The sequence below is a fragment of the Passer montanus genome, unplaced genomic scaffold (assembly GCF_014805655.1).
Source record: "Passer montanus isolate IOZ18808 unplaced genomic scaffold, ASM1480565v1 scaffold30, whole genome shotgun sequence".
Classification (NCBI taxonomy): Eukaryota; Metazoa; Chordata; class Aves; order Passeriformes; family Passeridae; genus Passer; species Passer montanus.
The window spans coordinates 6,642,633-6,714,721 of NW_024367708.1; positions in this window are offsets into that span (position 1 = coordinate 6,642,633).

Here is a 72,089-nt window from a genome sequence, read left to right on the forward strand (position 1 = left end):
ATAGAAATCATCAGTTCATAAACAACATTGGAATTTTAGATATGTCAGACCCCTGGTTTGAAAAGCAATGTACTTTTGTAAATGCTGGAAAATACAGTTCAACAACCACAGGGACATGCTTAATTTTAGTGGCAGATTCTTATTGCTATGTTATCTTTCAGCCTAAACTAATGTTGAAAATCTGGAAGATATACTATCTTTAGGAAAAATGAAATTCAATTCCTGCATTACATGACTCAATGCAGAACATAAGCAGTTCAATTAAAATGCCAATTGTTTTTTAAAGGGCTTTAACATAAAATGTAATGAGGGTTGCATTTCTTTTTCTCTAACACATTTTCTTCCTTGAAAAAACTGAACACGTTGTATCTTGCTTTATTTGCAGATGCTTTCATGGGACCTTATAAAAAGAATATTTCATAATCAAGATCTATAATAAATCTTGGGCAGAATTCTGAACATGAGAATGGGGAATCATGATTCCCCATTCCCAAGAGTAACAAGGAGCAGTGCATCAGAAAATGGGAATATTTCAGTTGTATTTGTCTACTTCTATTCCTGGTCTGACAAAGACAACAAGGATAGTTTCTTTAAGTCTGTCTTCTAAGTGGTGAGGATGGACGGGGGAAAGAGGATAATGTAGGCAGCAAATAAACTGAATTGATAGGAGAAGGTAAAGGCAGAAAAGATCATTGAAGAGAGGTTGTATTTAGGGTCCATGACTGTGGGCCCTGATCAGCAGTTTTGCTCCTCCCTCATATCTTGTAGAAAGAGTATGAATTTGCTCAGGTTTTATCTGTCACCTTCTTTTCTCTGAGACGAAGATGAAATTTTGCATTTTTGACAGATCAGCTGAGGCAGAAAGGACATTTTCTCATCCCAGCTGAATGTCCATTTTGCAGAGAGGGAGTCTAGTTTAATGTTCTGACAATTAAGAAGCCAAAAATAGTGTAGTCAAATTCATAGAGGTTCATTGTACATCAATTTGGAATTGGGAAGGGGTTAAAGAAAAGCAGGCAGAAGACATCAGCTGTAAATCCCTACTACAGAACTTTTCTTCCTCTGCTGTGATGACATAAATCTCTCCCAGAACTTCACCTGACCATCATGGGGAAAAGGATAACTGGGTGCCAGGAACAGCCTGGGATCAATGTGGGAGAGGGATTTATTGGAGGAGCAAGGGTCAGTAAGAGTAGTGATAAATTTTGTCTGATGTGCTGCCCAATGTTTCCAACAGGGTTAATAAAATTGCAGGTTACTTAAATGATGATTTGTGCATCATGTCTTTCCTCATGCAGGCTTGGGACAGCACACTCCATTTCTCAAATCCCATCCACAGAGAGCCTGTGCAGCACACTTGGGAGCAGTGAAGAAGCAGCCTGTGCTGTTCCATTGCGTTCAGAATAACACACTTAACCACTGGTGTAGAGTTTGGAGCATTGAGAATGACTTAATTTGGATAATGAAAGCCCTTGGTCCCTGCTTTGCAAAATCATCTTTTGTAGTCAAGCCTTTGAAAATAAGACTGAAAGTGACGCAAATTGTACGTATCCATTATCTAAAAAAGGAGATACGCAATTAAAATGTGTATTAGGATTTTTAAAAATTTGATTTATTACAGTAATTTTGAGTGGATATACAAAGCCAGCTTTTTTTTTTCTTCCTGTAAGAACTCTTAAGTCTGCAACTTTGATGGGTTTCTTTCTGAAGAAAAGCCAAATGAAAATCAACAAACTGCCCCCATTTTTAGCAGAGGGTGAGTGTTTCCCTGCAGTTTTCCTTTAATTTCCCTTTTTATCTGTCATTTTTTTGACTGAGGAGGAATGGGCAGCCTTCATTTCATTTCCCCTTTTTAGTGGCTGATTGCATTTGTGTGGCTAGTTTTGCCATTAAGAGGATGACATGGTGAGACACCTTGTGCTTGTTTGAAGCTGAGGTCACTGCAGAGTTCAGTAATGATTCCTAATTACACAGTACTTAAGGCACACCTAGTAGGCCAACACTGTGTAAAACAGCTTTTAGTAACCTACATAGTACACACCTAAGAGGGTGTATTTACTATAAACTCTAAGTTATTTAGGGAATTTGGCTGTGTGTATTATCCGTTTTTCTAACTAAATAATAGATTTTCACATGTGGTAAAAGATGTGTTTGTATTGTAAAGGACCTTCCAGCGTTGAAATTTAGCTCTTGCCTAACAGAGTCCATAGCTGTTTTTTGGTCATCCTTCTGCTTCTGTAGGATAATTGGTTTGGTTTGATTTGTTTTTTAAACTTGTGGTTATTTTAGGACCTCAGATCTAAGTAATAGTTCATCATATGCTTAACCAGAGCTTATCAAATGCTAATTAAAACTGTAGTATGCTTGTTTACTCTCTCTGTGGTGTTGTATAGCATTTGCTATTTGTGTTCATCTGTTAACCTCTTCTAAGTCTCTTTGTTTCCTAGATCTTAGGAAACTGTAGCTGTAAGCCTAAGAAGGAAGTCGTAATCCCCAGAATTTAGGAAAGCATGTCAGTGCAATTTAAATTTTTGATTTGAACTCCTTCTACGATTATACTTAATTTAAACCTGTCCACATTTGACAGTAAAGCTAAACTTGAATTAGCCATGTTAAGAACAAAGTGAGAAAGAACTTAATGGGCTTTTCTTTGAAATAGCACTTCTGTTCCATACTGATATTATGAATTATGAGCATAACTGCAAATTTCTAAATAAGTCAACTAGATGGCTACAGGTATATTTTGGATATAGTTATTTGTTTGTGAAGGTGAAAGACCTGCATTTTGTAGAAGAGGATCATGAAGTAATCCTTCAATTGAATTTCTTTGCATCTGAATTTATGAGTATTGCAAAGGAATGCAAAATATAACAAGGATACAGAAAGACTTTCATATGGAGATAAAAACAAATCTCCTGGGCAGATATGAGAAAAATAATCAAACAATTCTCATGAGATTCTTATTTTAAATCCTCATCAGCATTACTCAGGATTTTATTCATTTCCAGACCTCAGATCTATCAATGGCGTCAACTCACATACATAATTCTAGTTGCTGGTACCTGCATACTTTATTGAATGAATTAAGGTGATAAGTAATGCTTGTGCCTTAGCAGCATTTCCTATTTTGCAATCACCGGACAAGATAAGACATGAGATAAAATATCTCATCCAAAGAAAAAAACTTTCCTTATGAATAGAAACCGCAAAATATTCCAACAGAGAGGTCCCATTCTGCCTTGTACATTTATTTTATGAGGGTTTGGGTCTTCTTTTATAATTTTTATTTTAATGTATTTTGAGGGTTGGAGTGTGGCTTGTTTGAAATTCAGTAAAATCTTGAGGATATGATCAGGACATCTCCCATGAAACAAGTTTATTACTGCTTTAGCTTGATTTATAAGGCCCTTCTGAGGAATTAGCAGAGGATAAGAGATACTGAGCTGGCTTTGGGAATCTAACATTCTTTTATCAGTGTTTATATTCAGGGCTGAAAAACAAACAGAAGAAATTTGTTGGAATTTGCTCTATCAGATTTCTGATATTCCGACCTGCCAAGTGATTGTATGTGAGTAGTCACAACAGAGCCCACTGCTCATCTACTCTAAGCACTGAAGATGAACAGATGTAGAAAACTTTCAAGCTGTGCAGAACCATGGCTTCAGAGATGTTGACAATTACGTTAGAGAATTTCTAGGGAATGTGCAACTTGTAAGTATTATTTGTGCATGGGTAGGGAATGAATTTTAGTGTAGGAAATGGGGAAATGTGCTATGTGGACTGTTTGTGCCCTGACCGCTCAAAAGTAATTCTAGTGAAATTCTAATTAGAATACAATTGCATTCTAGAAGCTTGACTGATTTGAAGGTTTCTTAATTGCTATAATATAAATGGAAAATTAGAAAGAAATTAACTTTGGAAGAATGAAAGGTGTTTAATTAATGAGACTTTTCTTTATATAAAATCTTTTTTCTTCTGGGTGAAGGATATGCTCTAATGGGATGTTTGGGATGCTGGGCTGTTCCAGGGCTACTCATTTTGATAGGATACTGGCAAGGACACTACTGATATTGTCAATCATACATAATGTAAACATAAACAAAATAGTATTTAAGCAGTGCAAAAAATAGACTAAATTCATTACAGTATTTATGACCATGTCAATTTGAAAAGAATATGCAAGTTAAATACTTTTGATTATAAATAGACAAGTTTAGACTTTCTATAAGTTTTTTTGATCATTCTCAAACACAAGACACTAATCAAGTCACCATAACCTTTCAGGCCAAGGAGTGTCAAGTGGAAGAATAACAAATTGTTGACATGGCTTTGTCTTGTAAGAAAGCATCTTCAATTCTAGAAATATAGCAGAGCAACTTTTCTCTGCAGATTTCTGCTGTACAAAATTTTTACTTCCTAGAATATTTTTAGCATGACAGATCACAAACATCTTCAGGAAAAGTAGCAAATTCTAATTGGAATTGATCTAGTCTGACAACTGAACAATGGTAAATTGGATAGGAGAACAGAGTTTTGCACAGTTTACTGACCAAAATTAATTGCACAGCCCACAGCAAGAGTTCTTTTTCTCTTCAAAGTACTTATTTTAACTCCTTTTTACTTTCTTTTCTAACAGAATTTGTTCTTTGTTAAATGGGGGAATTATTGTTGTGAGATATTCTTGCACTGCTTAGTTTTATGCTGTTTTACCAAATGAAGCAATAAATTTGGTGCTACGGTGCTGTTTCGGTGCTGTTTAGTCTGTGACTTAACATAACATAGTCTACTTTTACAGCTGTCAGAATATCACAAGAAGATACATAGGTACTGATATTTTACTCTGAAAGGGTTAGCAATCCCCATCATATTCCCATTTATCAATGAAATTGGTTATAGAAAATTGTTCTTTACTGTCCATCTCAACCAAAGGTACTCTGGCTACACCTTCTGGCAGTCAAATTGTTGCAAGTATCCCTTGGTGACTGCTTTATCTTGTTAATTGCTCTTCTGGAACTCCAAAAATGGTCCAGATTTCAAATTTCACCTTTGAGCTCCTGCGTGTGCCATGACCAATTAGAAGGGATGAACAAGAAACAGAAATTTTTGTAGCTTTTTAAATTTTTCTCTTGCTTGCTGTGTGCAGTTGCAAGTTGCAAAGGAAGCACTTGTTTATCAGAGTATTAAGCAGACCATTGTTTATATTCACATGAGAAGAGCGAGACTGTGGTGTTAAGGTAATGGAGATTTGAGTTCCTGTCCTAACTTGGTTCAAGGAAGTTATATCCTAAATTTGAGCTGGTCTTGGAGTCTTATGAGCAGTAAAATAAATCCTCAAGCTTTTTCTTGAGCTATACAAAGTCAATGTTGCTGCCCACGGGATTGTTTCCATGGGCTACGGCTGAGGGAAGCTTAGCCTAAGACACAGACTGTTGACACTTTGAGCTTGGTTTACTTGCCAAAACACAGTCATCAAGTGTCATTTGAAATCTCCAGAGGTGCTAGGAGTTACACCACAGGGTGGGCAGATCAGATGTGAAGCTCATGGGAACTCATGTTTTCTGCAGTGGCAGCTGAGGCCATGTGGGATCTCAGATAAATCAGAATGATAATGTGTGCAAATCCATCCCATACCCAGTCTGGTGAAAGCATGTCCATGCTCAGAAATAACATATGCAGAAATACTGTGTTAATAGGAAATTTGTGCATGCAGCTTTGCCTTTCAATATAATATATTCATGCAGCCTTAAAACAGTATTTACAAGCAGCACAAAGATAAATGCATAATATGTATATGCATGTTTTTCTGTATTCTTAGAAAATATATATTTTTTTAAGTTTAAAGGACTTAACATGTTTGACAATTTGGTTTAATCTTGCATTCTCTTATGAAATTATAAAAAAAAAGAAAAAGCCAGCAAGAAACTTCATTGATTTCCTGAATTCTGCTTCACTTGTCATACTGAGGTAAACTTCTGTAGCTATTGCAATCTGTACCAACAGAGCAAAAATGGCTGTAACATAATATTATCTACTTTCTGGTTAATTTTTTAAGCATGTCCATGCTCAGAAATAACATATGCAGAAATACTGTGTTAATAGGAAATTTGTGCATGCAGCTTTGCCTTTCAATATAATATATTCATGCTGCCTTAAAAAAGTATTTACAAGCAGCACAAAGATAAATGCATAATATGTATATGCATATTTTTCTGTATCCTTAGAAAATATTTTTTTTTAAGTTTAAAGGACTTAACATGATTGACAATTTGGTTTAATCTTGCATTCCCTTATGAAATTATAAAAAAAAAGGAAAAAGCCAGCAAGAAACTTCATTGATTTCCTGAATTCTGCTTCACTTGTCATACTGAGGTAAACTTCTGTAGCTATTGCAATCTGTACCAACAGAGCAAAAATGGCTGTAACATAATATTATCTACTTTCTGGTTAATTTTTTATTTCTTTAAAAAAAAAAAAGCTGTTTTCATTTTTATATGCAGTCACACTGAAAGAGCCTCAAAGAGATATTTTATCTATGTGTTTATCCCAGGTTAAATTTAGCTGCAGTTGCCTGTAGCCATCATCTAATTACTGAGTTGCCCAAACTAGAAACTTATTATTGTTTGCTTTGTGTGGAAAAAGCATACATTCCATATACCATATATTGTTGAGAATTTCTAAAAAGTTTCTGAAAAATGAGCACAGAGGTTGTGTTGTCAATTTTAAATTAGTCAGTACTGGAGTACTGGATCCTCTTTTTCTATCACCTTACTTGTAACAGTGAAAATTAAAACTTTCTAAGTAATAGAGATACCTTTTTATTAATTTTTTTTTAGAATAAACATATTTTTTCATTGGTTTTTTAGCTGTGATAGTAAAATAGTTATATTTGAATTCTGGACAATTATGTATGTGAGAAGCAACTGAGTAAAACTGTGCAGCTTCTTCCATACTTCTGTTATTCCATGCATCTCAAATAATCAAAGAAATAACTCAGCTCAGCAGTAACTCCCTGCTCTGCTATTAGCTCTCTGTATAAGAGGGTGCTTAAGGAAAATGAAGCAAATGTTAAAATTAATACATGTAGAAAAGATGTGTTCAATATTGTATGTATGTCAGCTGTAAGTTGCTTGGAGAAGGTTTATATTTCATTTTGAGGGACTACACAGAGATTACTTTGCTAGGGGCTGCATCTTCTTATACTGTGTAAGCTCCCAGATGCTGCTGTTTCAGTGTTTTAAAATATTGGGAATAAAAACATTGTATGTCTCCTGGTGTCTGTTTTTATAATTTTTACAACTGAAGGATCTTAAAATGAGAAGAAATAGATTTTTTTTTAATGATAGAGTATTAATTTTTTATTCTATGCTCATTTTTTTATGGCAGTCATAACTACTTGCCTGTGCCACAGCAAAGCTTCTGTATCACAACTATTTTGTTAATGCCCTCAAAACTTTTGATATTAATATAGATCAAAACTGGCCCTGACTCTCCTTTTTTCCAACAGGAGCACTTTTTTCCCTGGTTCTAGCACTGTTTATGTCCATTACACTATGCCCACAATACAAATAGCATTTATTGAAACCAGCAAGGCACTGATTCAAACCAGGAAAACAGGAGTTGTTTCTTCAAATGGTGTTCTTCACAATCCTTTCATGAGGCTGCTCATGAAACTCATGAGTTTGGAAGGGTTGTAAAAGGGGTTGTCTAAGTGGCTGAAAGAAAAATACTTTAGGGACAACATCTCTGGCTTAAACATTGTGAGTCAAAAATTGTTGTTCTGGTAGTGAGGGAAGAATTTACATTGGCCACTGTCAGTTGGGATAGATGGATTTTTAGTCTAAGATGCTATTTCAGACCATATTCTTCCTAAAGCTGTTTTGTGGATGAGTGCTGCTAGATGAGTGCTGTTGCTACTGCAACCAGCAGGTGTACTTTCAAATTACATATCCTGTTCACTCAGGAGCCTATGCTTGAAAAGCATTTTTGGCTGACAGAAGGAGCTGGGGGACCCTACAGTGTTCATGCAGATCAGTCCAGGAGATAAGGCACTTACTCAGATTTTCTTACCAGCAAGTCTAACTCATGAGTGGGTGTGTAGATATTGTTTTTTCTTCCCATTAGCTGTGCAGGATGCCCCTGGCTCTCTTCTCTGACTAGTACTCCACAGCCCAGCTCCCTTGTTTTTATACTGGGTGAGGCTAAAATTGGAAATGACTGACTGAATTTTCTTGGTCATGCCTTGAACACCAGAAAGTATATGTGTTCTTCAGAGAACCTCGTGTTTATCCTCACCACAGCTTCTTGTCCCAGAGATGACAGTCCCCATTTTGTTAGTCAGGAGCCTGAGAGCAGAATTTTGGGCAGCATGCCCAGGGTCCTGCACAGAGTCTGCGTCAGAGCCAGGATACTTTGTACTGAACTTGTTGTAATTTAGGGGTTATATCAATAGTGATGGTGATCTGGTGAGTTAACACAAACGTACAACCTGGGAGTTAGATCTGAGCTTGGGCTGATAAGAGCATGAAGCGGCCTGGCCCATGTGCTATGTATTTTGGGAAGACTCTTCCCGTAACTACTTGAGTGATTATTCTGAACAATGTGCTACCATCCATTACTATTCTTATCTCTGCTACCACTTATCCTAAACCTGAGTCATCTATTGTATCTCAAGTGGATTTTATTAAGTGTTCCATATTTTATATTCTACGTGATGGCATTGGCCCATTTTCTATAATCTTTTGTTGGAGTTTCCTGAACTGCAAACCACAGCCAAAACTTTCTCAGGCTGGAAAATAAAATATAAACTGACATAGTATAAGAAAGAAGCAATTATACTTAATTTGATTTCTTAATAATAAATGGAAAAAAGTAAATCACCAAAATCGTACAATTTTTTGAGTTGCTCTATACTAATGTATTTTTAAAAAATCCTCTTCCCAATACCACTCTAAACCTGATCTGCAGATTTGTAATGTGGTTAGATACTTTATATATAGATTTTCTGAGCCAAGTACATCTTCACTGTTTTCTGATTAAAGAAAAATATTGTAAGCATTAACGGCAACAACTTAGAGCATTTATAAGTACATTCAGGAAATTATTTAAAAACCACTTTTTCTTTCTAACTGGAATTACTGTATTTTTTATTGTTGATAGTAGACTTTTCAGCCTTAGAACAATATGCGAATCTCATTAAAAATCCCATGTTCAAGTAATTTGAGACACAAGTTCAGTCAGTAGCTTAATTTAGGATGTAAATGAGCTGTGTAGCATTTCAACTGCTATGTAAAGTATTGTCATGATTCTCCTCTCTGAAAATAGTAGTTGAGGTAGCCATAATGCTAAAATTCTGACATCTAATTCACTTCATCTAATACTTGCTATTTAGGCTTTATTTTAAGGCAGCTCTTTGCAGCATAAAGTCAGAGCTAAACTAATCCATTGGAGATCTGCAGGTGGTATTAATCTTGCCTTCTTTAAGTAGGAAGAGAGTAGGGTATAGAGGTAAAACAATAGTTTAGGTTTACAGTAGATCTAATGGAAGACATCTAATGCATCAAATTAGAGATTAGAGAGTGATTCATTTGACCATGTTGCTCTTATTCCTTCATTTTTGCTGGGTTGGGAATGTGACCTGTTGGGAAACCAATATGGTCCAGCATAATAACAAGCAGGGAGTTACTGTAACCAGATTTTCTGTTATCACTAAAACAGTGAAATAAACCTACACTGGCTATAAATGCAGAATTTTCACAGCAAAATATCTGCATACACTCCTTCCCATACATGACTAACCTACTGGATTGACTGAAATGAGAATGTTCTCTGTCTTTGCTAATATTTCATTAAAGGAAGATTTAGAGTCTAAACCATTTAGAATTTAGGCTAAAATCCAGCTTACTTCACTCCTGGAAACTTAACTATAACAATTTTTCTAAAGGATAAGCATTTTCTCTTTCTTCTGTAGTGCACTGAAATTCATTTCCAGATGTAAAAGCCATTATAAACAACTTGCAAATATGCAATGTGTGGTGGCAGCCATATTTATCTCAATGTTAAATTCAGGAATAACCTTTCTAGTTTCTGTAGAAGTGGGAGATGAAAAGATAGATCAGCTAAGTTTCAGAACAACCTGGATGTTTCTTGTTCATTTGTTCCTTTTGTTATTATTGTTGTTTGTTAAATGATTATTTCCTCCACCAAATTTTATGATAATAGGTTTAGAAACCTAGCTTCATTGCTCACCTCCTTCTCTATATACCAGTGGGGAACAAATGGACCCAGGTAGAAGAAAAATGTAATAACAAACAGTGTTAGTTTAAGTCATAATGCCCAAGAAGCATAAATTTTTCCCATCTTCCTGCTACCAAATCTAGGCTGAATGGGATGAAAAAATCTGAGTAAACTGATTCTTAACACCAGATTGAAGAATAATTCTTGGTTTGTTTGTATTTTTTTGGTGTGTGATTTTTTTGTCAGACATCAAGGACAAAAGGAGAAGGCAAAATACAGTTCTATGGCTTGTTGGTGTCTCAAATTGTTGGTTTGATTTAATTGAAATACCTATGTTTCCTATATTTAGGATGAAAGCAAAGCCTTGAGATATCTGAGTCTGGCAGACTCAGCTGTATTGCTCTGAGGATCAGTATTGGTCCAGTTCTAGTGTGTGAAGTCTTGTAGCACTGAGAAAGGAGTGCTCATTTCAGTACATGAAGACTGTGATACTCCTGGAGTTCATGCAAAAGATAATGCATTTCTAAACAAAACCTTCCCCTTAGATATTTATATATTCATTGATGAAATCACCCCTGAGACAACTCAGGCTGAACAGTCCCGGCTCTCTCAGTCTGTCCTCAAAGATCTGGTCCAGGTCTTTCAACACCTTGGTGGTCCTAAGTATGCCTGTGTCTCTTGTACTGGGGAGTCCAGACCTGCTCCACAGTGCTCCAGGAAAATCCATGTTTGTTCCTCTCACAGAAAAAAAAAAAAAAAAAAAAAAAGGGTATGCCTGTGTCTCTTGTACTGGGGAGTCCAGACCTGCACCACAGTGCTCCAGGAAAATCCATATTTCCTTCTCTCACAAAAAAAAAAAAAAAAAAATAGCAAAGGTGAAAGTTTTGTAGTTTCTAAGAAGCAAACTGATCATTCAGAGAATCTGTGGGGTTTTAGTGCATGGGAGATCCCTGCTCTCGTCCCTGGTGGACCAAGCTACTGTGCTGTTCACAGTGAGAGACACAGGCATTCAGCTTTCAAAAGAATTCTTCTTTCTGAGTTGTTTACAGAGCCTACATGCCTATGTAAATCTTCTGAACCACCCTGCCAGTCTTGGGGAATCTGGATTACCCTGACAGCTCTATTAAGCACTTCAGCGCCTAAGTGGAGGACATGGAGGAGATAACACAGCTTTAAAATTTTATCAGTTGGATCATCCATGTTCAAGAAAAATGAAATCAAGCCAGAAGAAGTGCAAATATAGTGTGTAGGTTCTTTGGCAGAGTAGGACCAGCAAGACATGGCTCTTTCTGCTTAATGAAATAAGACCTCACGGGAGATAATACTTCTGATAGTAAAATGTGAGGTGAGGAAAAGAAATATTTACATGCCTGGCATATTAGTTCGATAAATAAATATAGATTGGCTATGAGTAATTAAGGACTAGAAATTAGAAGATTTTTCTCAACCTGGAAAGAAATAATTAAAAATAATTAGAGAAACTGAATGGATTAAAGATGGAAAGTGTTTCATTTACAGAAAAAAAAAAAATCTTGCTTCCCATGGTAGGAGAGGAAAAGGCTTGATTATCTAGGAATATCTTTCACTTTGATGATCCAATCTCTATTTTTTATCACCCTTTTTAATGTTTCAAATTTTCCTATGAACTGCCTGGATGGAATTTTCTATAGCCTAGTAAGGCACATAAGTGATTTTTGCATAATTATTGATGATCTCTATTCTCTAGAATATGTCTGTTTACTTAATTTGGGTAGTAAGAGTATAGGTACCACATTCTTGTTCACAGTTAAGTGACAATTTATGGTTTTTCCTTGCTGTACATTACCTTTGTCTTTCATTTTTCCCTCATGTGAGGAAAGGAAAGACAGAATCTAAAAGTTTCCCTTCAGCTCTATGTACATATTTCAGTTTCTAATAAAATCAATTTTTTCTTCAGTTGATTTAAATGAAGCCAAAGTTTTAGCAGACGTTTTTGAAGTGCACCTCCACTGAAGATAAAATATATTCACTTGTTCTCAATGATACATATGTAGTTCATAATTTATAATCCAAGGCGATTTGTTTACTGGTTTTTCCCTTATTATTACTTCTGCACTGGAGCTCAGAAGCCACATATCTGTAAATATAATTCTTACTTGGCTAATTTATAAAAGCAGAGGTTTTCTGGAAACATGATAAAATCCATATCTGCTCACTTAGGGTGGAGGACTTTTTCTCAAAGACTTCTATCTCTTCAAAAGGGCTTTTTCTTCCTCTTAAAGATTTTCATATCAGCAGAGGCCAATAACCCCTAGATCTTTTTATGATTGAAAGGATGTTTGTTTTTGGAAAACTTTTCCACCAACCAGTGATTTTCTGGTTTCATGATGTCTAGGTTCCTGTTTTTTTTCCAGATTATGGTGCCCCAGAGTCACACTGTGCTTTTTCTCTTGATAAAATATTGTGAGAAATAGAAATGGTGCTTATATATCTAGCAACCTGGGTAAGGTGGGGGGGGAAAAGTCTTCTTGAGGCATTTGTGGCATAAGAAAAGAGATGTTTTTTCAAGAAGCTGGCCTGGACTCACTGAGGTATTGTCATGCAGTGTCTTTTCACTGCAACTGATTGAAATAAGACACAGCTGTTTAGTCATGGGCTTTTTAAATTCTTGTATGCTCTTTCCACATTTACATTATTACAGGCTTATTGAGATGCACAGGTAAGTTATACAGCAGCATACGTGTGCATTTCTATACACAAGTAAGAAAAACAGGAAATAATCGAGACATTTTTAAAAACAGTGTTCATAGAACCATAATATCACATGATCACATGTTGAAAAAGACTCTGGAGATCATTGAGTCCAATCCTAAAAGACATAAACTCAGTCAAACAACATAAAACTCAGGAGCCTGAGTTGCTGCAGCCACAAGAAGAGAGGACTCTATAATGATGAGCTGAAAGAGAATGTGACATTTCTGAATTAGCTAACAAGATTCAGTCTAATAGGTGCATACACTCTTTCAGTGTATCATACATATCAATGTATGATAACTGCAAATGTACCTAGTATTTTTTTCCAATTTTTTTTAAGAGAAGATCCTACCTGAAAGAAAAAAAGTCCTATTTTGACTTCTGTGGAAGCAAGTTCCTTATCAATTACTTCTTTCAGTTATACCAGGGGCTGAGAGTGAAGCCACATTATGCAGTACCACCAATCTTTCCTCACCCTCGTTTCAAGTGAATGGTCTTGTCTCTTGAGGAATCTGGGACTGGCTTAAGTAGATTCAAAAATAACTTTCTGCCACAAAACAGTTTGGGTGGTTTTTTTTTGTTTTGTTGTTTTTTGGGGTTTTTTTGTTTGTTTGTTTTTTGGTGGGTTGTGGTTTAGGGGTTTTAGTTTTTTTGTGTGTTTTTTTTTTTTTTTTTTTTTTGGGGGGGGTGAGAGGGGGGGATGAGAAGGGGAAATGCATTTTTATGAAAGTTTAACAGAGGAGAATGTCTCTGTGAGTCCAGTGGGGGCTGGAGTGAGCTCAAAACAAGGACTGAGGGCAAAGTCAGGAGCTGAGCTGTTAATGGAAAGAGTAGGTTATTCTTTCATCTCATTTACAGTGGAATGTTAAATCAGCTCAATTGTAATTAATAGCTTCAGTTGGAAAAAGAGTATCCCTCAAAAAAACCCAACATGTCTGAATTATTCCAGTTCTATGTGTCCCCATGTACTTTTGACAGGTTTTCACAAACTCTGGGGCAGTAATCACAGTTTTGCCGTTCAGACCCTTGCATCCAGCTTGTACCACAAGTACTTAATCAACAAGCAATTTGCCTGTGTTTCAGTCTGAGTGGTTTTTCTCTTGCTGCTCCATTACCATTTGATCACATAGGTTTTTTTGGTTTGTCATTCCAAATTGCTTCGCACATTTTTTTTTTTGGTCATACAAATGTAGTCCCTGGCTCACAGTTACAGAATGAACAAGGATTTTCAGTGTATTTTCATAATGCTCCCTTACACTTAGAGCATATGCTGAATAAATAATAGACCTGTAATGATCTATAGATCATCTATAATGCTATTAATATGTGCCAAAAGACACCATTACACAGCAAAGCTTATTTTTCCTTAGTTTTGGCAATGTTAGGGCAGATAGCTCAAGTTTAAGAGATAAGTGAACATAGGGAAGTAACACCTTTACTTTTTGTAGACATCCACTTCTATTTTCCTGTCCTTTGGATTTTTTTTGAGGGGTTAAAAAATAACTTTTTGTTCTTTATTAAGTGTACAGTGAGTTAATCAAAGATAAAAAAATTAATGCTTTATCAACCCTAATCTTCATGCAACTAGTGTGTTGCAGTATGGGCATTGTAGTTATCTTTTGAAAGCAGAAGAATTTCATCACTGCCTCAAGGAGATAAAATGCAGCTATTACTGAATAACAAATTCAAACAATCACAATGCAAATGCACCACAGAAGCATAAAGACAGACACCTAATCAGAACGTGATATCACCTAAAGGTTTTTAATCTTTCTTTTATTCCATTATTGCAACAATGTGATTGAAAGTTAGGAAATTTCCACAAGGCTGTTTTGTCTTCTTGTGAAAGGAGTCTCAGCCTTTATCAGTGATGTATGTGAAGAATTGTGGAATAAACCATTATGGGGAAAAATATTTTATGTATAAACAACAGGAGAAGCCCCGGCAATAAACAAGCTAATTGGACAAATTCATAGCTGTGGTTACACTCAAGTTCAGGTTCCTGTTTCCCACTAGTCCTTGGGATGCAGCAGTTTCAAGGGCTTAACAGCTCCCTTTGCTGGCAACAAGCAAGAAATGCAGTTTTTGTGTGCACTGTCCCTCATTCCGTTTGCCATACACAGGCAGTATGTCCTGGCTCCTGCCTTCGGTTATGAGACAGTAGAACTTTTCAACCATTCACAAACTTCAAAAGTACAAATAGACGATCAAAAGAATAGAGAAAACAAATTAAACTAGTATAAACATATTAAATGAAATTAAAGTTTAACAAAAATCACAAATAGAAAATCAAACAGTTACTCTGTATAACACAGCCAAAATAAGACTGACTGAGAACGGTAGTTTCCCTAATGTATACTAAACAAGAAAAAACTAGTCTATACCTTACTCTCTTACCAGGAACATTAACCAGGCACAGAATATTCACCTGAAGCCTTTTGTGAATTCCAAAGGCTAAATCTCAATGCCTCAAAGGAGAGTTCAATCCCCAGCCCTGGCCTGAACGCAAGTCCCTTAGAAGAAATCCTAATGAGATGCCTGAAGCCCTAGTCAGCCTAACCCTAAGATCTTCAGACCCTCACTCTAAGCCTCAAGTCCAAGAGTCTTTTCCTAATCTTAGCTCACATGTGTTAGGCCTACCAGGACAACAGGGTTTGTGAGGTTGTGGAGCAAATGCCTGGGGAGATGATTGTAATGGGCAAAAACCCCGGGTTCATGTCAAGGTATTTGAATTAGTGTAAATTGACAAAACTTTTTATTACTGATCCTACTATTAACTACCCTCCTATCTTTCCCATGCTTCCCCCAAAAGAGCCCCACCCAAACAAAAACAAAAACTCCCCTAAAAAAACCAAAAAACCCCAAACCCAAAAGCAAACAAACAAACAACAAAAAAACCCCAAACAAGCAGGGAAAATGCCTTGGCTACCCTCTGGGCATTTCTGCTCTCATGCCTTTCATGCCTCTAATCCATTTGCTGTGTGTTAGGCTCAGATCCTTTGGTGAGGCAATGGGTGATGCAGGAGGCTGGGGCTGGTGTGTAGCAGGTCCTTTTATCTTAATGCTCCTTGTTTCTTAACTGGTCCAACATAGTTTCCTCCACCAGCCATAGTCCTTTAGAGTCCCATCTCCTCCTGATTCTTCTCCCTCTCCCTGTCCATTTGTCTACAAATAGCTCCCTGATATGTAGACAAATATCTCCCTGATCTCCCTTGCTCAGGTTGCTCTTTTTTTCTCCAGCACTTGGGCTGCCAATTTTCATTATTTTTATTTCTTTTTCACCCTTCTTGTCGCTCATTTTCTCTTGTATCTTCTGTTCTAGCATAATTGTCTCTTTTCTTGTCCCTTTGCCTCAGCACTTCCTACCCCACCTCTCTTTGCAGAAGCTCCAGAAGTTCCTCTGTTCTGTCACGAAGAGCATTCACAGTGGAACTGGCACAGGCTGTGTCTGGCACAGCTCAGTCCATGACCTCCTCCCACACGGGCCAACCCCACAGGCCATGATCACCACAACACCCAGCCACTGAACCAAAGCCCCTTCGGGATTCAGGGCAGCAGGGAGGCCACAGGACAGGAGAGGGAGATGCACAGAGAGGGAAAGCCCTTAGCTGTTTGCCTCAAGGGCCCTTTTGAAGGCAGCTGACTGTCCGTGGGGTGGAGGCAACGCGGGAGAGAGCTCAGCCAGCAGAGCAGTGAGACCAGCTGGGGCTGTGTGTGGAACATGGAGGCATGCCCTTTGCTCTGCCCTCACCTTAGGTCCAAGCACAATCCACAGGGCTAGCAAAGCCCTCAGCCCTACCCCTAACTCTTAGTCCAGTGACTTTTTCCTAATCTTTAACCTCAAAGCATATACCCAAATCCTGAGATTCAATACCTTTCTCTACTCACTGTAGGTTTTGCTTTTGCTGTCATGTGTAACCATTAACACTAAATGTTCCATTATGGTTTTTTCTAGATATTTTTGAAAGGTTTACCCAGGAAAAAAATATTTCTCTTGAGTGCAGAGACAAAAGTGCAATGATTCAAGTGATGTCACCTGGCTTTCAAGTGATTCTAAGTCAAGAAAAACTATTTCTCATAAAGTCTTTCTCAAGGTGCAGAAAGCTGTTAAAAACCACATATTAAGAGTTAGTCAAAGTTTTTACAAGGTTTTTTTTTTTTGGTGGGTTTATTTTTTTTTCTTTAGTTTGTTTGGATTTTTGTTTGTTTGTGTTTTAGGAAAAAAGTTTCCCAAAATATCATGGAGGGCAGAAAAATCAAAGCACTGATTCTGTGTGAATCCATCATACTGTTACAAGGAAGTTATATAGAGGTATAACACACCCAAATGGTGAAAAGTTGTGCTTTTCCAGTTATATCAAGTTCTGTGATTACAGAACACTCATTCTTTTCACTAGGCTGTCATTTTACAAGTTGGTGGATTTGTGTTTGTGGTTGGAGTTCTGTATCACAAGTTCTACTGTTACAGGAGTCTGATGCCTCTTCATCCTGTGCTTTATGGAAGAGAAATCCAGAAATGGCTGTCAAATTACCATGATTCAAGAAGGCCCTAAGCTGCAGAACTCTGGAAGGTGGCTGAGTACTCTGGGAGATATATTGCTGCTCCCTCCTTAACTCTGTCGTAAATCCATTATTTTTCCCATTGCTGGAAAGAAGATACTGGTCTAGAAGAACTTTTGGCATGAACTATTGCAAACATTTATCTTCCCTTGTGACCTTTTAAAGTGGGGTGTATAAGGGGCTTTACAGTTCTTGTTCTGTCAGGTTCAAGCCGTTTGTGCTATGTCAAACACCTTTTCTACCCACACACTTCCTTTCAATGCTGATAAAAATCTTTAAGTGTCATATTATGGTTTGAAAATTAGTCCAACAGCTTTTAATTGGAAACAGACTTGAAATACAAAATACTGGCAAATAATCAATTTGTACATGCCTTATTAGCTGACATGTCAAGTTGTATAATAAATATGGACTCATAACCTAAAAGGTAGAAAAAGGGTCTAAAAATTGCATCTTCTCCATATTCCCATTATTTAAACAAAACCAAATTATTTTCCCCTTCCTTACTGAGGTAACCTGAGATCCTTCAATCTTCATATCTTCCTATATGATCACTAATCATGATTTCTTTTTGGTAAAAGTTCCCTCTGTGTTTTTTGCTGTCACTGAGATTTTCTGATGGCTAAAGGTTGCATCTTTCAATGCTTCTGTATAAATGAAGCGGAAGTTGGAGGCAGATGAGGACATTTATCCATGTTCAGGCGGCACTGAGTCAAACATGCCCAGATGTCTGCACCTGGTGCACTCACCAAGCATTCTCTCTCTAGTCAGTGAAGAGAACTCAGGACCTGCTATCAAGTTCAGTTCATTTTAGCTGAAGTGTACTCATTCAAGGCGACCAAAATGTTGCCCTTTGCCCTCCTTGCTGATCACCAAATTTGTGGGTGCATCAGACATACGAAAATAAGAGTTTCTTTTTACACCTATCAAATGTTGTTCGCATAAGAAACCAAATTTCCTATATGCCCTGTGACTACCAAACAGGTAAATAATTTATTGGTTTTTGACTTTCTGCTAGTTTTGGCATCACCCTTATGTTACAAAGCATATTTCATTTTTGAAATTCAGAAAACACAGGGAGAAGCTTTAACTACTGAGAACCGAGTACTAAGTTCAATGCTTGTGAATTCAGGCTATGCATTTAGGAAACTGTAGAATTCTATGTTAGTAAATTTTGCCCTTGAGCTTTTCCTGAGTTGTCTCATGGCTGCCTGCAGTGAGACCAACTGAGGTAGGTGTTAATATAAGCTGATCTCCTTAGGCTCCTTTCATAGTCTCTGAAGATGAATAGACAACTTCAGGTGTACCTTGGCTGCAGATTTAGGGTAGGATAAATTGCCTGTGGCAGTAATTATTTTTCCTTGATGACTGACAAGGGAATGGAGGATGATAAAGTCAGACTAACTGTGAGACACTTAGGTTGGATCTGAGGAACATTTATGTTGCTTTTAAGCTTTCCCTGCTTAAGCCATCCATCAGGTTTTCAGGCTAGGGGACAGATGTTTCTGATGGAGCTTCCTAACCACCAAGAGCGGTGTGCACTTTGTGTTATGTCAATTACCATATTATAATTGGTCAGATATTTGTTGTTTTCTAGCTATTATTATTATTTATCAGCTAGAAGCTGTTAGTTTGTGTCGTGCATACTGCTGGCATGTCCTGTCTGTGACTTTTCCCAATACTTCAGTGTTCCATTGGCTTGTGTTGATGCACTCACAATTTACTGAATATCCGGGGCATGTACTGTCCTGCAGACTAGACTCCATTTCCTGGTGTGCTGTTGTTAGCAATGTATTTTCGTGAACTCTTTTTTGCAGTAGTGTATGAATCTTATAACAGTGCTTTCCTTCCAAAGAGGATTGTTTTAGAATTGACCGTTGTGCCACTAGATGGCAATATTAGGTAAACCACAATTTTCAGTTACACAAGCCCTACCCTAAAGGCACATCTGTATCAAGACAAAGGGAAATATGTTTCAAGAGCAATATTGCTTTATTTCTACGCAGCATGTACTGCAGGAGGTCTGTCATGTCATAGGATGGCGCTTAAGCATAAGTTATTCACTTTTCCTTGTGGAAGTGGGATTCCTTGTGATCATGTTTTTATTAAGTGCAAATTATTCTTCTGTGTTTTGTCTTCTCTTTTTTGCTTGTCAGTTATGTGTTGTGTGTAACTCTTTTTAACCTCTTCATATGTGGAAGCTCTTGTATTCAACTTATTGCATTTTTGTTTATTCTGGGTTTGATCTCTCTTTCTATTTTATACATGAATTAAAGTCCTGCAGAGAAAAGTCGATGGCCCAATGTTGCCTGACGGTTCTTGATCTTTGAGAAGTATTTATGGAATTGTGGAATAAGACACAGATAGCCTTTGACAATGGTCTGTCTGTGCTGTACTGTAGAAAGTAGTTCAAAAATGTTATTTTTCTGAAGCTATTTTAGTTTTTGTTGTTGTTGTTGTTTTTGGTTTTTTGGTGGTTTTTTTTTTAGTTTGAAATGTTGCAGTTTAACAAGGCTTAACAGTGAGGAGGTGTCATTCTTTATGTTTTGTTGCTGTTTGCCCATCTTGATCTAGTTTTTGTAAAAATATATATGTCCACTTTTTTCTTGTTTGTCAGTTTCATAAAAATTCCATTCTCCATCTGTGACTCTTGTCTGTCCTTTCTCATGGGCTTCTGTCCACCAAAACCTTGGCTCCTGAATACTAGCCAATTTACCAAGAATCCCCTCAGGCTCTCCACCTCTTTATAGACCTCTTCTCCCATGTGTATATATAGAAGCAGAGAGAAGCTGAGAAATAGGCAGGGAAACTGTTCCAAGAAGAAGGAAAGTGGATGAGCAGCAGAGCTTCAAAATGTACATGCTTGAGCTGGTAGTGGTTAGGGGACATTTAAGAAGGCTGTAAGAGCCATCAGAAAATAGTGATTAGGTCCTAAGATGAATCAGCAATCCTCAGGGGAGCATTCAAAAGGTCAACAAAGATTAGGAAACATCAAAGAGGGTAATAAAGTGAAAGGAAGAAACAGAAATGCAGGAGCCTAACCAAGAAAAGCAAGTAAGGCATTTTAAATCCTGTGGAGAACCCTAGGCTGTCCAACCATCAAAATCTACTTCTACAGTACTTACAAAATCAATGAGACCAGTATGAAAATGAAAACCTTACCTGTCCTGCTGGAGCATGCAAGAATGAAAACACCAGCACTTTTCTCTGGAGATTCAAAAAATTCTTCTGGGTAAAAAAGTCAGTTTGGCTCAAGCTGAGGGTGATATCTGGAGGAAAAGGCACATATAGTAACTCTTCTGATTCCACTACTGACGTTCATTGTTACTGGTACGGACTTTGCATCCTTGCTTATGACTTGTACCTGGGAAATATAGAGCTAGGAAATTTTAGAAGCTGTTTCAGTGTGTGTTCTTCATGCTGCTGGATCCTTATCTTACATGTGGAATCCCTACATATGAATGCCTCCTTTAATAATGGATACTGACCATAAGCAAGATTGGTCAAAAAATCTGTTCTTCAGAGAGGAATTCTAAACACTCTCTCCACCCATCCCCATACCATATTTTTTTTGGGGGGGGGGAAATACTCCAGAATAAAATGTCTTTTGATGACATTTCTCAAAGGGTAAAGAATAAAGGGATTATTTCCCTTCTCATTTTGTCTCATCAGTATACAAATATTTTCCTTGTACTTTGTTAGATATTTCATTTAAAGAATGAAAAATTCTTTCAGTTTCATAATTTACTTTAACCTGGTTTTTATATTTGGTCATGCAGTGTAGTATTATATTTTCTATTTTCATGTGATCTATTTAGTATTTCAGCTGATAGCTTTTCCAATCTTGTCAAAACTAGAACTGATAAAAAAAAAATCTCAATGTTTCTAAAGGAAAAGACTGCACTTTTATTTTGGAAAAAAAAATCAACAAAAGCAATCTTGTAATTTCAGCTTAGAAAAAAAGGACAAACTTTATTTCTACCTAGAGACCATTTGAAAAAAATTACATTTTCATGGATTAAGATATATATATATAACTTATTTTACTGTTTTCATTTTTTCCCTGAGTCTACATTGAATTTAAACTTTTCATGAATGTCCCTTGTATAATATGAAACAATTACCAGCCTAGATAAGAAAGTAGAATATCATCTGTGGGTAGGACTCTAAAATCAGGAAATGAACTGATGAAGGTGGAAAGGTTGATGCAAATCACTATTATTCTACTCTACTAAATGAGTCACTATTGAAATGAGGTGTAATACCATATTGTAAATTGCTGCAGTGCCTGCAGATTGTGATTCCACCCACTCTAGAGTTAAAAATCCCTCCATGGAAAGGTGTTCTTTTTAAGCTGAATTACAGCTAGAGTTGCTGTTAAAGCACAAATCAGCTGGAACAGCAAAGCTGAAGGGATAGAAAAGCATCAGCCACTGACACTGGACACCTTGGTTTTGTCATTATCAAACTCTAGTGTGGACCTGCAGCCAGAGTGAGATAAATCTGCAAGGCTTATTTCTGCAATAATTGTAAACCAGAACAGTCACTGCAGTTAAAGGGATGGAAAAAATATACAAGATACAAAAAAATCATTGACAACAGGTTTGTCTATTTCTCTAACTTATTGGCCCGGTCAAATCCTTTATTGCTCTAATTTTTTCCTGGCCTTTCCTTGGATATTGTTTGGTTTGTTTCATAAACACTGATGAATAATCTTTGATTAGGAGCAGCCATTGATATCCAGTCTCCTCTGCTTTTTTTATCTACAAGGCCCAGGAACAAAGGAGGTGTTTTATTCCAGCAATCAATGGATAAACATGTGGTAAATACAGTTTCAGGTTATGGACACCTGAACTTTGGGTCACAGAGTCAGCCTCTGGGTTGTGACTTGGCTCTGGAAAAGATCCATGATGTGCATTTCTAGGTAATAATCAGGGGCAGCTCAGAGAGCTCTGCCATGTTTTTGGCAAGGCATAAATTTATTTTCTTCTTCTTTTATTTTCTCTTTTATAATATTTTACCTGTGATAAATAAATATAACAGATATTGCCACATCAGGAGTGTCACTGCCTGAACTACTGAAATTTAGTTAAATTATTTAAATTTGGCCTGACCATGTATGATAATCGCACTTGATGTCAGCTTAGTACATACACAAAAAGTGCATTGGTCAGATATAGCCACTGACCATGTATGCTTCATGGTAGAATTAATGAAAATCCTGAAATACTAACTCTGTCAACAAACTAATATTATATCTGGCAAATTATCTGAGATGAGAGGTAAATCAAGATTTCTTTTACTGTTTTTTCTGTTCCCTAAAGACTTATTTTTTCTCAGTATTTCTTTGTCTTACCTCTTGGTATGTAGATTTTTCCTTCTAACTCAGGACACAGTGTATCTTTGGACTCTATTTTGCAGACAGAGGGAGGTAGTGTTTTAGTAAAAGGCCTTGCTTTGCTGGTAGCATACATATTTCAGGAGTGACACAAGAAAGACTGAGGTGCTATCGGCTTTGGATTTCTACTTCCACCAATTCTGATACCATTTTAAAAACAGCATCTCACTCTGCTCATTCCATTTGATCAACTGCACCTCCAGGTGTGCACAGCAAGTCTGGTGAGCTCAGACATTTGGACACCCACCAAATCAGAATTCCAGTAGCTGTGCTGGAGATTATCTCCTTTTACATGCTTTCTATTGCACTTTCCAGGAGATTTCTAGGTCTTTCAAGTCTTTTAGGGGGCTTATGATTTGAGAGGCCATAGTGGCCTAGTAAGTTAGAACACATGGAACCCTGTACTACCTCAGTCAGAGGCTGCTGCTTCTCTAATAAGTGGTGTATTTTTACAATAAAGACCAGAAAATGTGAGTAAATGTGAAAAAATATTACTCCATTGCCTACAGTTTTTCCCTCTCACACACATTTTTTCACAGTCCTTAGCTTTCATGGAAGGAATAATGCTTGTTGGAAAACATAATTTAAAAAAATAATTCAGCAAATATTTATGATTTTTAAACCTCTATTTTAATAGAAAAACTCTCACATTGATTTTCTTTTTTTCTTTCATCTTAAAGATCCTATGAAGCCAAATATAACCAACTACACAAATATATAAAACTCTCTTTTTTTTGTAGTGAATCTTTCAAGCAGAAATAAAATTTCATTGAGTATAGTGGAAAAGAAAAGAAAAGAAAAGAAAAGAAAAGAAAAGAAAAGAAAAGAAAAGAAAAGAAAAGAGAAAGAAATTTACTTGTCTCATTCTTAGAAAAAACATTAACTAATTTCTTCTACTTCCAACATATTAAAGCATATCCTTCCCCAGAAGTGTGTAGTTATGGAAAGAGAGAGTATGGGAAGTGAAGGATGGTATTTGCAGCTGAGTGACTGTATTTTATTACTGCAAATCCATCAGCACATCATGTTCTGTCTGCAAGCAGCTCATTTAAGAGAAAAAAAGCTTGGTGCAATTAAAATGTATATTTTTGTGTGAGACAAATGTGTGTTTAAAATATATATGTATGAAAAAAATTAAAAAATTGAATAATCAAGTGCATTTCATATAGTTTCTTTGTGAGTACAAATAATCACTTCATTTTTTCCCTGTGTATTTTTTTAATCAGCCTGGGGCACAGTGGGAGGTATTTCTTCAGCTTTCCAATAAGGAAGGGGCGAGGATTAAAAGGGGGGGTCTGCCTTCAAAGCCGCAGTAGGTCCAGAGGGAGTCTCCTCCTGGGATTTTGGTATTGGAGGGTCTTTGAAGTTTTTTGGATTTTACTTACCAGGTGGTCTTGACTCATAGCAGCATCTCCTCTGAGCTGCAGTCACACAGCACTGCAGGGAACCTACCGACTTCACTTTCTGGAGTAAAGAAGCCACAGGAAAAATTACATTTTTGCAGGATGGTTATATCTCTTATGGGAGCACAACAATCCCTGCTACTGAAGCTGAGATGGAGCAGAAATATATGTCAGAGAGCAGAAAGACTGATTCAGTTAAAAACTAGCATGTAGCAGTAATGGAAAACACTGGCTGAATGCAGTCATTAGATGGCAGAATTGATCAAGCAATAGCCTGAGTTTTGTGCTCTGTAGTGTATGCTCCAAACCAGATGGTTTAAAGAATAGATAGCAAGTAGCAGCTGGTGCTTGTATATATTCCCAAAATGCTGTACCTGGCTTACCTGCCGGCACTTTGAGCTAACACAGACCATGGTATTTGTATATCATTTCCAGAAGCAGCACTTCAGGGACTGGGGATCAGAGCATCAATCAATCAGGATTGCAAGATCATTTCTAGGCATGTGCCTTTGAAGACCTGTACCTGTGTAAATATTGACTATCATGATGCTGTCTGGCTATACATTTTTGGCAATAGCACAGGTCCAATCCACTTGTGTTTCCCTAAACATCATTGCTTTGAGAGGTTTCTTTCTGAAGTGAATCTCTTCAGCCAGTTTTTACTGCAGTTAGTTTCTTTGGGCACCAGGCAACTTCACTAAATTACTTGCCAAGCTCAGCTTGTTGCCAGCAGTCAGATTCTGTGGGAGCTGATCTCTCAAATTTTACCTATTTTTCTCCCTTGTAACTGCAATACCTTGTAAAGAAGAACAGCACTACCAGTTCTAACAGACTACCAGCCCTTGAACCCGCATGATTTCATTACTGCTTTCCCTTTCATGAAAATAAAAAAGTATTATTTTTAATCAACCTGCTGACTCAAATAAATTATTTCAGCATTAGATTTTCTGGTCTTCCTCTTCCCATTAAGGCTTCCTGTAGTCTAATTGCAATTCCCAAAATACACATGCCTCAACCACCAGATTAAGCTGTTTTACATTCTTTATTATTGCCTAAAGGTAGTATTTCCTATGGGTTGGTTGACCCTAAGAAAAACTAGAGAAAATAAACTGAATTTAGAAATCTACAGCTAAAATGACCAGTTTTATGTGCAGAAATGACATTGGCAGGTGTGTCTCCAACTGATTGTTCATAAAGGTGTTTAAATATATAACATCCTTACATAACACCAAAAGAAACTTAAAATATTTCAGCTCTTTTTTCCAAATTCAAAGTGGCATACTAACCCCACTTATTAAAAATTTCACACCTGATGTTTGGGGCTCTTTTTCTTTTATTTTTTTTCCTTCACCTACGAGTGCATACAAAATCTCATAATAAACTGGTCTGCGTTTCACACGTGATAATTCTCTACAATTACATTGGCATTGATACCTCCAAACATTTACCACCTACTTCTGAACTTGTCACCTGGGATCCCTTTACAGTGAGTGGAAAGCAGCAGCCACTTCTGGAGGCAATTCATCCCGTCTATTTCAGATGTCTGCTTTAGGAAGTGTCTGCTTGAGAAGTTATGATTTCTCTCCAGTGACTGTAACAGGAGCCTGGGGGACCAAGAGAAGATAAAAATTCCCAGTCTCAACATTTGGTCTGGTGAATCCCGTGCAGAGTCTAAGGTCTTGAAAACAAGATTGCAGTGTTCCACTGCCGCTTTATAAGAGCTGCATGCAACCTGTACCTGTTTTACTACAGTGAAGTAAATGATGAGGGGCACAATCCAACAAGAGCATATCTTTCAAAGGTGATAAAATCACACTTGTAGAGGATCAGGATGTTAATATGTATTTACCTTAAGAAAGCATGGTGGGAAAATCACAACAATCACCTGAAAAAGTTTCAGTAATGAAATGTAATAGAAGTACTAAAACTAAGTTGTAACAGATAAGCATGACACAAATGGTTTTACCATTTGGGTATTTGAATTTTGTACAATTTTTTATTTGACTATACAGTGATCTCATTTTCCCTTCAATGAATAAACACTTTGACCAACTCTGCCAGGCCCAAATTTTAGGCTGAAAAAACCCAATAAGATAAACAACCAGAAATCTACTTATTTAACTAGGTTTAGAATATTTGAAGGACCACTCTCTTTCTTCATATTTACTTTAATCTGAATGACAATAACAGTATAAATTTAAAAATGTGTTACTGGAATAGCCAGTAATTAGTTATTACTAGCAAATTCTGTTACCACTTCAAACACTTTCTTCACACTTCTTACCCCCAAGAATTTTGAACAACCCAGGGATGACCTATTTATAATTTTTCTATGATTTCTTTTTTATTTTTTTGTGTGTGTATGTTTGGTTTTAAAAACCACAAAGAAACAATTTGCTATAAAGAAGATACAAATTGATTTTTAAAACTTGCTTTTCCAGTATTCCTTCTGCTATTACTTGCTATACACAATGAGTCAGCACATGATGGATTTCTGAAAATGTATTTAAATTTCCAAGACTTCCTCTGTGTGTGGAATGCAAGAACCAATTATGGTTCTTGTAAGTTTTCTAGTCAAACAACAGCTGCCAGCAATGTGAACCATTGTGAGGTGCCTTACTGATCTTATATCCACTAGTCTGCAACAGAGAAGCTGTGATATATAAATGTCTTACAAACAGTTTCAAAGGAGCATCAGAAGTATTTCTGAGTGGCACTCTGTATGTATGACAACTGTCTGCTTCAAAAGGAACAGTGAATGTCCACTGAGGAGAAAGTGTGTGAGGAAACATCTGCAGTAGATGTTTGCATCAACAGTTAAAACCCAACCTCCCATATTAATTTCCTTATTAATATGGGATATTCATATAGACAAACTTAAAATGAGTTAACAGCAACTTCAATGCTTTTATGTCTCCCAGAGCAGGTGATCTGGGGGGCTTCATCCAATTTTTTTGTTATAGTAAGTTTGGAATTTTCTAGTCTCAGTACTCTTATTAACTTCTGCTTCTATTCAGCTCCATGCAAGGTTGCTAGTGTCAGTAATTTGTTTTCTGTTGAAGTAATTAGAGTAATGCTTTCTGCTCTCAACATTTTGCAGCCTAAGGACAGCAGAGGACCACTCATTTCAGTTCATTGCTTCAGGTAGCTGATAGGTGAAATTAAAAAAGTAAGTCATGTTGATTGGACCCACGTGGATATATCTTTCTTTGAGCTGATGAACTGAACTGAACTTTTAGAATTAGTGTTGGTACACTATAGTGTCATAGCTTCAAATAGCCATAGTTTCAAATTAAAAATGCATCTCAGATGGTCTTCACAATATTCCCTGACAAGTGTCTCTTTAAGGGGAATTATTGATATTAAAACCAAATTTCAAATTTGCAAAATATAAGGCTGTGTAAAAAAACAAATAGCTTTTAAATAATTCACTTTCTTGTGAGTGGTATATCTATCCTTTTGTTTATCTTAATATTCAAAGGTATTTCATTGTTATCTATGTTTTAAGACACTTTTGAATGTTTTTATTGTGTGTAATTACTCAAAACAATTTATAACATTGAAGAAACAGAGACAGTGGGAGAATTTTATTGACCTTCAACAAGAAATGCATCTAGATGAACACTGACTGTAAGAAAAAGCCCTTTAGCTTGTTTTGGGCTGCTTAAAATACCTTTGAGTTTTATGGAAAGTCTCCTAGTGACACTCACCAACCTAGTGACACTCAAAGAAAGGTTTCTGAGTTTTTGTTTGTTTGGAATTTTTTTAAATTTTATTTTTTTCCTCAATCCTGCAGACCATTTCTCTACTCAAGGTATGAATTTTAATAAACTTCATTGCTTTTACTGGATTTGTTCTAGAGTTTTGGACCTCTAAATGTGTCCAGACCTTGTTTGCACTTTTAAAGTCTGCTCACTGTTACAGATTCCCAAAATCTCACTTTTACAAAACAAGAAATTAAGTTCAAGACAGTCAGACAATTGTTATATACAGTCAGAAAATTGTCATATATTGCTTTTTTCTGAAAAAGTTCTGTGGCACTTGTAGATATTTACCTCTCTATTCAGGAAATACAGAGAAGTTTCCCCTTAAATGATGTGGCCAAAGTCCATTCTTCTGCACAACTAGTGCATTATCCAAAACATTATCAGAAAGGGTGGTGAAATAGGATATTCTAAAAGACAGCAAACATCCTGTCTTACACTTCATATTTCCAACACTACTGTGCATTAATGCCAAGAATGTAGTAATTGTTCCTTGGGGGATTCTAGGTGCCAGCAAGCTGTAACAGTGATAATTGTGATACCTAAGCTACCTAGAAGACACACTGGCAACATATGTATGTACAGGGCTTTGAATATTGTGCCTTGGTACACAGGTTAATCAAATCTTGTTTTTTTAAGAATCTCTCTGAAGGGAACTTTGTTCATTACTGGGTATGATTGCCAAAATCCACATATGGAAAATCATTCCCAGATAAGGAATACCTGAAACCATAGAATCAGGTAGAGAGTCTCATTTTTCAACAGGAATGTTAAACAATATCTATAAAATTTTAGGAATATAGTGACACTTAAACGTTTCATATGATCAGCAGTCCTCAAGATTTGTAGAAAGAATGAGTAGGGCTCTCAAAACCAAAAACGCTTAAACTAGTAGTCAGGTAAGCTTGAAATTACCTGAAGTTTTAGAACAGTGCTATGAAATATTATAAATGCCCCTCACTAAACTCCGGGTTTGTCACCAGCAGAAATAGTGTTCGGCAGGCAGATACTTTAGCTGTTCCCATGACCTTTGTCCTCATTAGGACCAGCATCTTGGAGATAGATGAATTACAAAAGTTGTATTTGTGATTCAAAAAGACTTACAAGAAAATACAATACAGCATAAGCCTGATTGTTTCAACTAACAGCAGCCAGAATGCAATCCAGTTGTTTGGATGTGCAATACTGATAAAAGTCCACTCTCACAAAACAAAGCTAGGCATTAAATGGGGGGGTCTGTATCCTGTGTTATTTTCTTTTGGTATTACTGTAAAAGTTGCAGAAAAGCGTGACTGGATCTACCTCTTCCATGTTTAATGTTTTCCCGAGAAAAATCGTTTAGATCGACCACCGTTTACCCTGCAGTACTCTGTCAATCCTACCTTGGAGATTAAAACTTGCAACAAAAGGTTACTGAGGAAAACATCATGGATACTGGGGCTGGGAAAGTACCAAGAAAACAGCCAGCTGCACAGACTGGTGCTGCACATGCAGGTGGCACCAGCTTCCCAGTTCAGAAGAGTTAGCCATGAGACTTTTTCATTGTTTTATTATTGTATTAAGATGATCCTCTATAGCTTCTTAAAATAGAATGGGTTACCCTGATTCTGGCATTAATCCTTCTTTGTATAGGTGTTTTGGTACTCTATCTCTTATACATTTCATTAAAAGCAGTGGGCAAAACCATTGCCAGAATGGGACTCAACCATGCATTGACAAACATTCTCTGAGAGCTATTCTCAAAACTGCAATATATTTAGGAAATTTAAGAAGTTTCAGAGGTATTGAAGGTATTGAAGAGTCCTCATAAGAAATCGCTTCTATATATGAATAGGAGTCCCTAAAAAATATAAAAGGGAGTACTCTCATAGAGAAATTTGATTAACTGTATTCTTCTGTCTAAATATTCTCATTTACCATTACTAGCTTAACACTAGAAACTAAAGTCACACACCAGCTGCATTTGGCAGATGCAAGTGGAATGAAGACAAAAAGGGTCAAGGAAACATATCCAAGAGAATCAGATAACTTTAGCCCAGTGACAGTGCAAACTAGGAGAAATCAAGAGACAACCAACCAGAATTAAATGACAGAACACTCACCTGATGGGTGGCATGGACATCATTGGGGAAGGGATCCCTTTACAGATGCTTCCTGTTCAAGCTGTTAATCAGAGAATTAATAAAAGAGGAATTGGAAACCTTCACTTGGACTTTAATTAACATGGGATCCTAGGGCTGGGCTCTATTATGGTCGTTAGTATGTGTAAACTAGCTCCTCTGTGATGCCATATTGAAGAGGGAGGAAAACTGCTGCACAACAGCAGCTGGAAGAGTGAGAATATATGACACAAACAGCCCTTCACACATTAATGTGCAGAAGGATGCAGTATTCCAGGGACTAGAGCAGAGATTTTCCCCTGCAGCCCATGGTGAGGACCACGGTGAGGTTGACTATTCCCCGGCAGCCCATGTAAGTCCCTGGTGAAGCAGGTATCCACCTGCAGCCCACAGAGGACCTCACATGGGGGCATATGATGTGCCCTGGAAGAAGCTGCATCCCCTGAGCTGCTCAGGGAAGGAAGCATAGGAGTCAGGAGTGAAGCTGAGCCTGGGAATGACGGAGGATGAGGTGAAATTTTACATTTTTTTTTCTTATTTCTCATTATGTTACTCTGATTTGATTGGAAATAAAATAAATTAATTTCTCCAAGCTCAGTCTGTTGTGCTTGATTTAATTGCTGAGTGATCTCCTTTCTGATTTCAACCCACAGGCTTCTTATTATTTCTTCTGCCTCCCCTGTCCTCTTGAGGAAGGGGACTGGTAAAGCAGCTTAGTGGGCACCTGGAACATAGCCAAGGCCAACCCACCGCCCTGATAAAAGCTGCACTGATTTAACTAGTGAGACTGAACTGCTGGATTTTGCTTCTCTAATGTCTTAGTGGTATTTCCAATTAACATCTCTTTTCAAAGAGGTAACGACAGTTTTGTCCTATAAAAGGAGGTCTGTGCTGGCAGACAGTGAATTTCTGAACAGAAAGGTATAGAACAACTTGAACAAAACTTAATAAATATGAAAAACTTTTCTGTGTGAGATGAAGTCCTGACTTCTTGAGGATAAGTATGAAATGAGAATACAAATCAGAGAGTGCCATCTGACTTCAGTGTGGTCTTCTGGGAGATCACAGGTTATCTTTACGTACTGCTTCTTCATCAATAACAGATGAGCTACTATTTCTTCTTACATGTCATTGCCCTTTCCTCAAAAACAAAAGGATGAAGTGGAGCACTGGGGGGAAAAAAAGGTGAGGGAGAGATCCATGAGGGGGGATAATTGGATCAGTTTCTTTGAGCTACACTTCTATAAAAAAGGCTTGCGAATTAGCTAAGCGTAGTCTTTTCTGATGTTGCTAGAAACTTCATTGGCTAAATTAATTGGCTAGAAAACTTTAAATGCAAAAGACTAAATTCATAGAACCATAAAATATAAGGAAAACCTGCTAACATTTATGGATTAAAACTATTTTGATCTTTCTGAGGGATTAATTGATGCTGTATTAACATCAAAGAAGACTTTCTCTATTCATATAGATACACCTGAATGTAACTGAACTTGGAGTGTACCAAGAAACCGGATGTAATTGTTTTTTGGGCCAGCCATGCTTGTAAGTGATGAAAGTACACAAAAAAGGAATATCTAGTCAGGTGCTTAGATGATTCACTTTTCATTGGTGGTTTTCACTTTGCTCTGCCAGTTCCAAAGACTGGTTTTCTGAAGATTAACTCTACATTTTATGTGACAGTGGGTGGAATATTCATAAGGTGCTTGCCCTGATTATTTCAGAAAAGATAAATGTATTGACTGGTATTTCTGGTAGCCAAGTCCACAACTTTTTAATGCTGTCTGGTGTGAAGAGCAATAAACATCAATGTAAATGTTTTTTAATATGACGTTTAGAAGACAGTAATATTTCTATTTGGAAATGATGGCCTATTGGGTTAAGCAGCAAAATAATCACTGTCCCAGAATTATGTACATTTGTGGGAAAGGAAGGAAATAAACTGTTTAATGTGGACTGTGCCTGTAGCTGCAGGCTCCCATGTAAGATAAAGCCCATTGCAAGGCTCACATCATTTAATGTATTAGTTCAAACATGGACTATTATGGAGAGTACCACTGTAACCAAGACCCACTAAAGGTTCCTTAGCCCCAGCTTCCTACTGAAGGAAGTGAACGCCCTGCAAAGACTAATGTTCGTATGCCAAATTTCTTCAGACATCGTGGTTTTATACCAGATCACCAAATCCTATGCATCTGCCCTAGAACACTACAATTATCCCAGAAAACACGCGTGCAGGTAAAAGCCCTAAATTCCTACATCTGAACTGGTCATTACATATAAATTAGTCTAGGGATATGATGTAGGACGCATAGGAGACTGTCCTTCTGGGACAGCAGTGTGACACTAACTAGGATGTCTAAGCTGCCATAATCATATGGTATCTAAAATGCCAGCAGATGTTTGTGTCTTATCTGAATTCTGCCTCTATTACTTGTTTTCACCATTACACTTCATGCAGCTGTCCTGCCATGTGTAGCCCAAGATGTTCAGATGGGATTGGAAGAGGTGATCCATAGTAAGGCACCTAGGTCCTCTAGAGGTGCAGAGGGAATGTCAGGCTCCTGACATGAACTTCTGATCTTCATTGGCTCATGGCTGTCGCACACATGAACACACTTATCTAATTTTAGGTGTGTACTGTATGTAACTGGAGAAATCCCAGGTCTGCATAGCTTTATCCAGTGGATTAATCTACAAATCCTATGTATTGGAAATGAAATGCAGTAGGATGTCTGTGCTTAGGCAGCTGAGCCTTGAGCTCAGATTTGACCCTAAGGGTCTGACCTAGGGCTAATAATGGAGATTAGATCTGTAGCCTTATTGCCTGAACTTGAAGGTAAAATACAGGCACTAGTCTTCTCCAAGTTCTACATTATCAGTAGGAAGTAGATTGTGCATTTGAAAAAATGGTTACTTGTGCCTGTGTTTCCCTGATTAAAAAGTGACCTTTTAATGCATGAAGAAACATTTTCCACAACACATCTGTGGATTTAATTTATCATACTATTCAAATTTATCCTATGTGGGACATAAGACCATATGGAAAACAGCTAAGGCAATCTTAAAAGCCAAAGAAAGGGAACTATAAATCTTGAAGTATGCTGCGCTGGATTTTATACCAAATACTCTGACATAAATATTTTTAGCCTCAGCAGAACAGTAGAGAGGTTTTAGGGGAAAAAAATAGGGGAATAGTTTTGGTTGCTTTCCAGTGCTTTCATCCAAGAATAATTTTGGGCTCATTCTTTCCTGTCAGTTTCTGTATCACACAGTATTGGGGAGCAAATATGGCAAGTGGGACAGTACATCTGTCACTGTGATCTACAGCAATGACTGCTATCAGCAGAAATGCTAAAGCAATAACCTTGGGTGATAGGTCTGTGGGTTGAAGTACTTGGCTTTCTGTTATCCAGCTGATGCTCACGTTGTCATCACCTCCAGGCTGCAGCCACTTCAACTGGCAGGCAAACAAATTATCAAAATAATCCATAATGACCCTTCTCTGTAACAGCTACTAACTTGAATTTGGTTTTGGATATTAAATCTCTCTTCTAGTAATTTGAATGATGATACAGTACTATCATTATCAGAGGAACGGATGAATATCTCCAAATTGTGATTTGAAATAGAGGGGACAGATCCATCAGAGGTTTTTACATGAGGTATCAGGTCTATAAACTGCTGATATTGTGTTCTGCAGGATCAGGCTGTTACTGGGGGTTGTCAGTGAATAGTCATATGGTCAGACAGGATATTCATTTGCCAGTGAGGAGAATATAGTTTGGCATGCCCAGACATCTGAAAGGAGGATTGTTTTTTGATTATGTGGTGCAATGCTTTGAAAATCTGACTATTAAATGCATTTAGAAAAGTGGTGTGAGGCAAACAAATGAGTCTTCTGGTGTCTGATTTTAGGTATTCAGGCTCTGCCTACCCTCACCAAACTGAACACAGTCAGGGAGCACTGTCTATACTGTTGAGTCACTGAAGTGAGCCCAACAGAGCTTTCACCTGGGCCAAGTACCATTTTTCCCAGAGATGCCACCTTAACAGCTGGTGTGGATGGGAGACCATTCCTAGCCGGCAAGTTGAGCGCTGTTTTTTGCATGGCAAAAGCAGTTCATGTGTATGCACAGAGGCAGCTCCGTGTCAGCTGGGCAGTTGCAGGCGCCTTCTGTAGCACAGACATTGCCTCGGGTTACAAACTCACACCGGCATTTCGCGCTGCTCTGTGCGCTCAGCAAACGTTTATCCCCTGCCCATCCATCCTGCCTGCGACAGCTCCCAACCAAATGTCAGCTATTTAACAAAGCAAGGATTCCTAGCTGCGAGGAAAGGGAAGCTGAATTTGGCTCCCCCCCCCACCCCCCATTAGATGTTTTCAATATGGGCATCTCAGTCAACCTTTCAAGTAAGAGGTGCTGTGACACTGGAACAAAAAGAGTGGCAGCAACTCCCATGCTGCAAGGCTGCATGCAGCAGCAATAGAATGCACTACTTGTGTCAACCACAGTATCAAAAATCCTTGAACTGAATTGCTTAGAAGATGAAAGCCCCAAATTTAAAAACATTGCTTAAGCATATTGCTGTTTTGGACCCCTTCTGGAGTGCCTTACATAAAGATGTCTGTTTTTTTCTGAAGGGGAAAGGCATAGGTTGAACAATATTTTTGAAAACAGTCCTTTTTTTTGAGGTATCTGAGGATAGAAGAAGAATCAGGTAACCAAAATAAGAAGTTAGTTTAAAAAATGGGATAAGATCCTATTAGGTGCTTAGAAAGAATCAACACGTGATAGCTGGTGTTTTGATAGTTTGTGATTATAACAGTGATAAAAAAAAAAATCTGTGTGTTCTAAGGACAAAATTCAAAAGGAAAAATATGCAATGAAACTCACAGGACAGTATGAAACAGGCTATAAAAGAAGCATCAATATCATAGACTGCTGTCTTAAAGCATTCTTTAACACATTTTCTATTTAAAATAAGGTTCAAAGACTTTTTCTTTATAAATGACATTTTCAAATTTCTTTCTAAATCATCTTTGCTGCATTTTTTGGATGTTGTTCAGAGGTAGGAACAAGTAGAGCACACATCAGCTTTATCTTAATGCTTAACCTTACACATGACAGTGAAGTGCAAGCCTCTCTGATGTTCTGCATCATATATTTAATTTCTAAGAACTTTAAATCTCCTGAAATGACAAAAGTAACAGACACATCTATAAAATAGGACATCAATCAGATTCTCCCTGCTTTTGAATCACAGTTATAAAGGGAATATTTTCAAATAGGGAACTGTCTCTTTTATTTATAGATATTCAGCTGGAAATAAGGGAACAGTAAAATGTTTCCTCCATATCTTTTTCACTGTATGAAAACAGGGTTACAGATCAATTGATTTACCATCACAATCGATTAGATGACTCTCTTGCTATCTCTATTGTGACAGTAGACAGGCACTCATATAGATCTTTCATTAGAGGAGTCACTGAAAATCAAAGGTTCATTGCATGCCTAAATGGCTTGTAGCTGACTCATTAGGCCATTAACTAACCATTAATATTGTTTAAACTCAAACCTTTCAGACAAAATAAATTATAGTCACGTTATCCAAACAAAATAACCTTAACCTTCTTAACAAGTATGTAATTATGTGAATTTATTACCATCTGATCCCACTGAACTGAGGGGTTCATTTTCAGAGCTATGAAGGGGGAAGATGAGAATACATCACCTTCAAGAGAAGAGCTTCTGGGAGGCAGATGCCTCAGCCACTGATATGCTCTGTGAGGCATAAACCCACCAGGTCCCGACTTGCCTGGTTAATGCCCAAACAAAATTCTCTTACACACAAAATACTTCCCCCTTATGCAGTACCAAATCTCTTCTTATTTATTTTTAAATGTTTCTGCATTTCACAAATGTGTTGCGTGTATAAAATGGCCTTCTCTGTCTCTCTATGGTACCAAGGCTTCACACAGACAAGCAGAACATAACAACAATTAGCAGTAATTGAATGAGAAGGCATCGGACATTTTATCTTATCATCATCCTTTCAAACTTGCAAATTCTGCATGTGTGATGCAATGATCTCCTGAAATTATATTGAAGAAAGAGTGTAAAAAACCCATAGCATATGTTCTGAGATATAAAATAAACTTATGTCAGTGTGCTTCCCTTGGAAGGATGCCAGACAAATACTGCTTATTATCAATAATATAAACAAAATATGTTGCCAGCTATATACAGAGCTTAAAATAAGCAAAAAACCTGCACTACCACATTGCTGATATCCCAGCAGGTCAGCCGTAATGAATGCACCAGTTCTCACACATAATTTTTTATAAGATAACTTGCCTGAAAATGAAGCAGTCAATAGACTCATTTGCAGGCACATTTCTCTCCAGGAAAAACAACCATAATACAATATCAATTGTTTCTTTTGGGTGTACAAAAAATGTTGATGCTGAGAGAGGAAAAAGACAACAATAACACATAAATTCAATGACAGATGTGCAAGGGGCAATCAGAAGGAGAAGTGCTAGTAATTAGAGCTGAAAATACAGTTTAATGATTTTACAGAAGAACAGTCAGAAAATTACGAATACCATAATAAGATAATTTAGTAAATGAAAATTATTGCTATTAATCAAATTGGGAAGGGGAAAAAACATCTTCTAAACTGTGCATATTTACTGTTCCAAAATATTGCTATAGAATCTTCTCCCATTTACACCAAATATAAGAATAATTGTATATTTTTGTATTAGTGAGGCTTTAACATTTCATGGACTATAGTAGTTCAGCTGAAGAGAAAAATACTTGTCTCAAGCAGAGCTTAAGTAATTATTGTGATTGCATATTTATCATACAAGTAATGAAATTTGTAAAAAAATGTGATAGCTTGTTAAAGAAATCTAGTTACCACACCCCAAAAATTCCAGTAAGAGTATTATTTGTAGAGGTTGGTAACACTTGTGCTCCCTATCCTTCCAATAGGGTGGTCTGGAAAACCAGAGATTTTGCATTTTGCAGCAAGATGCATGTTATAAAAAGGGAGCTAAGCCCAGGGCCAGACCTTTCAAATGCATTTTAATTATTTTCAGTGCACTGTCAGAACTTTGATACACGCTTGTGGAATCATGCAAATACCTCTTTACAGAATATATGTCCTATACCCTAAGGCACTGAGGGGATTGAAATACACTTTGGTGAAGTTAGGTGTTATAATAAAGTGAGGTAATAAGAGCAAGCCACCATATTACACAATTAGAAATCTACTTCTAAATCTTCTGGTTAGCATGGCTATGTTTTATATTTATGAAGGAGAAAATGCCCTGATTTTTCACAAACTAGTATTTGCAGGACAATGAAAAATATGATGCACCTTAGAATTTCTGAATCAAATTAATTTGGTTTCATATTTACTCATTGACCTCAAGAGCATTTCCATTCAGTGTTATAGGATGTCTGCAAAAGATTTATTCAATTCCATGTCCATATATTGAGGTGAGGACACATTAACCCAGTGAACTAGATATAGAAAAAGATATTAATTACTTGAACAGAATTTTGACTTGTTTCTAAACCCTGTATTTTATTATCTATGGCACTTTGATAAACCACAGCACAAAAAAATATTTAAGCTTGTACATGAGTTTAATAAAAAGAGTAGGTCCAGTCAACTCAACAGTGGCAGATTTAGTTGTCTATCTACCATGCATAACTTCCAGTAATAAGAGATTACATGGAAGGATTTCCGTGAAGTCTACCAGAATTTGTAAAGTGAGGTAAAAGATGTGGTATTAGATCTATATCAGTTTTTAGGTGAGTTGAATTATGCATGTCAGGTGCTTGCTTTTCTGTACAGGCAGGGCAAGGACTCCAGTTACACAACATTCGCTGAACTCCAAGCTTTTAAGTACCTGACATGAGGTTGAGCGAAGAAATTTGAAAAAATTGCATAAAAAAAATACAGTTTAGAGTAATATATATTCTTATTTAAGATTTAATTGAAATCAGCTATGTACGAAAAGATGGAATATGAACAACATGTGTGTGATTTACCAACTGATCTCCCTTGGATTCTTTGCTCTCTTCAGAAAAAATCAGTGATATATTTGAGCAGCTTCTGGGACCTCCTGTTGTCTGCCATCTTACTGGAGAAAGGCTGGGAGTGGTTTCCTTCCTTTTAATAGTGTAACTTGCACCTCTTTGGATGTTGCTAAGTCCTCCCAAATACAGATGGGGTTTATTTCTGGGATATTAATTTTTTTCTAAATAGACAATATTCCATTTTTGAATTTCGCCATCATTTCTTAAAGAATTTCTAGAGTCAGAATACATTCAAGGTTTTTCATCTCTCTCATTAATTTTCTAAAGTATGACCTATTAATTCAGTGCTGTGCCCCAAAGGATCTTGGTGCACACAGCATTGCTCAGGGAGAAACCTGCCTTAGCACTATGTAGAACAGATCCAGCTTTTGCAAGATCTTTGCTCTCAGTGTATATCTACCTGGTTATTTAAGAGGGTTGAGTGCAAGGTGCGGCACCTGTGTCAGGGCAATCCCTGGCATCAACACGGGCTAGGAATGAACAGCTGGAGAGCAGCCCTGCTGAGAAAGGCTTGGGAGTGCTGGTGGCTGAGAGGCTGGACATGAGCCAGCCTTGGGCACTCACAGCCCAGAAAGCAAACATGTCCTGGGCTGCATCCAAAGCAGCGTGGGCAGCAGGGACAGGGAGGGCACTCTGCCCCTCTGCTCTGCTCTGCTCTGCCGAGACCCCACCTGCAGGGCTGCATCCAGCTCTGGGATCCCAGCACAGGGAAGACATGGACTTGTTGGAGTGAGTCCAGAGGAAGCCACAAAGATGATGAGAGGGATGGGGCATCTTTCCTATGAGAAAAGGCTGAGAGGATTGAGATTGTTCACCCTGTGGAAGAGAAGGCTTCAGGGTGACCTAATTGTGGCCTTCCAGTACCTGAAGGGAGCCTACATGAAAGACAGAAACTATTTACAAGGGCATGTAGTGATAGGGGGAATGGCTTCAAGCTGAAAGAGAGCATATTTAGATTAAATGTTTTGAGGAAATTATTTACTGTGATGGTGGAGGGGCAATGGCAAAGGTTGTCCAGAGATGTTGTGGATATCTCATCTGTGGGAGTGCTCAAGGGCAGGTTGGATGGGGCCCTGAGTAATCTTGTCCAGTAAAATGTGCCCCTGCTCGTGGTGCTGGTGGTAGGTAGAACCAGATGATCTTTAAGGTTCTTCCAATGCAAACCACTCATTAATTCTATGATATAGTATAGGAGCAAGTTGGGAAAATATGACAACTGTTCAGAACTTTGAATACATGTATGTCTCTCACGAATTATATAAATGTGTGTAGAAAAGTCCATGTAACTACTCAGATTGCCTATAAGTTGAGATTTCCTATATAAGAAATTTCCCTAAAAATGTGAAAATTTACCAGTTTGGTTTTTTTTTTTTTTTTTTTTGAGAAACATGCTTTCATATTTTTCAACAGCCTACTTTTTGCAACATTATTATTATTATTTTCCTTTTCCAAACAGCAATGCCTTCAGGCATATTATCTTACACTTGGCTGTGCATTTAATATGCCAAATAAGGCAAGGATTAGTCCAGAGACTTTTAGTTAATGGATCTGCAAATCAAATATATATGTCAAAAAGAGAATCCAAAGGAAACTAGAAATTAATATCCACTTCATCTGATCTCCCATGAAAGGTGATATGCTCTGAGAAATGATAATTAAATAAGACTCATCTAGACTTTGACACACAACTTTTTGAATTTTAAAATAAATCCTTGAAGTAAACTGATGATAGGTTTGCCCATCTGCTGATACTTTTCAAAGAAACTGTCACACAAGACTTCACTTTTATTTTACATGATCAACTCCCAGTAATTTTGACTCAATGTTATCTAGACAATCACTTAAACATGGAATGTCAAATACCATGAACACATATTCTACGCTTCCATATCTCATAATGTTCTTTGAAAAACTTCCTCTGACTTTTTTCCTGAGAGAAAAATGCAATACTAATATGTAGATGCCAGGTTGTGTGCCTAGCTTCTTCCTTAAATAGCTGTGTGGAATTGAACAGGTCACTGAATATTTAAAGTTTAGTACAGTGGGATTTTGATACTTTGTTTTCCTGAGCAAAGTGCAGCAATTGGGAGTTAGGTAACTTGATTATGGTCTCCGATCATACTCATCAAACTTTGCTTTGGCTGAAAACAGCATAGGTAGAAGCTCAAAATATAAAATAATCTATGTACCCTTAATGAATAATGTTGTCTATATACCTGTGAAGGATTAAGAAAATAATTCATATGAATTTTAGTGTTTCATATTTTGAAAATAAATATCCAAAACAGAAATGGGTGATCTGTCACAATCTCTCACGGAGGTATTTGTGTGTATTTACTTGCTCTGTTTTACTCTGAAGAAATGCTTCTGCAGGCTTACAAAATTTTTAACTGCTGCGATTAGGAATCAGTACAGTATCCTGGCTGGTTTTCCACATAGGTAAGAAGAGGATTGTAAATTTTAAAAATGGAAAATGAAACAAGGAAAATACACAGGAATTTCTGTGATTGCTTTTTAATCTACTTTTATAAACAATATTCAAAATACCATATTTCAATAAGAAATGGTATAGTTAAAGTTATATATAAAATACAGCCTACTTTTACTTATTTTTTTCATACGATGTAGGAAAGCTGGATTTTAAAAAAATAATTTCTTCCTCAGAACAAAAGAATATACTGTTTATTGCATTGATTTCATTCTGTCTTTTATTGTTTTCAATATCTTGCAAAATGCACTCCTCTATTAGCTGCTTCATCATTTTATTGCCTCATGCTTAGCACTCCATAAACACTAATCTTAAGGTATAAAACAATTCATTTCATTTACTCTATCATCCATCTTCCTATGCACTGAAGTATATACACCAGCTCTTCACCAAGTGTCTTCCTGAATATGTATTGTGCATTATGGAGTGCAGGAATTGCAGCAGAAGACACAATATGAGCAGAATTTGCTGATGGAGCTCTTTCTACAAAAATGTCTATTATCTGTGAAAATTAAGGAATGCCCAGCTCTGGTGTTTTACTCACCTATTCTGTTTTCAGTTGCATGTTGCCCTAAACTTACTCCACCTTTCACTGAATTGATTCTCTAAAGAGGTTCTGTTGTGGTACAAAATATTTGTCACGTTGGCATATTTATGCCTCCTTAAAATAAACTTTCAGTGTCTTTGTACTCATACTTTTAATATTGGCATTTAGACATTTCAAAAGTGACACTGAAAAATTCTTATAATTCTTATAAATTTATTATTATTAAAACCCTGGAATACACTACTGTGATTCAGAATGTAAGGGTGTTTTGAAGTGTCTTAGACACTGGGGATTTTCTTCCACTTGCCGCAAGTAAATTTCTTCTTGGTGTAACATCTGAAAGCCAAAAGCCAATAAGAAATATCAGACACCTTTCCCAAAGGCCCAGGAATTTGGGACATCCATAAGAAGGTGTGTTTAGACATGTACATATAGGAAATTGCTACACTAGGCATCTATCAGTGTGTAGTGGGTGTTTCACATACCAAGCAATATGTGAACCAGAAAAAGGGAATTCCTCATTTCTGTGCCAAGGGCAGTGGTCTCTGGGGCAAGGCAAAGGCAGTCCAGGACATGGATCTGCTGGAGCAAGTCCAGAGGAGGGCCACAAAGATGATCAGAGAGCTGGCATGCCTCTTGTATAAGGACAGGCTGAGAGAGTTGGGGCTGTTCAGGCTGGAAAAGAGAAGGCACTGAGGAGACCTTAGAGCAGCCATCCTATACATGAAGAGGGGTCTACAAGAAAGTCAAAGAAGGATGGTTTAGAATGGCATGTAGTGATAGTACAAGGAGCAATGCCTTTGAATTGAAAGATGGTAGGTTTACATTAGATATAAGAACGAAATTATTTTCTGTGAGGTTGGTGAGGCACTGGAACAGGTGCACCCAGGCAGGTGGCCCCTCCCTGAAGGTGTTCAAAGCCAGGCTGCATGGGTTTTGAGCAGCCTGGCCTAGTGGAAGGTGTCCCTGCCCATGGTGGTGGTGAGGGCTGAACCAGATGATCTTTAAGGTACCTTCCATCACAAACCATTCTACAATTTGATGGTTCTATGATATATGTTGCTGTGCTAACTCCAGCAAGAGTTTGTTAGCAACAAACAGACTTTTCTTCATAGAATTAGCATCCTTTTAACTCACACCTTTAGTACAGCCTGGATAGAAAGCCTGATAAAATCTATTAGGTACATTTGAAATTAATAATATGCAGTATAGGTTAAAAATAGTATTGGTGATGGGTACTGATCTCTTTCACAAATATTCACTTATTGGAAATGCATGAAATTGTTCTCAAATGGGATGTTTCCATTCCCCACCCTCCCTCACACTCTTTTTAGTTATTAACTCCTATTCTCTGGCAGCTGAAGCGTGACAGTGCTGGCCCTGTGCCACTCATCTCACAGAGAGTGGTACCATGGCCCGCAGCAGGTGTGGGACTCTTGGATCTGCTCCCTCTGCTTTCATCTGTACTTTGTACAGAAACTTTCCTTTCAGACACACTGTTTCAATTTCAGCTGCATGGGTGTGACATTGCCTTGTCAGAAACAAACAGCTTGAGTTTTTGAGCATCTTTTGGGTGGTCCTGCCTTTTTTATTGCAATGATGCAAAACACATAAAACATTTCATGCGTCTGTGTAGAAGGGTTTTGTAAATATACAGGTGATTTGTTTTTAAAAACCAAAGCAATGCATCCTCAAGACAAAACTCTCTGAAAATGATTCACCTACATTTCGACATTTTGAAGGAAAATTTAAATGTTCCAGTTACTTTCCCATAAAAATAAATTGATATAACATCATCAAGTTGATCAAAATTATAATCTTCTGACCAAATGGTTCCTAGCTTAGAGATAGAGCTATTAATTGGTTAATATTAATTGAGCATGTTATCTTATTGGCTGATGCTACTTTCGGTTTAGAGGCATAATCACTCATGTACATACACATGTATTTTCATGGATAATTTTTTGTACTTGGTCATGACTAAGTATTTTTGCTCATAAGCTTCATAAATTTTTCTTCATATAGGAAATTCTGACTTTTGGGGTTTTCAGCTCTGTGTAATGGTTTATGAACTTAAATTTACCACCGTGTATTATTACCATGTATGATATAAGGTATAATTTTCCTGTATAATACTTTCTCCTTATTTCATTATGTATGGCCAAAACTTGCATAGGAGGTCACTATGTTTGTAGGGAGACAGCTGGTAGGCCTAACTGTTTCTGGTTTCTGAGACCTGATACAGAGATAAGAGGTGATGATTGTTGAAGTAATTGAGTCCAATATCAATAGCAAGTAAAAAAAAGTATTTAAAACTCCTTATGGTAAAAATTTGGACCCCTTGGCCTTGATTCAGTTGCCCATGCCACACAAATAGGTGCCTAGCGCCATTCCATATACTGAAGGGTACAACATCAGGTTAAAAGGTAAATGAATCAAGTAAAAAGACTAAAATCCCTAGAGTTGTATGGATTAATTTTACTTCAGAGGCCAGTGCCTTTATGTCTACAGTTCAATTAGCTAGCTGTCTTGCTTGCTGATGATTAAGAAAAGGTTAGAAAGTACAAATATTATCCGATTTCTTAGTCACTGGATATGTGAGAAAAGTCTGTTAATATGAATCAAAATGTGAGGTTAAGTAGCACATTCACTTTGCAAAAATACAAATTTAGGAACTTGATTCAGTTGCCTAAATGTGCACATGTAATGGCATTTCCTTTCTTAGTTTTGCTCTCACATTTTTGTTTAGGCTGTTAAGGAAAAAGAAGGTTCTTCTCACCTTGCTCTAGGATGATGTAACTCATGGTCCTTCTGAACCCTGCTTGGAAGCATGCAGCAAATTGTTGCTTCTGTTTCCGAGGAGAGTCTGTGTTCTAGTGATCCTTGTTAATTTTTTCCAGGCAAAACTGTTCTGCTTCATATGAACAATTCAGTATTAGTTGAATGCTTATCGCAGTTGAATTAGCTGGAATTAGCTGAAATTAGCTGAAGTGCAAAGTCTAGAGTGTTCTCATTCCAGTACCAGAGAATGAGATCAACCTCTGCTTTTAGAACATTTTTTTATATGTTCAGCTATATGCATCAGTGTAAATATATACTGAGAAAGCATGAGACAAAAGGGAGTCTCATGGTTTCAGTATTCACAGTGGATATGGGATTAAGACAGTAACTCTAAAGTCTCCTCAGTTGCACAAAGGACAAAAGTGATTTGAACCGAATTTCCCATGCAGTTTCTCTTTTTGCTGTTTGGAAGAATCCCTTGATGGAAGTAGTGTCAAACCTGGCACACTGTGGTTTTAACTTCAAATAACCCCAGCAAGATTTGACAGGGAAAAAAAACCTAGTTTAACAATGACCCATTGAAAGGTCTCATTATCTTTCCCATACAGTGCACATAGGAATAAGCTGTTCACATTCCTTTTAACCTTGTTGGAAAAGATTCACTTCTAATCAGAAAGGCTACACATTCGTGAAGAGGAGAAAGATGTGCCATTAATATGCAGAAAGGATTCTTCCAGGTTAGTCCATATTTGGTTTGAATTAATTCCCTCTATATTAAATACAAAGCAAAATCCAAACCTTTTGAATTTAATTTAATGTGCTTACACACAGGAACTTTTTCATTCTTACTGAGCACTGCTTGGTGTCCTAACAACCATTATCATATATTGTCGTGATTCATCTTGTCAAAGATCCACTTATGAACTCCATACTATGTGCTGACATTATACATTTGAATAACTGCAAAAGCAGATTTGATAAGATGTAGCACTTCAAATGAAAGGCTCAATATTGTGCTTTGCCATAGTACATTGTAGCAGGTGTGAAGGAAAAGCCATTAAGATGGATCATGTCAATGCATAGTATGGAGCCGTTAACACTAAGATTTTTGACATGATTTATCTTAATGGCTGGATATCTATACTGAAATACCACATTTTATTCTGTTAGAGATCCGTATGTTAACAGCTCAAGGACAGTACTGTATTGCTCTGGGTATGTAAGGAATGCACTGCACACATGAACTTGGTTTGCTTTCCCTGGCCCATAAAGGAGGATAGAGAACTTGCACTTCTCCCTGCTGCATTTTCCTTCTTCACAAAATCACGTACTCCTTCCTGAGGGAGGGTTCTGGGCAGAGCACTCCACGAGTAATTCACTCTCCCAAGAAGAATTGTAATTAGAGCTCCCACAATAGTTAAGCAGCTGGTGTTCTCTGACTGCTGCTTCATCAACTGTTCGTAATTGCTTCATTGTTCCCTTGTGCTCCCTTCCAGCTGATGGCTTCTTCCACCTGTTGTCTCTCATTTTACACTTCAAATGTGAGCTCTTTTGCACAAGTTGTATTTATACAAGACATTCTGTGATAGCTTACAGGCAGTCTCATAATACAAACCCCAGTTATGAATTATGACAATGATAGTAATAATAATAATAATAATAGTAATAATAACAATCCAAAATGAAACTTGTTTAAATAAACTGCCTTATTTCAAGTGGCTTGCTAAAAGAGGCAGCTGAATTAATATTGAAGCCCAAAGGCAAATGTGAAGCCTCAAGAAAGTCTACTCTGCTCTTGGCTCTGAATCTGGGAGACAATTGTGAAGTGGGAGGCTATAAAGGTTTGGCTGAAAGAGAATTAGAGTGGCAAGCAACGAACAACCTCTGCTTGATTTCTTTTGTGTTCTGTGAAACAGGAATTTTTATGTGCTTAGAGAAATATGCTGAAAAAAATTGATTCCTTCATCTGTTTATCCTATCTTCTGGTACAGGGACATCATATTTAATTTTGGTAGGTCAAAAGGGGAACTACACAAAAGATGCTTTTCCATATAAAATGTGCAGATATTATGTACATGGATCGACGTGTGCTAGCTCTGTAACCAGCTGTTGTAAATAGCTGAACTCTAAGTGCCAGAACATGGGCTAAAATGGACATTTTTGAGATCAACAGAAGTAATAAAAGTTTATCCTTTTCTGTGACAATAAAGAAAGAATTGCTGCTTTGTCCATTATGAAGCAATGTTATAAAACTACAAAACAGAAGCTTTTTGAAACGCTTTGTTTGTCTCTTTGTTCTGATGCTACAGGTTTAGTAAATGTAGTTTAATAGGCCTGCTATAGAATTCAGCAGAAGGCTATGGAAGAGATTATTGCAGATTTTTAAAAAAGTTTTTTTTTAATCAGATTCTATTCAGTTTCTTCTAATCCATTGTAGTTACTGTGGAGTCATTCTCTAAAAAGTGATGCTTAAAAATTTTTTTTCTCATGACTGTAGATACTTACTGCAAAAAGTAATTAGAAACCAAACATACAGTGAGATCTCACCTATGTTTTTTCCTAGAGATCACTTTAGCTTCCTTTTACTGCAGAGAACCATCAGTACTAAGGAGACATATTTACTAGTAACATCTGATACTAATGGTTAAAAGTCATGTTAAAAATATATTTTAAAAAATAATATCAGATGCATCTGTTGTGGATGGCTACAAACAACAGAAACCTAAAATCAGACTGGTTTAGAGTTCAATACTTAAATGTTAAAGATCAATTCTAACTGTATTTCACCTGTAATGTTTTATTTGTTCAAAGGACACTGAATGATGAAATAAACTGCTCTTAGGGTTTTTCCAGTGGAATCATCAAATCGTAAAAAGCCAGCAGTGATCTGGGAGCTCAGGATAAATAAGCATTTTTAATGTTTTAAAACTGATCTTAATTTAATAGCAGAACCATTTTGTTTGAGTTACTTTCATAATATACTTTGCCAACAGAGGAGATATCTCAAGCTTTACTGTTGGACTTACTCATCCTTCTCTATTAAGGAGCAAGGCAGTTTGCCAGTGGCCAAAAGATTTGCTTACCATTTGGAACACTGCTCTAGAAAAGATAAAATGAAGTTTTGAAGCTATTTCTCTCCCTTTTCTTGCTAAAAGAGGCAGCTGAGTTCATATTGAAGCCCAAAGGCAAATGTGAAGCTTGAAGAAAGTTTGCTCTGCTCTTGGCTCTGAATGAGTTGTCTACTCATTCAGAGTTGTCTACTTTGTAGACAGCATATTTCTTGCCCAGTTTTGTTTTATCCCAGAACACTATAAAGGTCTATTTTTTATTTCATGGAAAGCAAAAACAAATGGTGAACCATGACAAATTCTTGTTTGACAGCCACTCCTATTTAACAACCTATAGAGCCCATTTGCTGATCACTTCCAGTGCTATCCATAGAGGCATCTGAGAATTAACATGGTGGCTTTCTCCAGGTAAAGCTCTTAATTATCCTTTCTAAGCTCATGCTATGCTTTCTCACCTGTAGGGAAAGAAACCTTACTGCAAAAGAGGTTTCTTTGCCCTGATGTTAATATAGCCTGTGTAGCTTTAGTTTTGTTTAACTTGCATGAGTCAATATATCACTATGTGTTAAAAGATCATGGTGTTTCCAAAATCTGGAGCTGGCATGACTTTTAGTCACACTTAGTCTGATCTTTTAAACTGCAGGAGCTGTCTGTCAAAGGGTAGATTTCAGTCGTACCCCACTGCTATCTTTTTGAGTTTGAACTTTATGAGGTGACTAAACAAGAGATTTTAAACCCAGGCAATATGCAAATCACATCCTACTAAGGTGCTTAATCCTTACTCTTTAAAAACCACAAATAATCATGTATAACTATCTCTGCAGAGGAAATCAGATTGATTGCACTGTGTCCACACAGGAATGCCTCTGAATACCCCATATGCATGTCAGAAGCTTCCCAGTTTCTGGGTGGAACCTCAGGCACACCTTGACCATTTCCATGGTCAGAAAAGCCAGTAGGTCTTCTGGGTAGGGGCCAGAGTGTCTTCAAGCCATGTCCTGAGGGAGCAGAAATACTGAAACAGGGTACTCAGGATGTAGTACTAGGATAGGTCCAAGAAATGATTCTGAGGCCCAGAACCCTGATCATTCTCAACTATTGCAAGTTACCTTCCTCCCTGTAGGCCTACCTCTAAAACAAACCTACTTGAAAGGGGACTGTCCCTAACCAGGAGAAATGCAAATGGGTTCCTGTCATTTGGCCTTGGTGAGCAGCTACACATTTTTTTCCTTAAGAGCTCTGAAGAAGCTGAAAAGGCTTGAGAGCAGTATCTCAACAGACTTTCTTCTTCCATAATTTCTACACAATTTTTCACTACAGTTACATTTTTATGTGATTTTGCATTATGTTGTTAAAATTTGCTGCAATCTCCATGTCTCTCAAGAGGAAAAAATAGCTCCAATAATTATTTCTATCTGCCCAAATTTAAGTCCAAATATGTATTTTTAAGCTAGCGTGATTGCTCAAGTAGTACATTGCAGATATAAAAATTCAGCATTAAAAGTTCAGACCACAGCTGAAAGTAAAAAAAATTAAGATAGGTTGAAATATGTTATAATAATGAAATATTGCCATCTCACTCGTGTTGCCATGTGTATCAATACCAGTTGTGCTCTATGCAACAAAAACAATGAAGGAAAAGCAGTTGAAATAGAAACATTTGTTTTGTGAGCCGATAAGAACTTATAGAGTTATTTTTCAAGAAACAGGGATGAGACGCCAATGTTCAAAATAAAATTAAAAAAAACAGAATTCAGTTTGCAGCAACAAAAAGACTGGATTATTTATCTGCCAGTATTTCAATTAATTCCTTCCTTATTCATATTTTCTTGCAGGTACTGAACATAATAAGATCAGAAGCTGGGAAGAAATAGAATGGTCCAAAAATTCTAAAGGTTTTAAAAATGTATTTATTAAAAATAATCCTTATTCAGCTTGAGAGAGATTACAGGTTTGTAGACAGCTGTACCTTAGACGTCCATTTGGATCCATGAGTGCTCAGTCATAATGAAAGTTTTTGTATGGAATTGTAAAACCAAGAACTAATGAATATGTGGGCAGTTCTAAATAATAGAATGCCACTTTTCAGAATTTGTGAGTAAAAGACTTCAACACTTTCTTTCTGTATCTTTTTGCTCAACTCCTTAAGTTGAATTTTTGTTTTTTTAAAATTTTTTGGCCAAGACTAACCCTGCACGGCAGAAAATTGTGCTTTTTCTGTCCCCTAGCAGCTAAAGAGGTATTTTGCTCCCTAAAATAGAGAACCTCTGGGAAAAAAATCACACTATCTGAATTGAGAATGTTAACGAGGAGTTGCAATTGGGAACTGCCATTTGCAGACTGGGTCAAACTCAAGATGTGAAATACCATTTGGAGCTGCTAATTTTCTCCAGTGACCATCAGGGAGCCTAGGCTGGTAAAATTTGCTGCCTCTTCTAAGATCCCCAAGGTTCATTTGAGGAAATGAGGGCCCATGCATCAATCCTGGCACATGGACCATGCTGCACATGATGCACATGGCTTTTTCTCCCTGGAACACCCAAGGCTTTGGAGCAAGTCTGGGCAAAGCACCCTGTATGGTGGGAAAGTGGGGAGCTGCTCTCTGCCATTTCAGAAGAAACAGAAGTCAGGCAAGGAAGAAAGGAAAAATGCATTCCATCCTATGACTGCAACAAAAATGGAATGCACTTTTGGTTGGAGCTTTGAAGCAGTATAAAATAACAACAGTACGGCTTGACTAGGGTGGGGTGAACACTTCCAAGCAAATAACTTATTTGGTGAGTCAAGTGCCTTTTAATAATCAATACTCCTCCTCAGCTTGGTTGTTATTTGGTGATGTTTGACTACGCAAATGTATTTCATTGTGTGGATTGGACAAATAGCCCTGCTTTACCTGTGCTCACAACTCATCATTTTTTGCCTTTCATGATGTGTGTTTGAGCATCAAATTTTCACAATATGGTTTTTACCTTTTTATGAGTTGCCAAAAATTTTTTCAGGAGGTGAAAGAGAATTGCTGATGTTCTGGTGAACACTTCCAATAAAGCCTTTCTGTGACCATGTTCACAGGAGAATATTATCTGGCTTTCACCTTCTTCCAATTTCTCAGCAAAGCACAATATTTCTTAAAATTTCTTGTAGGAATCACAGTGAAAAAATGGTGAATATTATTAGAGAATATTTGTAGTCTGAATCTGGCTTTGTCCATATTTATCCAGCTTGTGTTCATGCTATTCTGTAGTGTTTTCATTCTGATAATATTTGTCTGATTTTAGTATTTCCTTCTAGCACAGCATCTTCCTTCATATGCTGTAATCTATGCCAAAAATAGATAATCTATGCCACTTAGATATTCTGTGGTTCTCCCCAAACTGCCTGCCTTTGTCTTGAAATACAAATGTTAGATCTGCAAAACCAGCTGCTTCCCATGTTCCCAGGTTCATCTAAGAACAACAATTCTATTAAAAAAAATTGATTTTACAGCTATTTTCATAGCTAAAGACAGAATTATTGTATTTTTTAGAAGCTGTTTCTTTCTGAGCTCTCAATCTTTTATTGCCTTAATTAATAGCCTTGAAATACACTCCATTATGGCAGAACATGCAGTCAGTCTGCAGATTATGCATTTTTATAAGTAGGCATAAACCCTCTATTTTCTTTTTAAGAGCCATGATATTTGAGCCAAGGTGAATTACCAGCTTTTATCTGCATCTCTTGACTGCTGCTTAAGAGAATTAGTGGCACTGGTTAGCTTTGTGAGGACAGCTAAGAGTAGCCAGATCAATTGCAACCCAGAGTCAGAAATCAATGAAAAGTGTCTCAGTAAATCTGAGTGATCCTCGGGTCACTACAGAGTGCATTATCCCAGCCTTACTCTGTTACAAGATTAGACCCAGAAATAATCATAAGTGAGATTCTCTCTGCTCTTTTAAAACACTCTTTACAGTCCTATTGCTCTTCTGTGGTAAGGAAACTTCGGAGACAGACACAGTGAGAGCAATACCACCATGCAAATGAAAGAGACTTCACCCTCTAGGTCATCACCCTGAGAGGATGACAAACTACCATTTCAGTCCTGTCTGCAAAGAAGAGGTTAAAAAAAAATTGAAATTGTAGACATGGTGTTTTCTTAACTCGAAACAGAAACGCACATACTGTACAGAGGGTCAAACCTCCGGACAGAGTCAGTGAAACCTTCACTAAATTTAACACAGTTACTTCAATTTACTGACGATTGGGATCTCCCCAGAATGTTGCTAAGGGGCTGTTTGTAGAAGCCTGCATACCTTTTGAGACTTCAGCTTTGTTCTCAACAACCACAGGCTCTGAATACCCTTCAGAAAGTGAAGCAGAGGAAAAAAATTGCTCTTAATCTAATTTGCCATATATTTTTATAGAAGGGCTGCACATAGTTGAGCAGAGCAAAGCTCATGCCTGCTGTGCAGTGAGGGCTAACCTGTGCCACGAGGACAGAGCCTCCAGTGAAAGTTGCATATCCTATGAGTTCTTCTGATTTGGCACTCTGGGAATGTGTGAGTAGCTGCTTCACTCTGACTACATAATAACAGTGCAGCAACAGCAGCGATGCAGCCCAGGTGAGTGGGCTGGCAACCCCATCAGCTCATACACAAAAATTTGGTGGGAAAGGTGAGAAAAACTCAGGCAGGTGATCAAAAGGAAATACTGGGCTGTTGAATGGTGCGAGATATCACCTTGATGAAAGCTGTACTGGAAGGCATGTAAAATTACTGGGTTGTGCAGTTAAGAATCAAATGCCAAAAAGGTTTTGTGAGGTGATAGAGGTGTCAAACCTCTACACTCTTCTAACAAGAAAAGGTAGTTCAGCAAAATACTCACACCTGTCGGATGGGAAAACTGCATCTTTATTTTTGGATGCTAGAGTGTCCATAAACATCACTGTAATAAATGAAAGCAGAAAAGACAGCAGGAGTGTAGTTGTGTTTCACACTGTTCTGCTTAGTGGCTCAATACACATACACAGGACTGAGTGTGCACAGGATGTCCATGTTCATAAACAAGAGTAAAGAGCATTTGTTAAAGCTCCCCTTCCCCAATCTCTTGCCATCTCTGCTTAACAAACATATTAATTTAATCAATGCAAATTACTGCTAGAATGGCATAGTCTATGCTTAAAAAAGTGTTGACATATTTTGTTACCTGATATGCAGAGATTGATAAAAATAGCTATTAACTTTGGAATGAGAGTGCAATGTGGTGTTTATTAAATGAAGAAATACAACAACATTACTTTTATGTACTGTGAATTCATTTCCATGGTTAAGGATTAGCAATAAGAAGCTCTCAATATGGAATCAGAGACTGCCAGCATGGGTGCAATAAACTTTTCAGAATGGTTCATAAGATTATACTAATTAGGGATAATCTAATTTGAGCAATTTTTATCTTCTCAAAAAGTAATATGATGTCACTCTATGGGAAGAGTCACTACCCGGGCTCCAGGGATATACTAAAAAAACCACACACGTTATCTGTAATATTAAAAATTACGGTTGATCCACGAGACAGTCTTAGATCTACCCTTCTCCTCTCAAAAGATCCACCATATAGACTGTTAAGCCCCCATAATTATCTCCCCTACTTGTGACAAGCATGGGCTAATCAGTCTCTGAGGGAGTTTTCCTGCAGATCATTGAGAAGCGTGTGTATGCTTCACATTGCTTATCAAGCTATTTTGTACGCAGTATCACATAAGAGCTGACAAAAGTTCATTATCCTCATCTGGACTAGAATGACTCCAAATTAGGAAAAAGAGACAAGCTTTTTTTTTTTTTCCCTCATTCCCTTTCTACTTCCCCTTTTTTTTCTTTTTTTTCCAAAAGGATAAAAAATATCTCTAGCTTGCATTGCAACAAAGACCTTAGCTAAGAAAAAAGCAAGCTAGGTTCTAGCAGACTTTAATCCCATATTAAAAGATTAGAAAAAACATCTGAAGAAATCAGAGATAGTCTAATTGAGGTTCTCGCCTTTAATCCTGTGAGTAGACTCCCCCTTGGATACCAGGATCTGTCAGTGCATAGTCTTGGGAATTCTCTAAGGAAAAATAAACCACAAGAAATGGACATTCAACACACTCTCTTACATTTAAACAGAGAAAGAAAGAAAAAAATCTGAGAGATGACAATATCAAACATATCCTCTCCCAAGAAAGAGAAAAAAAATCAGTTACAATATAAAATGAAAACAAAAGAGCAAATGAGAAGAACCACAGTTATTTTGGAAGTTCTTGGATAACACCTGCAAATGTAACCCAAAAGAATATAATCTGGCTTGGTTCTGCTTTTCTCATCCAGATCAAAATACCATTTGTATTATGTCTTTGCTTTTTAGTTTTCTGGCAATTTTATTTCCATTCAACTAACTGCAATATAAATGTATTAAAAATGAATCTTTGAGTTAGTCCTTTAGAATGATGCTTAAAATAAACTATAGAGTAACCAGAGCCCAAAGGAAAATTAGACAGAAGATTAGTATTCATTTGTGTTTGTCTGGCAACTAAGGGCAAGATGTATACAAAGACAGATATTCATAAAAATTCACTATAACACCAAGCCAAACTTTTCCATATTAAATTTTTTAAAATGAAGAGACATTTCATAAGGGGCAAAAAACAAAACCAGTAACATTAAGCTGGGATTCTCTAGTTTGAACTATTTTGAAAGCGAGTGACCAGTATAGCAAATCTATCCATTTGATTGAATTTGAATTCAGACACTTGCAAATACATTTCATTGTTTAAAAACTGTTCTCCCTTGCTTTATATTTTCTTTCCCATGTTTGCTGATCCATTTCCCTGGCAGCAGGGTTAAACATTTTTTTTTTTATTGGCTATTACATGGTGGACACATAGAAATGCATTGTGTTGACAGCTAGCTATTTGAAGTTTTGGCAAAGTGAAAATTAAGGAACTCTTTGAAACAGGTCAAATGTAATGGTAGTGTGTTAATTTGACCAAAGCTGAAAGAGTCAGATTTTAGAGTTGTGTTTTCAGGCTGTATATCTGAGCAAACACAGAGAAGATAAATAGAGTGAAAGATGAAAAACAAAATCATAAAAGAAAATAATCAGATGGTACTTCAGCATGAAAAATCAAGGTAACACTGCAAGCAGATGCAATAAACATAAAAGAGGTTTAGAACTGTTATTTTTATTGTATGGAAAATTACTGTGATTCATTGTTCTAAATTATGTAAAGATATACAGATAATGGAATGATGAACTGTATAAACATAAATGAGTTTGCCTTCCATTCAACATATCCTATATTAATATAAATCAGGGTTAAATCACTGTAAGTTCAGAAAAATTTCTTTTATTTCCTCTATAAATTAGTTCAAGACATGAGAATGTCGTTCTGAAAATTTTAATATACAATTTAATATTTTATTAACAATGTTTAAGAAAAAGATTCATATGTTTCAGTATTCTGGTTATAAGGCACTACAAAATGTGATAGGAATCATTGTAAGGCAGCAAGTTCCTATGGCTTGGCATAAAGACCATAAGCAAATTAAAACAGTCTAATGTTCTTAGTGTTTCAAAATTAATGACATCAGTGGGGGGAAAAACTCTAAAAGTGCCTGATCCAGCATGGCTGGCATTGGCAGACTTTGTTCTTTTTAAGGAGAGCATTGTCTGTGTGAGATGGATAAGAAGTGACACTGCAGACTTGGAGAACAACAGCGCCCAAACCCCAGGTCTCCAAGAACCTCGTGGATAAGCTGAGTACCTTAAACTGACATTGAATTAAACAAGAGTGGAAGGTACTGAACATGCATTGAATTCAAGAGTAGTTGAGTTTCTCAGCATTTTGACAGATCAAGACCCCAATTTTTGTTTTGTCTTTTATAACAAACAATGCCTCAAGGCAAGTACATACAGTAGGAATTTTGCATAAAGTTAATTGTTCACTATACATAAAAATGGCTCCTTAGTTTTAATGAGGCTCAGGCACACACTGACCCAGTCACATTATTTTCTGGTATGTGGGCTTGGTATTATCAACAGTACAAACTAATTTGGAGTACGATTTTTTTCCTCTCAGCTTAAGAAAGGTTTGATAGGAACTTAGTTCATGCAGGGCTGCATTAATTCTGCAAGGGGAGTGGGACAGAAATTATGCCTTGGTGGTTGCAGCAGATACCATTTTAACATATTTTACTGTCATTTCTTCATGCAAGTTGTGCAAAAGGCATCTAGGTTTTCTTGCACAAATCAAACAAAGAATAAACACAGTGCACATTTTATGTGAAGCAGTGAGAGATATCATTTGTTAGCATTTGATCAAAGATTTCTGTAACAGTTTTGCTTTCTATACTGTGCTAAAGTAACAGGCATATTTAATCTTATTATAGCATGTATATTCAGATATATTTTTGCATTTGCACTAGTAAATGTTTGGAAAAGTTTCTTACAGGAATGTAGAGAAAGCATGCAAATTTAAAATGAACCTCTAATTCCTTTGGAGAGTTTGATAGCCTTTTCAAACAGCTTGCTTCAACATGGTGTATTATCCAAAATCCTCCCTTGCAATGATGCTTAAGACCAATGACTTCAAAATATTATTAGGTTGTTGGGATGAAAACCCTCTGTGCATGGTATAATTCTGTTAAATTACAAACGAATTAAATTACACATGCAACAGGCTTCAAAAGCAGATGTTTGTGATAACAGAACATCTGATAATGTTGGATGCTGTGTGAAGAGGAGAAAAGAGCAGCTTCTGCTCTAAGATGCCTACACTTATTGGTTCTATTGAAATGTCAAGGCATGGAATTAACTCTATATGTGGCACAAGCATGACTCCTAGGGAAGTGGCTCTAATACTGTGACAGTTCTTTTCTTCTGTTCAGTTTAAATGAATATTCCTTTTTGCCTTTTTCTAGGCTTTGGTCCATTGATTGGGAGGCATTATAGCTTTTTTATTGAAGAAGAACGATTACTGCAGGATTCCCTTGGTTTTCAGATCATGGGGAAGCTGGTTTAATCAGAGTACGACTTCTGAGAGTGGGACATACTAGATTTAAGTGCCACCTCAATGATGCATGAAGTCAAGAGATTTAAAAAACTTTCCCTATAGCATGTGAAATTTTGCTTGACAACCTTTAGGGCTAATGCAGATAAAAGTAGAATTATAGTGACTTGAATGTATATCTGAGTTATTAGTTTTTTCAGGGGTGTTTCCGACATAGATTGCATTTTCTTATGTGGCTTTAAGTCACAAACATTTAATGTGCAGTGGTAAGAACTGGTGAAGAAAATGGCTAACTTATCTCACACTAACATATATCTGGTTAAAAACATATATCTTTGCATGCATATGTGCATAGTTATGTGATTGAAAGGATATATTTTATATTTCTTTTTTATATAATCTTCATGTATCAGAGTAATTTTTGAATACAATAAATCCTCCCATAGGAAAATTTGAATAAGTGCAAATTCATTATTTCTAAAATTTTCTTTTGAAAAAAATCCATTCTTTCCTATCAAGTGAACAGTTTGCTAGGGAAGACCGATAGATTAACCTTGTTCACCCCCTTTGCTCTGGTCCTTTGCCTTTTAATTGTACAGACTCACAGGCCTTTGCTCATTCCAGGTAACCGGCTTTGAAAACATTCCTGTGTGTTAGAAGAGAAAACTCAGCTCAGACATTCACCTTTTCTCCATCAAGACTACCCAATTATCCCAATTTGTTCTTTGTCTTTGAAATTGCTTTCTTTCAGAGAAATCAGGCCCATTCTTAACACTAATGAATTCTCAGCTGAGTCCTGTTTGATTGCACAGATAAGAGTTCTAATCTTTTAATAATGAAAAAAAGGGGGACAAGAATGCTTAAAAACTACTGTTTACCTGGTGAGCAGTTACCAATACTTTTCTCTCACAAGTGTGAAAGTCAGAAAAGGGTTTTTCTCTCTACTAGAGTAATTTCTGGAGATCCGATATACTCTTCCCATTTGGCTTGGATCAGATCCTGCTTGTTGTTTTATGTCAAGTAGTAGATAGAAGTTTATGGTGTGGAAAAAAAATAGAGAAAAGCTCGACAGATATCTTTGTTAAATATTTTATAAAGATGTCAGTGTTATGCATCTGCCTGTTTTCTTTCGTCTCCAAATTAATAAAATTAAATGTAGCTCTCTTAAAGAGATACCTTCAGAAGTAGGAAAAATCTGTAAGGTCCTTATCTAAATGACTTTCATATATCTAAGAGACTTTTAATGATGAAATTTCTGAAGAGTTTAGCATTCAGGACATTCTGGCTTTTGAACAATTTAGTCATGTTTCACTGGACATAAATTGAACCCTTGATTTCAAATTTGGGTTATCAAAATATTCCTAAAGTGATCAATATTGCAAGTACAACATTATGCCTCATGGTCTGTTTGGTTTTAATTGATAGGGGATAGACATATTAAACTTTGATTTAATATTTATAAATATTACAATTTTTCCATTTCTGCTTCCAAAGGATGTCCCTCCTAGAGGCTGCGGCCTCAGTGAACTTCTGCTGCAGCCACGTGTGATCTGACTCCTCTCACTGTAGCTACCACAGATCTGTAAGGGGAACCTGGATAATCAGCTTGTGCTCCTGAGAGTGTTTTGTAGGGATATTTGCCCATGGAAACTCTGGCTGATTCTCAGTGGGATGGTGATTTGGAGCAAAGCACCAGCAAGCCACACAGGCAGGACACATACAAATCAGTGTCACCCCTTAGCCAAACCTGTGTCTCAACGAGGCAGCAATGCATCAACAGCTTCCCTGTGCTTAGCTCTGGAGTTAACTCACTTGCAGCTGGACAGGGATCATTTTATTGCAGTTCATAGGCACAGCTAATCAAAAATGAGTGTGTATAGACCAAGGGATATCATCTTCACTCTGATGATTTTGAAAGGCTAGGTATTGAGATTAATTAATAACAAGGAAAGTCCTCTATAAGAGAATGGACTATTAGCAAGGGTACATAAAACAGGTCCCTGAACATTATATGAACTCACTGTTCCTAATAGCTTGACCTGAAAAAGCTCACAGCCTAGATATTGTACGCCAGAAAGGGAGAGCTCAGCAGATAAGGATCAGTGAAACACAGCTACTCTTTTTTTCTCTGAAGAAAAATCAATATTATGGAGTTTTTTTTCCTTCTTTGGCTTTAGTACCTAGGTTCAGAGTTAGAAGCACTAATTCCCATACATCAAAATGTTCTGAAGTTTCCTTCACATACTCCTCCAAAGATGAACTTTTACCTAGTGCTATGTGAAATCATTCCTTATTCCACTGAAATGTGAAAGTGCACCCAGAAAAGTCATAGAGAAAAGTAAAAACCGAGACTTGTTTAAAGAAGAGAGGCTTGAGTTTTGCACGCACCTGACTTGACTTTCTTACAACTTCTGACTGCTGATTTTGCTATTTATTTGTGAACAATGATATCTATTTTCCATTGCCATTTTGCCCATTACATATTTATTGACGGATTTTACTTCTTTGTTATCCCAATGTTTAATCATTTAAATTTTATTGCTCTCATTTTAACAGAATTTTCTTTTGTCAGAATGAGACAAATTTGTATTTTAACAAGTTTATCAATTTAATTGTTTAGATGATAGTCTTTCTTGTTAGGAAATTATAAACATTAATAAAATTTCATGAAATAAAATAAAACTAGAAAATTTCTTTCTTTTCATTCCTTATGCTGCCAGCATTTAGCATCTTGTAAATATTCTATTTCCTTGTATATTTGTAAATTATTTTTCATATATGTAATTGATTTTTTAACTGTAGCTATAGAGCTTACAAAATACTCCACCATCTAAATATTAAGGCAGTTAAAAGAAAAGTGTAGTTCCTTGGAAAATTACCCACCTAATTATTTTTTGGCGCTCCACGCCTAATGATTTTTTTGGCTATAAGTAGATGTCCTCAAAGATGCAACAGGAATAGTGGACTTAAAATAGCTCATTTTGCAATATTGGGGCAGTATTGAAGTTTTAAGAAGCCACACCAGAACTGTGTAAAGCTGAAGCTTATACTCATCATTTGTATACATTGGACAGCAGGAGAAGTAAAAGACCCACACAAAAACTTTGATGGCCTGTGCAATTGTCTGCACTCGTGTCTTTTTGCAAGACTGTGGTGATTGGTGGGCTAAATACTCTAAAATCATGTATGCTGTTTTCAGAAATTTTGCAGAACAGGAAGAATGTATAACAAGCTGCATTTTTAAATGTATCTTTCACTTTTCTCTGTCCTCTTTACAGGCAAGGAATTTCTCTTTCTGTGTCAGATAAAGGCTATTCTTTCTTGTATATTTCTAAGTTTCTTTTCATTCATCCTTTCCCCATTTTTCATCCTGAAAGGACAAGTCACTGTTACAAAGAGTCCCCTACTGTGCTTGCTTAGGCAAGAATATTTCAGTATTTAGTGGCTTGGTTAACCTGTTCAGTTTCTTAGAGGCAGGAGACTATCATGTGTACCAAATGGCCTGGAAATTTTTAAAGAGAAAAATGAATGGTAAGGTTGAAAGACGAAGGAAGCAAATAATATTTGAACTACTTTTTCCAATGCTTCTAGTGAAGATGTTTTGTTTCCTAAAACTGATTGTAGTTGAGGGAATATTTGAATCTCAAGCCACAATATCTTCAGAAAGGATGCACACAATATCTTCAGAAAGGATGCACACATATGATAGACCATAATACTCCCTGGTATGTATTGTTTCCTCTTCTGCTTGTAAGTTTCTCCTCAATGGAGTTTCTACATTTGTGACATGCAAATGCAGCAATCTACAAGCCTTGTTTGCTTTTGCCCCAGTAGGCTTTTACTCTTCTGGTTCTTTCACCAGATCATCTTTAGCATTTCCATCAAACTGATGGGAATTGAAGCTTTTTGGTTTCACCTTGGTGGCTTTGAATTCCTTAGATCTGACTGCCTGTCTTGTGACGCTGCTTTCTAATATAGTACCTACTGCTCACTTTGATGCACCTTCCTTCCAGCTTTCCATGTGTTTGGAATGCTTTTCTTGTGTACATACTTTCTTTCCTACTGGCTCCTTTTACTTGTAACCCTTGTTGTCTTTCTTAGTAACCTTCCTCCTTTTAGAGCCCTGTTCAAAACATCTTTCTTCTCAGTATGACAGCTGAAAATGTATGGAAAATACCACAGATTTGGAACTGATTTGGAACTGTACAAGGATATCTATCTGAGCTAAATCATCACCTTCCTGACATTGTGACTTGGGATAGGAACATCTCAACAGAAGGAGACATTTGAAACAATTCAGATGAATTGCAGGCTAGAAATGCCCATTTCTTTGCAGTGGTGTAAAAGGGAGCCCAGGGTCACTACCTATCCATATACTGTAGTCAGAAAATTTACAGAAGAACATTCTCAGCATATGTATCCACATATGAACTAAGTCCTGCACTTAATTGTTTAAATAACTGTGAACATATGCATAAGGCTATTTGCTAAAGTGCAGATCTAAGATATAAGGGAATATTGACTCTTTTTGGCTAAACATGCAAATATAAACCAATAAAAATTAAAATACAAAAAGGGGAAAGTTTAGCTTTTCTTTCTCATCTATATATGCTGTGTTAGAGAGACCTTATATTTCTTTTACTCTCTGGGTTGAACATCAGGGATGAAGAAATGAAGACCTGAGGAAGTCTGGTGTAAATAAGAGGTAGATTGTGTCCACATCCTTAATTTGATCCTGAAACTATTTTTTGGAGTGCTATAATCTAATTCTGAGTGCTAAACCAAAATAATTGAACACTTTCAATAACGCAATTGTCTTCTGTATTATTCTTATTACTATTTGCACTGGTTTAATGACTGGAGATGTTTTGTGTGTTCTGCATGTTACTGAAGAATGAGGGAAAAAAGTTTGACTCTGTAGAAAAATGCAACAATTTTATCTAATGCAAATGGCAACTGGTAAGGATATCCACCAAGTCACAAAGAGCAATTGAAACACAACATTCTTAGGGAAGGCGTAATTTTACAAATCAGTAAAGGCATTTTTTCTCAGCCAAAAGAATTTTCTGTTTGAAATTCTGAAATGCTTGATTAATGAAGCAATTATATAATTCATAAAATTAGTTTAACTCTGTTTTTAAACAAAATATTGTCTTATGGGTATTATTAAATTGACTGATAAAGCTGTACCAAATACAGTTCTTTAAACTTCAGGTTTAGCAATTTGTGCCATTAAAGTTATAGACCCACCATAAAGTAAAATTATAGAGTAAAATTAATTATTAATTTAAGGCCTAGACCTTATAGAAATCTAAGTTTAAGATATTCTTAATATTAATGTTTAGATAACAGGATACACTGTAATTCCTTGTGTATTTAGCTGAAAAATTTAGAAACAGTTTTAACAATATAATTTTCAAGAAATGAGTTGTAATTTACATTAGGATATCTGTCTCAGGAGATAACATTTGATCAATCCATTTGATCAATCCATTTGATCAACCAATTTAAATCCCAGCTCAGCTCCTAGCTGCTGCTTGGATATCCATCTTATTTGACAGAGTCTTTGAGTCTTAAAACTATATACAAAATTTGGGACGAGACCCTTCAGAGCTGAGTGCTGCATTGCCTAATGTTTGGTTATCTAGTCCTTAGATACTATTCAAATGTCTAAATTAGGCACAATTTCTCTAAATAATGCATAGGAACAACACCTTGGCTACTGACAGACTATGACAATTTGACTTGAATCTAATCCTCTGTCTAACAGAGGAGCTAAGTTTGAACATGGAAGTGACTTATATAACAATATTGGGACTGAAAAACTGACCTAATCACACATCTCTTCTAGACAGCCATTAATATAAAGGGGGTTGAAGGAATATTTTTCCAAGCATATTTTGGGATTAGGGTGCCTAATCAACAAACATAGGTTAGCTCAGAAGGAGACAGAGATTTTTTGGATCAGAGGTATTTTGTATCCAGGGAGGCATTTGCAGGGACCAAAGCTGTATCTCCCTACAGTAAGGACATTCAGCCAATGAATCCTAGATGACTGTCACTGCCTTTTCTTTGATACTTTTAGCTTTGGCTACAAAGACCCTCTTGCATATATAACCATTTCATATATATGTTTGCATGTATGTATAAAATTATATATAATTCTATATACAATTATATATGTACAGTTCCTACTGAATTGCAGTGTGCCTTGGATACTCCTTGTTTTGATACAGCATATTCCTCTGTTAGTAATTGTCCTTTAATAATTCTTCTTGTTTTATTAATTGTTTAAAAACTCCAAAGGATTACTATAAAAAACCTCTCTTTTATTTTACTATTTATCCCTCAATGTGATTCTAAAAAATTTTACTGTTTTTCAGTAGATGACCTTAATGGTGTTAGTTGGAAATACTTAAATGTGAGCAAAGAGTCTCTATTTTCTGTACAACATTATTGAAAAAAATTTCATTAATGTGCAGGATTGCAAGTTGTGAGTACCTTGCCTGCAGAAACCATAACAAACTACCCTCTGTATATCCTGGACAAGTACAGTTAAGGACCTCAGAAAAGACCTAAAGACCTACATGTGGCATTAGAGACCATTATTTGGTAAAAAGTTCTAAGGACTAGGTTCTTTCTGGCAACCTGCCCATTTTCTGAGTTTGTAAATTGTAGCAGGACAGCAAAGGAAGTGCTTCTTGACTCGCTACAAAATCTTCTCTTAAATGTGATTTTTGTTCATCCAGGATTAAGGATTAAGGAGATTCCTTTCACAGGGTAGAGGTGGTGTGCTTAATTTCTGTGGCTAGTTCTTCAGGCTGAAAACAAGAATTTTGCTTTACATCCAGAATTCCTGCTTCCAAGAGCTCTTAGCTTCTACTGAAGTTGGCCTACAGTATACAGGGTTCACAAAGCCAGAAGGAATAAAAGCAAGGAACCCATCTCGCTAACCTAGTGAGACTAGATTTCACAGGTGAGGCAGTGAAATCTGAAATTTCAAATTTTGAAATTTGCTGTTCTTGAGGGGCTATAAATAGTTCTTCTTTCTCTCATGATTAAAAGAAAAACAACTGTGGCTACCTCTTTGCTAGGAGGTTCAGTCCTATCAGGCTGTTTCCTTTGTGGTGGATCCTGTTTTAAGGACCCCGAATCAATTGCATCATATGCCTTACAATAAAGTCCTCTGAAGACACAGAATCACATAATCAATTAGGCTGCCAAAGACCTCTGAGATCATTGACTTCCAAGCTATGACCGAACACCCCCATGTGAACTACACCATGGCACTAAGCGCCATGTTCCATCTTTCCTTTAACACCTCCAGTGTTTAATGACAGTGACAATGACTCCACCACCTCCCTGGACAGTTTGTTCCAATGCCCAATCACCCTCTCTGTGAAGAAATTCTTCGTAATATTCAACCTAAACCTCCCCAGGCACAGCCTATGACTATCCTCTTGTCCTGTCACTGGTTACCTGGGAAAAGAGACTGACCCCCACCTGGCTACACCCTCCTTTCAGGTAGCTGTAGAGAATGATAAGGTCACCCCTTGAGCCTCATTTTCTCCAGGCTAAGCAACCCCAGGTTCCTCAGCTGCTCCTGGTAAGACTTGGGCTTCAGACCATTCATCAGTTTCATTGTCCTTCTCTGGACTCTCTCTAGTACCTCAAAGTCCTTCCTGAGTTGAGGGGCCCTGAGCTGGACACAGCACTGGAGCTGTGGCCTCCCCAGTGCCAAGTACAGGGGGACAATCCCTGCCCTGCTCTTGCTAGCCACACCATTGCTGATGCAGGCCAAGATGCCACTGGCCTTGCTGGCTATCTGAGCATATGCTGGCTCATGTTCAGCCACTCTCAACCCCCAGATCCCCTGGGTTTTTGTCCTGTAGATTTGTGTTCACCTAATTCATTAATCTGATAATTATCCTCCTTGAAAATAAGAGAAAATGATGATGAGAAGTATGTGATATCTGAAGGCATGAATCTTGAGAAGCTGGAGTGTTACAATTGCAGTTACAAAACCAGTTTATTAAATTCTCTACTTTCTTAGCACTTATGTTATTCTCTCATGAGTGAGGTTTAGCTGTGCTACCTCGCAATGAAGACGACAATGGGAACTAACTTACCTTTTGTCTTTGCCCCTTTCTGAATTGTACCTTTAAGGAACAGGATTATGAACTTGTGACCTCAGCAGGATCTATTCCCCCTCAGCAGGGTGAATGTTATGGAAGGACTAGTAGGTGTTGGCTGTCTTGTGATCCTATCAGCACAGGTGCATAATGAGGTATTTGAATGCAAAGTAAGAACTTATTATTTGAGTCATAATTATCTTTTGTTCTGGAAATGTTTCTGAGAGTGGGAATATAAGAAAAGAGCCTTTTAAGAGACACAGTTTGAGGAGTGGTGTCTGGCTCTACTACCTGGATACCTGGAAATTCAGCGGTTCTTTTGCAGCTATTAATTGCAAATATCAGCTTCTTTGATATTTGATTGTTGAAACGTTGAACAGGAGTTCAAAACAAACAAGATGTGTACAGAGTCTGAAACCCACAACTAAACTGGGTTCCAAATGAACCTGTGATGTAGTGGAAATGGAAGTGGGTAAACAAAAAAATGGTAGTTCAACCATTGTAAAATTAGTATTGTCTGGTCTACTATAATTTCCTTATAATCCTTTGAACATTGGCTTTGTGCACTGACACTGGACTTCTTTATTTTTACTGGTGTTAATTACCATGGCCTGCTAGATAATCAACCTGTCTTTGTTAAAATGAGAAGGTTATGCACAGAAAGAGATGTTGTGTACAGGTGAGGACTAAGCAGAAAAACGTTGTAGCAATTTGCTGAACACGGAGGCTTATTGAGGATGCAGTCCTGAATAATACACACTAGCTTTGCTCTTCCCCCTTTAGTGTGTGTGTAGAGAAGCCATGAATCATTCATGGTCTCCCAGCTGAGCGGGGCTTCAAAGGGGCTGGTTGTGATTGGGTGTCCTGGGTGAATTGCTGCGCTGCAGAAACGCCTGCACCCTCAGCACTGGAGGGGTGAGGAAGCACTTTCATCTGGGCCTCCAAAGTGTTTCGGGTCACAGTTCACCAGGAGATAACGATGTAGATGTACATTCAGAATTAGCTGCAGAGATACCTGTGTAGTGCGGTGTGGAAAAGTGAGCCAGTTAGATCCCCAGTGGATGCTGTGAATCAATTACTGTGTTCTGAATACAAGGTTGGCTGCAGGGGATAAACAGATGTCAGAGAATTTTTCCTAATAAGACCATAGTAATAGAAGAGCACTGTCAGCTTCGTTTTACATTCAAAATCTCATTTTCTCTTTATATGACCAATTTTATTAGGCCTCTAAACAAAGATATTTTATGTAACTGATAGCTGTATAATGAGAATAGTATCATTAAATTTTTTTTTTCTTTTTTAACAAAGGTTGAAAGAGAAAGCAGAAATGAATCTTGGCAAAGTTAGAAAGAAGGTGTGTAATTTAGAAGGCTGGATGATCATTTCTTATCCCTTCCAATGAAAGACAGTATTGAATTGCTTGCAGCTGCCTTTTATGCTGAATCATAATCACCTATGTTCCAGAGCAAAATATTCTGACAGCCAAACTTGGTGATTAGCTTGTACTTTTCTCTGTACTTTCTGCATATTTTGTCAATGTCTGGTATATAAAGCTGTGATCAGAAAAAAGAAATAGCTTTGGGTTTAGTTAATAAATCTTACAACAGGTCATACACTTGCAGCTAGCACTATATTCTCAGTGTTTCTCATTTCTGTACAAAAACCAAAATATCAAGACACTGTGTTTTTCTGCAAATTTTGAGAGTAAAAGCAGTAAATTATTAGAGATACTTATTACCTATCGTTACTCTTTCAAATAGAACACAAGTACAATATTACTTGCATACAATTTGCAAATATGGAAACACTAGACTACAGGGATACACTTGGATGGATCATGTTCATAAATTGTTCACATGCAGATTAGGCTGAGTGTTTTTTCTTTTTTGAAAGGAATAGATGCTGATATTTTTTAGTTCATACTATTTCCATAATTACATTTTTGCTTTATGTGGCAGAAATCAGAGCAAAATTTAACTTTAAATATTGGTTTACAATGAATGCTTTTTAGTGTAATGCCTAAACTCATAATGTATCTCATACCAAACACTTTGCAAGAAGGGAAACAAAAGAGAACTGCAGACAACATTCAGAACATTCTTCACAAACAGATCAACCATCTGAGAACTTCTATGAAGTTATGCTCCTCTACAGCTCATACTTGCCCAATTCAATTCAACAGTATTTGGGTAAATAAGGCATAAGTCTAACTCAAGGTTTTGTTCACTGAAATTAGTTAAAGCAACACAGGCAAAGACATGACCTAAAACCCTATGGCTGAGTTACCTAAACCTGGCTTTTTCTCCCTCCTCAGGTCTGATATATACATGGCTACTAAAATTCAGAAGTGTGTCTCTTGAGACAGCCACATATCAACAATATGTCCCTGTGCAGGTGGTAACACAATGCTTCAGTCCATAACCTCTCCATGTCAAGACCTGAGCAGTTCTCTAATTTTGACTTTCCTGAGGTTTATCTTCATTGGAAACTTGGAAACAATACCAGCCACAATGGTATTAAAACTTCTTCTCAAACTTGACTGTCCCTAGGGCTCCTTTCCAGGAGCAGCTCTGCCCTGAACACTAATCATTGTGCTGCCACCACTCCCCTGGGTAAAGAGCTGCAGCCTTCCCAAGCCACTGCTGGCCACATTCACCATTGTTCCTGACACACACCATGTTACCTACAATACAACAATCACAGGGAGCAGGGGGAAGGCAGCAGTCCGAAACTTATTTCAGAACCGTTCTCTCCCTCTGCAACTCCTTTAAGATCAGGATATACAATAGTAGCCTCAACATCATCTGTAATGATGCATTATCTAGCATTGATCTTAATCTGTAAATTAGAGTTTGTGTGCTGCAGCTCAGTGCTGGGAAGGAAGTTAACCCCTGGCTTACCTTCTCAAACCTTTCTAGCAATTCATCTTTATTGGAAAGCTCTGCTGTTTCTCTCCAGGTGAGACAAACAGGGAAGCTCTATGTCCGCATTCATGATTCACCTTCAAAACAAGCCACAGGTGTCCAGTGTACCATGGCATTTGGAACAGTTACATGAAAAAAAAAATCACAAAAGCGAGTAGATAATGTTAATAACATGGAGACTTCAGGGGCACTCATATTCAAGGAATACTACTGGGAAGAAAGGTCTATGTATTTCTCAATAGTGCTTTTTGCAGCATTAGCCTGTCTTGCTTTTAGTTCTTCAATACTGATTTATAACAAGGAAATGCTGATTGCTTAGGGATTTTCTGGGGTCTGTTCCATAAGAAAGGTACAGGTACTCAAAGTTGGGTAACTATTTAATAACAATAACAGATGGAGTAGCAACAATCTTACATCCTTTCTGACACTGGGAACCCAGTGATGCGCCTCCAGATGAGCCCTTGGCACTCATCTCTGCAGACAGTGGAAATCACCTCCCTGGTGATGCTCAACAGCATCACTTTTGTTCTCACTTTTCTAGGATTTTCTCATGCAAGCAAACTTGATCTTCCACCTGCACAATACTGGGCTTTCTAGGCAGTAAATGAAAGCTCACTGAGAGTGTTAACATTCTGACACATCTCCATAGCAGCAGCGAGCTCATACGAGCAATATGTACAGGTGGTGTTGCCAAAGGCAGCACACATGAATGCCACAGTGTGTCCTCAGGTTGTACAGCAGTCATACATGCTAAAACATACAGATGTGTACAGGCAAGACGTATGGCTAAATTCTGCTAAGGTTTCCAGGAAGACATTGTATCCTCATTTACAGTGTCTTCTGCAGTGGCCAATTATAGACATATTTCTTAAAGATTCTCATGGACATTTTTCATATTCTCTTGAATAAGGAGATGAGAGAAAAGGCAGAAGAGGGCAACTTAAAGAATCTCTCATGTTCTATTCAGAGGATCAGAAAATGGCAAGGTAAGGGTCCAGATTCCATGGATGTGATATATGTGTTTGCACAGCATATCAGAAAACACAACAGTGGGAAGGGAAAGAAAAATGAATGAATAAAAATATTTTCATTTAGTGATGATATTGAGTGAAGCTGTTTAACTTTAGATGTTTTAAACCTGGTATGTTGTTCACTGACCCATTTGCTTTTATACACACTACTTTTGTAGTTTTCCTGTGAAGATCTAATGGTACAATAAAAGAAAGCTATATAGAAAGCAGGTTTTATACAGCTGATAAAATAAGAATATATGTTTCTGACTACATATGCATTTTCTGAAGTCCCTACCCCACCCACATGTTCAGTGGTGTACTTATTTCAAATAAATTCTGTACTCATCTGGAAAGATCTTTCCCTGGACATTCATCTGCCATTTAGAAATATGTTCAGGTCCAATGATTATGGTTTAAACTTCCAGTCTTCTCTGTCATGATGGGTTAATATGGCATTACCTTGGTAAAACTGAAATAATAATTGGTTTTAAACATGAAAGCTTAACACCATCAATTCCTAGGTGTTTTGGAAGCATTACTCCTTTGAACAGTTCTCGTGTATTCAACATGCTTATTTAAGTGGGCAAATGGAGTTTACAGTCTGGTTTTATATTGTCATCAAGAAGACCCCTGAGCCTGGAATTTGTAAAGCTTAGGACAGTGTATGAAATTATAATGGAAGGGAAATTTTTCTCTGATATACTGTATTTGACTAGATACGCAGATTTGTTGGTCAATTCCCTCCTTCTGTCTCTCTTTTTTTCTGAAAGACTTAAACCTGTAGTTGGTTAAGTAAGATACATTGCAAGCATGTGACTAATAAGTTCATAAAAAAAAAAAAATTACCACTCCAGACACAACAGACATTACTCTTTCCATCTTTGCTAGCATGTTTGAACTACAGGTCAAACATTCATTTGACATCAATCAGAAAAATACTTCATATTTAAAAATAGGAGGGTCTATTTACCCTGGCTGAAAAATCTAAAACTACACCCAATACAAAATTAATCAGAAGGGAAACCAAAACTACAATTTTATAGATCAAGGGGAAGCCTCAGACTCATTTTTAGAGACAGAGTTTGCAATGCATGCTGTAGGGAATAAAATACGTGGGTTTAATTATCAACAACAGGCCTAAGGACACAATCAGATTAAATTTAAACATGTGTGTAAGAAACAAAATAAATATAGATATAAGGAGATGGGAGCAGATACAAATCAATCTCGAGGGAGGTGAGAAGGAAAGGGATTAATAATTAAAGTGTGTATACTACTTGTTTATTCTTAGAGCTGTACCTGTGAGCATGACAAGTATGACTTCCCTAGACTTTATGACGCTGTGTCAGAGTTTTGTGAGGGATTGAAAAAGAATTTAATAACTGAGATCAGCCTCAGCAGTAGTAAGCTATCAACTATTTGTGTTTATCACAAAACTTAAATGCATGAAGTCCGACAGTCTCCATCTTAAATTGTCTGTACAAATGTGTAGCAAGTGGCTTGAAATAATTGCTTTGTTTTGTGCAAAATTATTGCTGTTTTTTCTAACTTAATGCAGACTTCTAGACATGTATACACTGACAAATAAAAGTCAGAGGAGTTAAGCACTACAATCCTGAGTACCTACATAATTAATTTTCAACTTATTTCCTAGTTCTTTTGAGGACTGCTTCAGCTAATTTTCTCCAATACATCTCTAGAGAGTATACCTTAAGCATATTGGAGGTTATCCAGTCTGTGCCACTTGGTCTTAGGGCCAAGTATCAGTCTTTTACTCTATTTTTTTTCCTCAATAATATAACTAGAGATGGGATGAAGTATTCATCTTTGCAATACACGTACAGGACCAGCATGGATTTTTTCATTTTCATTTCATATGAATTCATAATAATTGTCAAATTTTGCAGGTAGTATGTAATGTTTGTAAGTATGTCCCTCTGGAAGGGCCTATAGATTGTGGGGGTTATAATGGATGTTTCTTTCCTTCAAGGATTTTTTTTTTGATGTTGTGGATTTTCCTTTTCATGCCTCCAATCTTTCTTTTTACCTTGATTTTACAGCTTGTCTCAACTATTGCTCTCCTGTTAATATAACATCTGTCTGCCTCAACATAAAGTACATCTGCTCTAAGAAATCCTTAATGCTTGATTTGGTTTCCCTTTTTCCCCTCTCTTCTATTAGAATTATTTCCCTCTATATATCTTTCATCACAATATTAACTGTTTCCTATCATAAAATGGAACCTATCATAAAACCAAATATCAATTCAGAGCATCCTGTGGACCAGATGATTTTAATCCAAGAGCTGCCAGGTCTTTCCATATCTTTCTTTCCTGTGAATTTGCCAGCTGTAAGGATGGAGCTTTCCCACAACTGCAACAAAAGAAAAGAGGATGCACACTCAGCAGAACTTTCTAAAGGAAAACAAATAATGAAAAAATGACCTTAAGAGTTGTCCTCTCGGAAAGAGAGAGTAATACAGCTTTAAAGCTGGGACTTCATGCATTAACATGGAAGGTTCTGAGATACTGTGCTAATAAACAGAATGTAAAATTGAGAATGTGAAGGATCACAAACAAATAAGCATATTGAAGTCTGGTAAGGATATAAATTAACTCTTCTACAAATTGTATTTAAAGGCCTTCATTTTCTAGAGTTTTTTTTTATTTAGGTAATGTGGAATAGAAATAACCCAATGCAGATTACCTACCTGTGGAAAGGGCATAAAATCCATGTCAGCAAAAGCAATACCTGTCAGAGAGCTTTTGCAAATGAGTTTGTGATTTCTCACAATGCCAAAGAACTGGCTGGTTTATCAGTCATAGAAAAAATATCAGGACAAAATGAACACAGAACCATTTTCAGTTTTATCCTGGGACACATTTATTAGATTAAAAAATCCTGATTCAGTTACTTCACAACACATGAGTTGCTCCATTGATTTAATTTGAACATGCCCTGCTTATTCTTTTACTTTTTAAATTCATAAATTACTTTTATGAAACATGGCAAAATTTCTACAAAGTTGTACTGAAATTGTTGTTGATGATTCCTTTTTGCTCTAGGATTCAGATTCTGTTCTCTGATGCATAAACTAGTGCTTAATTAGTTTACCATGCATACACATATAACCCTAGCTTTTGGTTTGTGCTATTTCAAGATTATGTTTAGCTAAGAAATAGTGTACGTATGATATCTGCTAAACATATATCTGAAAAATGCAAATAGCTCACGAAACTGAAAAAAACACATATTTTGGCAACTATAGGGTTGCAATAAAATCTTCTATTTTATTTTATTATTACAAATCCTAACAATACTTGAAATATGTCCCCTGAGGTTTTGTTTTTTCCTCCTTCTGAATATATACATTTTTATATTTGTTTGGTTACCAAGACTGAGGCTTCAGTCCAAGGAATTGGAAGTTGCAGCCTTTCGACAGCCAATGCTTTATTCTTCCATCATGAAAAGGATCCTAAGTAAAGAACACCAGCAGTGACTTGCATCGCTCCTGGGCATTTTTTTGTTCTTGTGATCTAAAGTCCACTTATTGTGTTTTCTGTTATTTGGAGGTCACCAAACTTTGATCACTAGGGGGTAGTGTGGGGCTTTTCCTTGATCTTAGGTTCCACATTCTCCAGCTTGATGTTTTTTGAATGCTTATATGAAAAGCTTACACTAAATATCCCATATCTATGCATATAGCTATGCATAATGTTCAGAAATTCCTGGATTTATAAAACCACATCACACTACCAGTGGAAATTAAACGTGTAGTGTTCTGTTCAATTATGG